This window comes from Eptesicus fuscus, chromosome 12, assembly GCF_027574615.1.
Source record: "Eptesicus fuscus isolate TK198812 chromosome 12, DD_ASM_mEF_20220401, whole genome shotgun sequence".
NCBI classification, from domain to species: Eukaryota; Metazoa; Chordata; class Mammalia; order Chiroptera; family Vespertilionidae; genus Eptesicus; species Eptesicus fuscus.
Window position 1 is genome coordinate 24,074,015 of NC_072484.1, and position 72,089 is coordinate 24,146,103.

The window sequence follows — 72,089 nt, forward strand, 5'->3', positions numbered from 1 at the left end:
GGGTGAGGCCATGTGTCCCTGGATCCGGGTGAGGCTGGGTCCCAGGTCCGGGTGAGGCCACGCGCCCCTGGGTCCAGGTGAGGCCTTGCGCCCCTGGACCCGGGTGAGGCTGGGTCCCTGGGCCCGGGTGAGGCCATGCGCCCCTGGGTCCGGGTGAGACCACGCGCCACTGGACCCGGATGAGGCTGGGTCCCTGGGCCCGGGTGAGGCCATGTGCCCCTGGGTCCGGGTGAGGCCTTGCGCCCCTGGGTACGGGTGAAGCCGGATCCTGGGTCCGGGTGAGGCTGTGTACCCCTGGATCCATCCGGGTGAGGCTGGGTCCCGGGCCCGGGTGAGGCCACGCGCCCCTTGGGTCTGGGTGAGGCCACGTGCCCCTTAGTCCGGGTGAAGCCATGCCCCTGGGTCCGGCCGAGACCAAACCAGAGGGAGTAGGACCTCCGTTACCACCATTTGTCCACCATCCAGAGCTGAGGGGTCAGTGCTGACATGTACACATAAGGAACTGGTGGACATTGAAATTGGGTCTCAAAAGAACTGTTGGTCCAGAAAGAAACTCACTACAGACTGATTCATTTGTCTGTCAGCATAACTATTATTGCTCGTCTCACATTCAGTTCTTGTAAGTATATATCTAGTGACATATGATCTCGCTCATCTAGGGGAAATGATGAACAACATAGACTGAGGAACAAGAACAGAACCAGAAACAAGGAGGCATCGATCGGACTATCGGGCCTCAGAGGGAGGATAGGGGAGGTTGGGAGGAGGGGGGAGAGATCAACCAATGGACTTGTGTGCATGCAAATGAGCCTAACCAATGGTTAAGTTCAACAGGGGGTTGGGGCATCCGTGGGGAGGGGTGTGGGATGGGAATGGGGGGATGAGGACAAATATGTGACACCTTAATCAATAAAGAAATAAAAAAAAATATGGACCAATTTATAATATTGATAATGTTATTGGCTACAAAATTTTGTGTTCTATTATGCCTTGTGGATATATTAAATTATTGTTCAGCATATACTCACCATTCCTATGACCTCCATGGAAGGAGTGTATTTCTTTGCCCCATTGATCTCATGTCATTTTCTTTGGCCAAAGGAATGTGATCCCAAGTGACAAAATGACAGTGTGCCAACTCCAAGCCTACACCTTAAGAGTCAACACAAATGTCTCTCTGTCTTTCTTTTGCTCTTGCCATTGCCATGAGAAGATCATGCCTCAATAGCTTCCAGTCCAAGAAGGATGAGGGACCCATGGACCTGACATGGACCCAACCTGCAGCTTGGCGCCCAGCCCAGCCATGTCCAGCCTAGATCAGCTGACTCTCAGCCAGCCCATGGTGGAATCACTGGTGATAAGTGATTAGAAGGCTAAGACTACCAAATTAAGGTATTCACATTACTCTCCGTCAGTGAGTGGGAGCTACAGCAAGTCTTTGCGCATAAAAACAAATGCCCACATTATATCTTACCAAGATCATTCTTTCTTGTAGCCATGTGTAGGACAAATACTTCGAATGGGGTCTATTTCTATAGCTCCCACAGGAAAGATAAAACATGATTTCAGTTTGAGGCAATATGAGGAATGGCTTGAGCTCTGTGAAGAACTCAGGGTTGGAAATTTACCCAAAGGAAATAATGAGCCTTTCTGAACCTCTGGAAATATGGTTGCCACCTAGTTGGGGATTTTTGCATAAGAACAATTACACACTAAATGTTCTGCCATTGTTTTTTATTGTCCTTACGTTGGTCTCTCTCTTTTTTTCTTTTTTTAAAGAATAGTTTATTAATTTTTAGAGAAAGAGGAAGGGTGAGAAAGAACATCAATGTGAGAGTGAAACTCCATCAGCTGCTTCCTGCACGCCCCCGCATACAATCTGGGGCCAAGTGCCCTGACTGGGAATTGAACCAGCAACCTTTTGGTGCACATGATAACGCCCAACCAATTGAACCACACTGGCCAGAGCTACTTTGATCTCTCTTGATAGGAGCCTTCAGTTAATTGTTATATTTTTTAAAAAGTATTTGAATGGCCTTCCTAAGAATTTACTGCATGGGACATCAAATTAATTATTGACTTGTCCTCTTTAAGACTGAAACCAAATTTGATAAATGTGCTATTAAACCTGTTATAAGTTGTTTTCAATTTATATAAGAACCGGCAGTACTTATTTGTAGGATTTCTATGCTGGGCTCACCAATATAGAATTTTTCATTATGAAAATCTAGCTAATTACTGGGAACATCCATGGTTATTAGTGCCAAGTACAAAGGAAATGATGGCCAATAAAGATAATTCAATGGTAGAGAGCCTATGGCAGTCATTTCAATTCTGCCCACACATTATGATCACCTGAGGATATTTATTAAAAAAACATATCAGGGCTTCACCCTGCGGACTCAAGGGTCCCAGGTTCAATTCCGGTCAAGGGCATGTACCTTGGTTGCGGGCAATCCCCAGTAGGAGGTGTGCAGGAGGCAGCTGGTCGATGTTTCTCCCTCATCGATGTTTCTGACTCTCTATCCCTCTCTCTTCCTCTCTGTAAAAAATCTTTTATTTAAAAAAACATATCAGGGCTTCACCCCAGATTTAAAAAATTATTATTTTTAAAAGCTTTTCTGGGTGATTTTTACTGTGCAGCCAGGGTTGAGAGAGGGCATGTATGTTTTATGCAAGTTTTAAAAAGCCAAATAATCTGGATAATTTATCTATACAAATGCCCCATGAAGGGTGCCATTCCTTATAGCCTAGTTTTTATACCCAGGCACCACCAACAAAACAACTTTAATTTGTACATGACTCTACCTATTAATTCAGAAACTAAATATTATTATCAAATTTTGCCATTACAATTCATTTATTTTTATTATTGTTTTTAATTGTGATAAAATGCACATAGTTTAAAATTTACCATCCTAGTCAGTTTTAAGTGTACAGTTCAATGTCCTTAATATAGTCACATTGTTGTGTTACCATCACCACCATCCATTCACAGAACTCTTTTTCATTGTGCAAAACTGCATCTCTATACCCATTATATAATACAGCTCCACCACCCAACCCCAGTCTCTGGCAACCACCTTTCTACTTTCTGTCTCTATAAAATTGACAATTCTATGTATCTCATATAAGAGGAATCATGCAGTATTTATCCTTTTCTGACTGGCTTCTTTCACACAACTTAATATACCCTCAGTTTATCTATGATGTAGCATATGCAAGAATTTCCTTCCTTTTTTAAGACAATAATATTCATTGTATGCATATTCCACATTGTGTTTATTCATCTTCAATGGACACTTCATCTCTGTGGCAGTTGTGATTAATGCTGCTATAAATGTGGGTGTACAAATATATCTTTGAAAGATTTCTGCTTTCAATTCTTTTGGGTATATAACCAGAAGTGGAATTGCTGGATCATATGGTATTTCTAGTTTTACTTTTTTGAGGAACCCCCATATTGTTTTTTATAGTGGCTGCATCATTTTACATTCCTTGCCAACAGTGCAAAAGGGGTTGGATTTTTTCATATCTTCACTAACACTTGTTATTCCTGGTATTAATAGTAGCCTTCTTAGTGAGTATAAAGTGGTATCTCATTGTGGTCTTGATTTGCATTTCCCTAATAATTAGTGATGTGGAGCATCTTTTCATGTGCTTACTAACAATTTGTATATCTTCTTTAAATAAATGTCTATTAACTCTTTTGTCTATGATCAGGTGTAGGGTTGTTTGTTTATTGGTTTTTAGGTTGTAAAAATTATTTTTTGGATATTAACCTCTTATCAGATATATGATGAACAAATATATTCTTCCATCCCTTGTGTTGTTTATCTGTTGATTGTGTTCTTTGATGCACAGTTTTTAATTCGGATGAAAAGTAGTTAATCTATTTTTACTACTTTTGCTTGTACTTTTGGGGCCACATTCAAGAAATTATTGCAAAACAATCTTTTTACTTTTAGCAGAGTTTGTCTTCTAAGACACTAATATGATTTACAACACAAATTAGTTGGATTATCTGGATTAATTTGCTTATTCAAAACACAGAATATTAATAAATAACATTAAAATTGGAAAACTCTGAGGTTTTATTGAAATTTTAACTTTCAGAAAAGTATTAAATTTATTTAGTTGATTACTTTGTCTGAGGTTTCTAATTAATGATCTAGTTCATGGATCATTTCAAATTGAAATATAATGGGAACCCCTTTGAAGCCTAATTCTATGCATTATGTGTCTCCTACTTTTGCCAAACTGTCTAGTACAGTGAGTAGCAAAAAGCATCTACTCAATTGACCCTTAAAATAATAAAATATTAACCCAGGAGTGGCTATTGATATTATTTACACTGTGTGTTCATTTGTTCATGAGTGAACAAATTGAGATCCTGAAAGAAAAGTACTCTAAAGTGATCAATACTGAATACAAAAGACATGTGCTGCTTGTAAAGCAACAAAATTTCATGGGTTTAGAAGTTTGGACAGCCTGTATGAATCACTGGGATAATTGATGCCTGTGGGATGCAGGTGTGTATATGATGTCACTCTTTAATTGTGAGCAGGTGTTGCTATAGGAACATGGGGATACACTTTGGGTCTCTAAGAAAATTTACTTCAGGAGTCTTTCCTTCAATTCTATAAATGCTCCTGAAAACTGTCATCTTGTCCCTTGTGTGCTCCCACATCTCATGCATCCCCTAATTGTTAGCAAGGCCTTTTGAGAGACACTAAGAAACCCTCTGTACAAATTGCCATCGTGGCTGACCAAGTCTTGTGTTTCTAACTCATTTTATTCTGTAGCGTTTACAGTATTTGAGACCTGAAGAAGCCTTCTAAGTCATTGGGTCCGCATCCCCTTCTTTTCAAATGGAGGCTTACAAAGGCAGGGTCTTGACACAAATAAACTCCCAAAGTGGGTGTGGCCAAGATCCTATCTGGACTCCCAGATCCAAAACCTTATATATTTCAGAAATGTCACCAGAAGCAGAAACAAGAAAAGGGGGGACAATAGGCATGAGTTCCAGGACTTGAGTTCCCTCCTTGTCTTGCTCTCCCTCAGCCATCCACAAAGTGAGAGAATCTTGGGCTTCTAGCACTCTCACCCCCAAGCCTCGTAACAAAGCCATGGGCCATGGGACCTTCCCCTCAGAGCCCTAGATCCACATGAGCTGATTCCACTGCCATCAGATACAGGACGATGAGCCTTTTCCCATTTTTTCCACTTTCAGCTGTCTTTGATAAAAGGGGCTATTCTGTGAAGATCAGGATATTCGAAGTGTTGCTGTTTCCTGTATTCACATAAAATTGTATTGCTAGGATTGCCAGTTTTCTAAAATGTTCAAATTCATCTGACTTTCCAAATAACAACATCCACTGGAAAATTATTGGACATCTGTGAGAGTCATCTGGGGTTGAATTAAATTTTTGATGTGCTGTGAAATTGGGCCAGGGTGCATTAGAATTATATTTTAATAGTTATGAATGTGCTAATAAGATGCTATTCTTCAGTGCAAATTGGCAACACTCCCAGACTTTAGGAAGCTTAGAAGAAATGAATTTCAAAATTCCTGATTAACAAATATGTATAAGAAGTCAGAAAAGATAAATTAAGAATCCTCTATTAAAGTCCACAATAAAGCCTAGATTTAACTTAGGAGTTATGATCTTAAATAAGGCCTATTTGCACTGAAAAGGGCAACGTTGTTTAATGGCGTAAGTAGCAACTAGAAAATTCATAAGGAGAGAAGATCCTCTTTTTTCTTAGAATTTGTGAGTCCAGTGAAGTCACTGTACTTAGTCAACTATTTGCTAGATTGCTTAATAGGGAAGAATAGGACAAACAGTTGTAGGGACTTACATTTCTATTGGATATTATAGAGAACTTCTAAACAACAGGCTGCCCTATACAGCTTATGAGAAATGCTTAAGCAGAAATTGGATAGCCATCTTTCAGGAATATTGTAGCCAACATTTCTTAATTGGATAAGAAGTGCACTCAATAACTTTCAAGGTCCTTTTGGATTTTAAGCCTGTGCTACTACTACATTCTATAAAATAATGCCAAAAGAAATCCTAGCTGAATCTCTCTGATAAGTAACATGTCTTAGAAATGCATTCTCACATAACAGCATTTAGAATGTATCAGACCTAAATCTAGGTTTCTGGAACCCACCCACGGGACAGTCACAGCTTTTGGGTGCAAAAAGGACCTCAAAGGAGCTGCAGGAGCCAGGTGGGGCATGCTACCCCAATGCCCTACAGAGCCAGCAGGTGCTGTGAAGGCAGCAGTAAGGTACACAGTGGAGGTTGAAGTCAAACCTCAAAGATATTCAAAATATAAGGCAGTACTGGTTTCTCTTCTTACCGAATCATTACCATAGACCCTAATTATTTACATTAGGAGCAGACAGGAGGTAAGAGAGCCCTGGGACAAATGGCAAAGACTTGCAAGAAATCTTTGTTGGGGTGCAACTGTGGCCCACCACCCCTGAATGTTAACACAGTCAAGTACAGCTGATTCTTAAGTATCCAAACACTCACACAAGGCAACATTTTATGTTTGATCATACCCAAGGCTTGCATGTCATGCCCCTTCACACTTTGTCCATACTTCTCTCTCATACCTTCGCCCCTTAGTTCTTCCCTAGGATCCCTGACTTCAGACAGTATCTCATATTTAGGACTTATTCTTTTGTCACTTCTGAATCAAAATTGACCTAAGCTGTGTCCTCATCCCTCTGGGCCTTCTAGATAAGTCCCTGAGTAATTAAAATTTAAAGACAAAAAGAAACAAAATCTATGTAACTCTTCCATGATATTTGCATAATAGCTAAGATTTCTTAGAATTGAAAAACCATTTCACAAAATAATGCTTCTGTAATTGTAAATTTCATGCAGGTAGTTAGCAGTTAGGGGCAATAGTTTAAGGTCTGGACTAGTTGTATACCCCACATCCCACCAGATAAGTCACCCCCTCTACATCTGTGTATCAACTGGGAAAATATGTAATGGTGAATTATTTTCAAATTCCTTACTACAATCTGTACTCATTCAACAAAACTTATCAAGTTTCTCCTGTGGAGCAGTTATTGCACTCGAACAAATGCCATAGCTAAAACATGGAAAACATACGTATGCTAAACTTAATTCATCATTTTCTAAAAGTTGAAGTATTTTTTTCTTTCTTGGGCTTTTAGTTTATTTTTTATTTTTGACACATTTTTTCTATTTCTTTTTTCAGCTTTTTTATTGAAAGTTATAGTTACTTAAGGTGCATTATTTGGTGTTATACTAATATATATGTATATATACATAAAATTGTATATATTTAAGGTATATAACTTGATGTTTTGATATACATACATATTGTGAAGTAATCATCACAAGCTAAATAACATATCTATTACCTCACATAGTTACCATTTTCTTTTTTATTTTTGTGGTTAGAACACAAAATCTACTAAAAGCTTAAGTATTTACTGTCCATGGACTAAGCTAATTATTTTCCTTATTGAGTACTTTTGCTACTTTTTTTGGTAAGGAGTTCATTTAAGTGTTGCCATACATACAGACTAAAACAATTTTTTCAGTTTGTTAGAAAGAAATACTTCAAAAAGTTAAGATGTCAAAAATCCACAGGGCAATGGAGATGAAATCTGAGGACAAAGGCTTGGTTTAAGAAATAGTAATCACAATGGCTAAAATGGAATTAATTTACCAGTTCTGAAAATTGAAAAGATATTGTTCTGAGAAAAATGTGTCTATGTACTATAACAATGTGCAGTTATACCATAAAAACCCAAATACATATTGTGGTCATTTCTTTGATAAGAACTAAGACAAGCCCTAGCTGGTTTGGCTCAGTGGATAGAGCATCAGTCTGCAGACCAAAGGGTCCCAGGTTCAATTCCAGTCAAGGGCACATGCCCGGGGTTGCGGGCTCAATCCCCAGTGTGGGGTGTGCAGGAGGCAGCCGATCAATGATTCTCTCTATCACTGATGTTTCTATCTCTCTCTCCCTTCCTCTCTGAAATCAATAAATATATATATATATATTTTTAAAAAGAACTAAGACAAAACTGATCCATTTTCTTCCACTGAACTGAAGCAATGAAATAGAAAGAAGATACCAGGTAATTCCAAACTAGTCCAGTTTCAGGGTTTGAAGTATTGTTTTTAGATCACCCTAAAACATTTTCCTTACAATCTCCACTGTTCACAGGACACTAGACTCAAAAGACAACAAATCTCCTTCCTGCCATTTCACATGTTCAAACATTGTTTTTGCTCCAAGGACTGTGTTGAAAATACACTGTCCACTGGAGAACAGCTACCTTTGCCACTTGGAGTCCAGGAAAAACAACAACAACCCATAGATGGAAGGAACATCCATTTTCTCAAACTCTTCTCTTCTCCCAAGCGTTAGCCAAACTGCTAAGAGAAGAGTAAAACAGAAGTTTCAACCTCTCAACCTGTGTCTAACCAATGCTTGGGAGAGAAAATAACAGGTAGGACTCCCTGATTAATGAATAATTGGGACTTTTCAGCTGAAAACAAGAACTGTTTGCAGACCCCATAGAGGCTGCCAAGTCCATTTTTGAAAAATGGGAGATAGTGATCAAAAACATTTCTTTTCCTCTACTGAACTCAATCATGCATGTTACTCATATTATCTCATTCACAAGAGGAGAATTAAACTAAACATTCCACATGCTCACCTTAAAATATATCTCTTTTACAGAAAAAAAGATACTGGTTGGTATCTTATTCATTGATGAATAAGATATAACACTGCACACAAGTTTTCTTTGTTCAATAGCAGGCCATTACTCAGGAGTAGTGAATGCAGAGTTAATGGAACCAGAAGCTTCTATGATTTGGGGACAGGATATCTTTTTAAAAAGATACCTCTCAGATGGGTGGGTCCGGTGTTCCAGCAAGTCTTCCCATGGGTCTCCTCCACTGCAGAGAGCTCCTTGCTCTTCAGAAGAGAGAACCACTTTCTTTGGGCAAGAAGGCCCTTCTCTTGAGGCTGGCAAACGAACAGGAACCATCCTGGGGCTGATTCTCCCTATATTGCCTGCGAATGGCTTCCAGAAGCATTGCCGGAATTCAGTACCCAGATTCTGCCCTTTTTGAAGTCACAGTTTTTTCCAATCTCGCCTTTGAAAATATAGAGAAGGATTAAGATCAAAATAACCGTGGCTGCTATTAAGTAAACAGCATATAGGATAGCAAAAATGCCCAAAGCAAGCATGAGATCCACAACGAAAATGACCAGCTCTGCCCACATGTCTGCATTTCTCCTTGTTCACTCAAGATACTTAAAAATCCCAAAAGGCACCCACCGTGCAATTATGTGTTTGTAAGATGTGGGCAGCAAAAAAAAAAAAAAAGACATTTCCAGACATGCTAAATATGTTGTAATTCTTCTAAGTATCTACCAGGAAGTCTGTACAATGAAATTTTGATTTCCCAACTGATACAAAACAGTGGCTAAAGGTAAGGCATGGGCTATTGCTTCACCATAACTACTTTGATGGAGAGAAGTCCAGAAATTTATTTTACCCCTTATGTGTGTAAGTGATTCACTTGGACTGTAATTTTCAAGGGGTAGGAACACACTAAAGTTATGCATTTATAATATGCAAGGCTACTGTAGAAATCTGATGTTGCTTGTAAAATTAAAATATGCCAGTCTAGTATGAAAGGAAAACAAAGCCATTTCAGATATGTAAAGGCTCAGAAAGTTTGCCTCTTTTGCATGTGTTTAAAAAAAATTACTGGAAGATATAATCCAATAAAATATCTTTATTGAAAGGATCAGACAACCTTAAATATTATCTCATAAATTCAACCCCTTGATTTTATAAAGTTGAGAAGTAACATCATTAGGGCAAGAATTCAAATTTTCAATTATAATTGCAATTAAATAAATTTTAACAAAAATGAATTTGCATACATTATTTAATAAAATAAAATATATATTCAAAATTTCTTCATATTAATTATATAAAATGAAATTATTGTAGTATTAATTGGAAAAATATGAGTTTAGTGTTTCTTTCATGATAGAGAATGTTTTCAGAGGTCACATTGAGAAGGAAACTTCTTTGTTCCCTTAAGAATTTTTTCATCAAAAATGCCTATAAAATTTTCAGAGGGGTGGACAGAAATGTAACATCAGTATGAACCAATTATCCTTTTGGATTATTGCTTTTAAATTTTCTCCACTGTGATTTTACAAAAGAGAGGAATATGTCCCACTTACATTTTTAGTTGTCTTTAATTTCCCATTAGGACTTCTTTTCTTGGGCTGGAATTTTGTTTTCTATTGATATTTGCATACCATGGCCTATGCTAAGAGATTAAATTTACTGTGTTGAGGAATTGAGCTCTGTTGGTAAATTTTTTAAAAATATATATTTTATTGATTTGTTACAGAGAGGAAGGAAGAGGGACAGAGAGTTAGAAACATCGATGAGAGAGAAACATCGATCAGCTGCCTCTTGCACACCTCCTACTAGGGATGTGCCCGCAACCAAGGTACATGCCCTTGACTGGAATCGAACCTGGGACCCTTCAGTCCGCAGGCCAATGCTCTATCCACTGAGTCAAACCGGTTAGAGCTCTGTTGGTAAATTTTAATAAAAATTATTTATGTTAGAAAAATAGGTGTTGATAGGAAAAGTGAGATTGAGTCATTAGAGAACAAAAGATTGAAACATAGGAAGGAATGCAGAAAGGGCTGGACTCAGAGAAGTTTATAGCAAACCTCACCCACTTTACAAGCTTAAAATTGATGTGCCTCCATTGTGTGAGACCCTGGGAGCATACATTTTGATTGTGGTTTTTCATGTCCCTCAGTATAAAAATGAAGATGATTTTAAATGTAGACTGACTTCAGGCTCAAGACCAAAAGGATCAAGGGAATTCTTTCAAAAAACACAAGAATCTTGGGTTCTTATCCTAAAATAGATTTATGTAAAAATCATCAGATCTAGAACTAGTCATAGTAGAGATCAGTGCTTTAATATATAAAGAAGTTTGCTGACATGCATTTTTATTAATAGGTAGGATTTTTCTTTATGCAAATCAGATCTTAGTTATGAGCACCAAAAATCACATTCAATTCTTCATTCTAATGTCCCCCAAATATATCTCCAATTATTTAAAGTACATTTTAAACTAGCAGCATCCAAGGCTTCAGTCTAATGTGAAACTGATGCAGTGACTCATGAAACTAAAATATATATTTAATATCTCTTACCTTTCAGATCATCAAATCCCATAAGACTCACTATAAATCTCTCCATTTATACCCTGTAATGACTTGGGCAGAAACATTCTGAATTAAAGGATGCTATGACTTGATTTATGTACATCTGGACTTTCAACCCAATGGCTTCCCAGCACTCTATCAATCTTTATAAGGTCTTAGAAAAGAACTGCAATGCAGTGAGTTAAAAATGAGGCCTGGATTTTTGCCAATATTACAAGATAAGAAGCTGTGTGCCTTGGCCCATGCTGTGTAGCTGGTGAAGGAGTGGTTGCACTTGGTGCTCTGCTGCTTACCCCTTAACTCAATTTTCACATCCTGAAATGATTGCTGCTGAGAAAAGTTGAGAGACGCTTCAATGCTTGAAATTCTTTAATATATCTTTTATGATGTTAAGATGAAACTGGTAGAGTTTACTTGAATTTTTACCCTATTAATTTACTCAAATAGGAACTTTCCTAAGCTTAATATAATCTAATTCATTGTCTGATGATTGCATTATAGTTTCTAATATTAGATAACCCTTTCTTTCCATAAGGGGATTAAACCTTCCAAACCTATTAACATCAAACTTGGCCATGTGACTTGCTTTGGCCAATTAACATAAGCTAACACCATTAGCTATCTTGCTGATCTCAAAAAGTTGCTGAGACTATCAAGTTCTTAGAAAGAACTTTATAAAATTTAGGAAGTATTGTTTTGTTATTTTATTTTTCACTTTGCTGTACAACATGATTTATTTTGTTTGATTGCAGTTCTTTGAGGGGCAGCAATAATTTCTTATGCTTAATGGGTTAACTTGATGAGCCCAGTTTTTTCTTGTAAGACCATTGGAGTCAAAAACAATCTGTCTCCACAAATCAGTCTTAAAATGCATGTTGAATGAGGTAAAATTTTCACAATTTTGTTGATTTTTTTTGTGTCAAATTTTTAATCCCAAAATGACTTTCTTTTTTGCACCTGGACCTCTTTTCAAACCATAAAGACTGATTTCACAAAATTAACATTAAGATGATTAATTCATCACAGATAAAAATAAATGTCAAGAATCCATTTTCACAAAATGATGCTTTAAAGATTCTTTGCTATTTATTAGCTATCCATATTGTTCCTCTTTCCTTTAGCATCACTAATGTTCCTTTTGATAGCTATTTTGAAATTTACAGAATTTTATTGCAAAGTGTCTGTTGTTTTAGTTTAGGAAGTTAAAGGTATTTCATTCTAACTTCCCCCCTCCAAAAATATCACTGTGGAGTCATTCTATTATATGATACTAGAGGCCCATTGCACGATATTCGTGCAAGAATAGGCCCCTGGCTTCACTCCCAGCTGCCCGGGAGCTGGCAAGTCCCTGCTCCCCAGCGCCTGGGAGCCGGCACGTCCCCACTCCCAGCCACCGGGGAGCCGGCAAGTCACCGCTTCCCAGCCACCTGGGAGCCGGCAAGTCCCCGCTCCCAGGCTGCCTGGGAGCCGGCAAGTCCCTGCTTCCCAGCTGCCCAGGAGCCAGCAAGTCCCCGCTTCCTGGCCGCCGGCACGTCCTGGCTCCCCGGCCACCCAGGAGTCGGCAAGTTCCCGCTCCTCAGCCTCCTAGGAGCCAGAATGTCCCCACTCCCTGGCAGCCTACAGCCAGCAAATCCCCACTCCCTGCTCAGGGCCGCCCGGAGCCGGCACGTCCTCACTTCTGTCTGAAGCACCACTCGAGTAGCTCCCTCTGCCGCCCCCATTCCTCTCATAGCAGGCTTCACTCTGCTCTGCACCTGCATATGCAAATTAACCACCATTTTTGTTTGGTTAATTTGCATACTCACTCTGATTGGCTGTGGGCGTAGCGAAGGTACGGTCAATTAGCATTTTTCTCTTTTATTAGGTAAGATAGATTTCAGATGCACTCTGAGGAGCTTTTCATTCTCCTCTATTTTTAAAGACCTTTGTCCCATTGGGTATTATGAATGTGGGTTAAGATGTCTTTTCAAGCCAGTTGAGAAATATCAGAGATTTATTGAGTAGATATTATTCCTTGCAATATCCTTATGAAATGGAGATGTTGGCTATAGGGACACAAATTGAACACTTCAATTGAACTCAATGAATAATGATAAGTGATGCTCAAGCTCAAACAGGAGAAGTGAAGAAATGACACTGCAATTTCTTGAAGAATTCAGAAGCTAGGGGTATGTTTTTGTCTTGTGTTCTCTCTTACCAATGTTTTCCTCAATAAAGTTCTTCTCTTGTCTTTTTGGGGTATTCCACATAGCAATAGCACCACCTATTGGCATATTCTATCTATTTTATTTGCTGTAATACCTGAAAGATATGGAGAATTAATTCAGTTTACAGCTACACTTATATTACCTATTCTTGTTTTCTACTGAGTAGCTTTGTTGTGCAAGCAGTTTTACAGTCAGTTCCATAGCTCACCAGTGTTAAAAAGAAATTTTAAGATAAGCCATTTATTAGCTCCTTAACTTCCCCTTATTCAAAATAATTTGTCTAAGTATCATAAATAACACATTTTTATTGTTTTTCTGTTACAGTATGGTGTGAATAAATGAGCCATCTTAGGAGACACATAATGTTAACTTTTGATAACACTGGCTAATTAACTAACCTCATTCAGTTTTATTTTCTTCACCTCAAGTATTGTTTCTGCTTGCAGAAATATACATAATAAACTTAGAGTTATGAGTTCATACTAACTTCTCGTTTGAATGGAACTAGAGTGCATTTGGTACATGTGTGCAATAGAATCTTGGAAGAACTTTATGAATATGTTACTCATTTAAAGATCCCATTTGCAAAAGAATGTAAATTCTGCTTTATTTCTATTTTTTTTCTGAATTGTTAAACTGATTGACCAGACAAAATATCAGTCAAGATTTTTTTGAAGTTGGATGTAAAGATCTCCAGACCAAGACTGACTTCTAAAGGAATAATTAAATTGAGTAGTAATAGTTTTACCATAGCTACCTGATGTTTGGCTACATAAAAACAAATGACTCTCATGCAATAAGGGATTGATAAATATTTAAAACCTAAGGGAAGGGTAGAAGGAATGAGTACAAGGACTATCAGACCATAATGTGTGTAGGTCAGGGATCCATGGGTATGTGATATACCAAGAAAAAACTCTTCAGGAAATACCCATAATGATGGGGATAAAGAAGGATAGCAAGGATGTGGTCTTAGGTAAGGTCTAGCCTCAGCCCAATCCCATGGAATAGTTCTGGAGTACATAAACCACGTCACAAATTCGTGTTTCTCTAATCAGGTCAATCACTGGCTGTCAGTTTGTCCCTGGTTGCATAGGAGAAGACATAACTTCCCTGACAAGGTATCTCTTACACACTAAGGTCAGTGCTCTGGAGGAGGAGCAGCTGCTGGCCATTGGTGTCTCATACGGGAGTTGGGCACTTGGGCTTATCTGGGCTTGTCTCTTTGGAATACTCCAAAAAGACAAGAGAAGAACTTTATTGAGGAAGATATTGGTAAGAGAGAACACAAGCAACTGGGAGATGGGCACTTGGTCTTATCTCGGGCATCCGGGTAAAAGACATCTGGGTGGGGCTCTAAAGGTGTGCTTCCACACTGTATCATTTTGGTCTTAGTTTTATGTTTAAACAAGCCAGGACTGCTGGCTCCCAATCACTTGCCTGCCTGCCTGCCTACCTGATTGCCCCTAACTGCTTCTGCCTGTCAGCCTGATCACCCCCTAACCATTCCACTGCCAGCCTGATTGACACCTAACTGCGCCCCTACTGGCCTGATTGCCTCCAACTGCCCTCCCCTGCTGGCCTGGTTGCCCCCAATTGCCCTCCCCTGCAGGGCTGGTCCCCCCCGCAATGGCCCTCCCCTTCAGGCCTGGTCCCCCCAATTGCCCTCTCCTGAAGGCCTGGTCCCCCCGCAACTGCCCTCTCCTGTTGGCCTGATTGCCCGTAACTGCCCTCCCTGCTGGCCATCTTGTAGCAGCCATCTTGTGTCCACATGGGGGTGGCCACCTTTGACCACATGGGGGTGGCCATCTTGTGTGTTGGAGTGATGGTCAATTTGCATATTATCCTTTTATTAGATAGGATACATTCAATATTCACCATCAACCATTTATTTAACATTTCTACTCCTGAATTCCTTATCTTTATTCAAATCTAAGTTGATTGGACTTCATCCTCAAGGATTTCCTTTTTTTCCCAAAGAATTCATGAGCATAACAGCTTGTATATTTGAAATGCTTTTTTTGTCTTTACATTTGAAGGACAATTTAGGGGGTGTAAAATTCTTGAGTCCTACCTTTTTTCTTCTCAGCAGTTTCTAAATATGACTCTAATCTTCTGGTATGGATATTTCCTAGGAGAAGTAGAGATAAACTTTTTTTCTTGTATGTCACTTTTCCTACCTGGGATTCCCATGTGATTTTTGTATCCTCGAACTTGTGTAATTTTATCAGGATATATGCTGGTGTTTATAGGCAGAGTAATACTCCCCACCCACCCACACAAAAGATGCCCACATTCTAATCCCTTGAACTTGTTATTTTAGATAGCAAAGGCATTTAGTAGATGTAATTAAGAACCATGAGATGATGAGATTATCATGATTATCCACGTGAGTCTAATTTAAACACAGGGGTCCTTAAAAAATCAGAGAAGCTGTGAAGATGAAAACTGAATCAGAGAGAAATTTGTAGATGCTTCACTGCAGGCTTTGAAGATGAAGGAAGGGGCCAGGGGCTGTTCTGGTTGGGTGTTATATTCCAAATCACTGATTTTATTCTTGGCTTCATCTACTCTACTGTTGATTCCCTGTAAATTTTTCTTCACTTCAGTTAGTGTATCCTTCATTTCTGACTGGTTCTTTTTTACAGTTTTCATGTCCTTTCATGGTTTCCATGTCCTTTTTTTTAAATGCTATTGAAGTTCTCTATAAGTTCAACTACTCTTCCGCTAAGTTCTGTTCCTCAAGCATCCTTATAATCAGTATTTTGAACTCTGCATCTAGAAGATTGCTTGTCTCTACTTTGCTTAGTTGTGGGTTTTTTTCCTGGAGTTTTGTTCTGTTCTTTCATATGGGATATGTTTCTTTGTCTCCTCATTTTGGCAGACTCCCTGTGTTTGTTTCTATGTATTAGGTAGAGCTGCTATATCTCCCAGGCTTTGTAAAGTGGCCTAATGTAGTAGGTGTCCTTAGGGTCTGGTGACACAGCCTCTTTAACCACCCAAACTGGGTACTTCAGTTGTCTCCATGTGGACTTTGTACACTCTTTGTATAGTTGAGCCTTGATTGCTGTTGGCACATCAATGGGAGGAATTTACCCTCAGGTCAATCCCCTATAAGGATTGGCTGTGACCATATGGAAGATCAGCTGTGCAGGGGCCTACCCCACAGAGCAGGACTTACTTCATCAGGGCTCTAGTGCCTGCTGAGTCTGCCCCTTGAGTGTGTTGCTGTGGAGGTGGTTGGGGCTGTTTTGATGTGGTCTGAAGCTGTCCACCAGTTGTGCTGGCTCTGGGACCTTCTGTGAGGTAAAGATCAAGGTCAGCCACCACCTTGTTCTACCCTAGGGCCACCCCATCTTGAGCTACAAAGTGATATGCAGCTGCCTGCTAATTATACTGGCATTGGATGTACCTATGAGAGGCTTACCTGTATAGCTGGCTGCTGCTAGAGCCACTTAGAGGTATGGGGCACACTGAGGCCAGATGCTGCTTGAAAGATTTTAGGAAGTCCAAGACAGGCCAATTATATGGAAAAGGCACTAGAAACTGTTAGGGTGGGCCCTTAAATTTGGTGGGGTGGGCTCTCATGGAATCACCAGGGTGGGTCAAACAGTGATAGCCTAGATTGATGGAGACTCCGATATGGCGCTCACCTGTCCTCTCTGTGGGGGGAGGGCTTCTGGAACAGTGGCCTCTGCCAGCACTTTTTTTCTGGGAGAAAGCTGCCCCCCAAACTCCTGCCCTGATGTGAGACACTTCAGTTCTTCCCCATATGTCCCTCATGCCTTTCAAACTGCTATCCTAGTGCTGGAGCTCAGAAAGAGTGAATCAGAGTAAGTCTGTGTGCAGGCCCTTTAAAGTAACTGCCTGAGAGTCCAGCAGCCTTCTGTCTCACTCAGCCTCAATTCCCACTGGTTTTTACAGCCAGAAGTTATGGAGACTTCTCTTCCCAGCACTGGAACCCTGCAGGGGAACTGATGTGGGCTGAAACCCCTCACTCCTCAGGGGGACCTCTACAGCCAAGATATCACTCCCAATTTTTATCTGCCACATGTGGGTGTGGGATCAGCCCATTCTGCATCTCTGCTCCTCGTATCAGTCTCCTTGTGGCTTTTTCTTTAAATCCCTAGTTCTAGGACTTCTATTCAGCTAGATTTCAGGTGGTTCTGAATTATGGTTATCTGTAGTTTAATTGTAATTTTGATATGGTTGTGGGAGGATGCCAGTACCCTTTATCTCTAATTTTTACTTTATATTCCACTTCTAAAAAGAATTTGAAGTGACATAGTTCTTAATGATATAAAGTAGGTCATTATGAGTAAATATTGATAAAATGGAGAACCGTTTTATGTTAGCAATGTTCTAGAAACTTGATATAGTATACTTGCTTTAGTAATTATGGTAAATAGGGAAACAAAACTAGACATCTCATTTTCAAGAAATTCTTCTAGGAGGAGTTTATATGGCTTCTTATAACAGGAACATCACAAAATGCAATAGGTGTCATTTATAAACTTGGTTTTATAGAATAAACAGAAACATGTTTCAAATGGCCATTTCTCATAGTGACCTTCAATTAAACCCAAAGTATTAAACCATGGCTTAATGACAACTTTTCTGTGGAGAGCCAAGCTAAAGTAGCCTATAGGAGGGCGTGTTTCTGATATACGAACTCAACATAATGATAGAGTTTCAAGGATGTAGCTAATGAGGAATTGTTATGTTCCTAAAAATTTTGGCCTCAAGTGTTTGCAAACTTACTTGCTACTGGAAGGTTTCCAAGGTCAATAAATTCAAAACTGAACTCCCTCAAATGTGCCAGAAATATAGGTTTTTCTCACTGACTGAAATGTGATCCACAATAAAGTTCACCTATAGATTACTAGGAGATAATGCAGTCATATTTTTTATGAAAATGAATTTAATAATAGAGAGCTCACTGCAGAATACAAGAGAGTTGAGGAAATTATTCCAAGGTATATTTAACCAGGTATGTCTTCTCACATATCTAGATTGTATGTTTTTTATGAGTAAAGTTTGTTCTTATATTTAAATTTCTTTTTATTTACCATAATTTAATAATGAAGTCAATGAGTCCAGGTCAAATGAATAAATGAATGAATAAAGACTTTGGAAGGTAGGATTTTGCTAGAGTGGGGCCATTGTTGATGGTAGAGATCTATGGAACTAGGAAGGTAGATGTGTTGGCTATTTTTTTTTACTCTCCATCTGTTCCCTGCCTTCTTTCCTCTGCTCTGTGCCACAGGCGGCTGATCACTCCCAATTGCATTAGCTGATTCTCTTGTCATCTGTCATTTGGTGCCCTTTTGGATTTGTCCAATGGGAAGCTCTGCCAGAGATCACAGTGAGCAAAGAGTTCAGAGCTTTCTTCCATACTCACTGTCAGCTCTGGGTTTTCAGTTCTGGAAATGTCTGAGTCCATCAATAATTATAGCATCTATCTGGCAGCCCATCTTCCATGGTTCCATTGGTAACATTATCATTGCCCCACATCCTTTCAAATCTATGGGTGATAGCCACTTTCTGCTCTTGTTAGTCTCTGCATGTCTCATCCTTCCTCCTTGGTTCCTTTATGCTGCCCATATCTCTATAAATAGTCTCTCCACTGATCATCTGATAAAAAGTGCTGTTTCCTGCTAGGACACTGGCTAAAACAGTAAAAGCTATTTTATTATTATGAAATATACATTTGCAATAGATTAATTGTAATAAAGGGAAATAGCAATGAGGTTAGATATTATTTTAAGATTATATAACTTAGTTGTCTATTTAGAAGGTTAAGGTATATCTAAGAATATTTGCTTGGCCACTGTAGAGGTAAAATGTGGGTGGAAGGCTAGATTTAGGTATTGCAATGAAAAGATTAGTGGGAATAAAGATGGAAGTCAGAACTAACCTGTGTGTTTTTGTGTGTGTGAGAGAGAGAATCAGAGTAGGTAAAGGGGCAAGAAAATCTGGATATTTGTTTTTCTGCAAAATATGATTAAATAAGTTATTGGATTTTAAGTAGATGTCTGAGTAAGAAACCATATGAACCACTTTTTAAATTCTGTAACTTGTGACAAGGGATTCCGTTGTAAATACTCAATGAGAATTAACTGGTCAGATGGTGGCTGCAAAGAGTTAGTGTTTTTTTCACTAGCCAAAATGTACCTGCCTTTCCCTCTCTCCTTGGAGCTGCCACTACCACGCTAATCAAAACCACCGTTTAGAAGAATTATGAAATAAACAATTTTTTCTTTAAAACTCTCCAACTTCATCTTTTATAGAATGATTCAATCAACAGATCAAGTTAATTGAGGGCTAAAAAGGAGAAGGGTCTTAACACGAAACCATCAGCTATTCTTTCATAGAGTCTGGATCCTTTCTGTGGGGGAGCCAGAAAACTTCTGCTTGTAATGGTTTATTTGGTTCTGAAAGTAAATATAACTAAATATTAACAATAATTCATTTTGGATGATGACCATCTTGGGTGTATTTTCCCCTATTGTTGTTTTTTTTTAATCATATTCAAAACTTTTAATTTCTAAAATAAAGTAATAAAAAGGAAGTCAATTATTTGGAAGTGGAAGCAGCTGGGAAAGACCACCACAGAGAAGCAGAGAAGAGCTGAGTCAGGCTGCTGACTGTGCAGAAAAGGAATGCTGTTAGAGTTATGCCTGGATCCCTTTGCCGGCTAGAGCAGTGCACCCATCGCCTTTCCCTGCAAGTTTTGGCTGCAAGCAGCTCACAGCTGTCCTCCCTTCTGGAGAATTGCCTCGTCCTGCAGTCCCTGAGCTGTGCTGCAGAATGGCCTCATTCAGGTGTGATACTCTTCTCAAGGCCTGAGCGAATGCGGTTGCTGTGACCATTGGCATTCTTATCTGAAATACTTTATTGTTTTCCTGTACTTCACATAATGTCGATGAGCTTTTCCTGGAAAAACCCTAACCCAGTGAGTTGGGAGAAAGGGGCAGAATTAGACTTAAAGTAGTTCAAAATCATTCAAAGTAAACCCTACATCCAAAAAGGAAAATATTACTTAGTCTTACCATATGGCCCCATCTGATCTCAATTGGCTGAGTTTCTTAATATGAAACAAACACACCTCTCCCACAATTGAAATGACAAAAAAGAAAAATATAGGATGCCAAGAACCATGTAATGGTGTGACTCCTTTCCCCTGAAAATGAGAGAGCGACCCCTGATCACACATGGACAGCAGACTTGCAATCTGTACATGAGCTGGTCCCTGCATGTGAGGGAAGCTGTGTGCACAGCACAGTAAAGGAGATGGCACGCATCTGCCAGAGACACATCTGTGGCCTGGATCATGTTGCCAAGGGCAGGCCCAGTGCACCTGCCCCCCAGGAGGAGAAAAACTGTGTCCAAAGGCTCCTCACCTTGCTGCCTGGGAAACCACAGTAGCAATCACATGCAGAAGTCCTTGCTTCTGCCCAGATTCATGCTTATCTATAATAATAAGAGCCTAAGCGACCATCGCAACCAAATGGACGACCGAACAGGCTGTATGGGGCGACTAGGCCAGCAGGGTGGTTAGTGAGGGATGGCCAAACAACTGAGCAGCAGGCTGTGTGGGGCAACCAGGCCCACAGGGAGGTTAGTGAGGGGTGACTAAACAACTGAACAGCAGGGGGGGCAGTTGGGGGCGACCAGGCCAGTGTGGGGGGTGGCAGTAAGGGGCAACCTGGCCAGTGGGGGGGGGAGGGCAGTTGGGGGTGACTAGGCTGGCAGAAGGGCAATTAGGGGTGACCAGGCCAGCAGGGGGGTGGGGCAGTTAGGGGTGATCAGGCAGGCAGGCAGGTGAGTAGTTAGGAGCCAGTGGTCCCGGATTGTGAGAGCGATGTCCAAGGGGTCCCGGATTGGAGAGGGTGCAGGCTGGGCTGAGGGGACCCCCTCCCCCATGCACAAATTTCATGCACCAGGCCTCTAGTTTTTATATAATTTAAAAGACTAGACAGAATTGTTGGGATTTCCAGTTCTACCATTGACTAGCTAGTGTTGGCCATGAATAAACTACTTAATCTCTCTGGTCTTCCATTTCCTTTAATGTAAAATAGGGTTTATGGAAGGCTTCAGTGAACCAATGCATTACATGAATCCATATTGGGTATATAGTCAAAGTTAGTGCCTTTTTCCTGAGCTAATGCAAGCTTGGCTTGGTCTTTTTTTAAAAAAAATACTTTATTGATTTTTACAGAGAGGAAGGGAGAGGGATAGAGAGTTAGAAACATTGATGAGAGAGAAACATCCATCAGCTGCCTCCTGCACACTCCCTACTGGAGATGTGCTTGCAACCAAGGTACATGCCCTTGACTGGAATCGAACCTGGGACCCTTCAGTCCACAGGCTGACGCTCTATCAACTGAGCCAAACCGGTTAGGGCTTGGCTTGGTCTTGATGGCAATATCTGCTGCTCTGTTTGGCCAGCTGTCACCTTCATGTCAAAAGGAACAAGCTGTAGTGACTGCAGAGGTTCCCAGGCAGAAAGCCCCATCCTTTCACACTCACAAACATTCTAGCTTTGCACATGCTGCCATCAGCCGTCACGATCCGCAAATGCAGCGTGACTAGGAGTGGAGGCGGAAATGAGGCTACGTTGTTTTTCTTTTTTCTTTTTTTTTTTTATCCCATTCCAAAAGATTTAATTTCTTAGAAACATTTTTTAAATATATGTCTCACCATTTGAGAGCTTGCTATGCTTTTGTCCTCCACCTATATATAAAGTAGCATCATCACTATAGCTTATCACCAGCAGAGGTCGGAAATAATGTCTTGGAAAGAAATCCAATTCCCTTTGCTTTCTCAGTCCATTCCAAGCAGCTGCATGTTTGTTTGCCTGATATAATACATTTGGTGGCAAACAAACTGGTGGAAGTTATCTCATATAATTTCAGGATATCGTTTTATTAGTGGATCAAGTGGGGACTTGACTGTTTCCCAATTTCTTTTATATTTATTTTTCCTTTATATTTACTCCTTTGCTGGAAATATTTTGACACTTCAACTTCCTAGCATAGATGGGTGATTGAACATACACATTTTCTTTCTCTCCCTCCAAAGCTCTATTAATAAAACAATAAAACTAATTTTTAAAAAGAATAAAACTTACACCCTGATGGGTAGCTCAGTCACTTAGAATAGTGTCCCAATATGCCAAGGTTTTGGGTTTGATCTCTGGTTAGGGCACATATAGGAATCAACCAATAAATGCATAAAAAAGTGGAAAAACAGTGAAAAAGCACTCCCTCCTCCTCCTCCTCCTCCTCCTCCTCCTTTTTCTTCTTCAACCTCTCTCTTAAACTGCCTCCCCCACATGCACAAAACAAGCCCAGCTGGTGTGGCTCAGTGGTTGAGCATTGACTCATGAACCATCACGTCATGGTTCTATTCCCAGTCAGGGAACATGCCCCAGTTTCGGACTTCATCCCCTGTGGGGGGCGTGCAGGAGGCAGCCAATCAATGATTCTCTCTCATCATTGATGTTTCTACCCCTCTCTCCCTCTCTCTGAAATCAATTAAAAAAAAAATGACTTTCTAGTTAGTATAAAGGACAGGAAAGGCAACTATACTATAAAATATTGGAAGCTGGAAAATGGCTGGATGAGAGGATCCTGATCTAGAAAACAAAAAAACATTGTTATAAATCTGAAATAATCCAATCAACACCCCCACTAACCTCCAATGATCTCTGAAATGAGCAATATTGGATAATTCTTAAAGTAGGTGGGAAGAAGGGGCTAAGACAGAGGATTGGTTGGAAATCTCTTAAGGAGAGTTTATTCCAAGATCCTGTTGTCCACTCTGTGTAGCTGGACAATTGCCCTTTTGAATCCTGGTAAAATGTTAGTCTTGGGAGAGGGCAATTGAGAGATCTCTGGATTGGCAAGGGCTCTCGGCACAATTGGGAGTGGGGTAGATATCACAGTGAAATCAGTGAGGTTCAGGCCTTCTTCTGGCATTACCAGAGCCCAGAGCAAAAGTGCCCACGTGGGCGATGGCTCCTGACCTACTGTCTCTTCTATTCCTACCCTGGTCTGTTGCCTCACCATTAGGATCCTCAAATGAGCACTGTGTAGACCCAGCCCTCCTGTTCAAGCTCTATCAAATCAGCATAAACTGCCTTCCTGGCTCATCCCTTGGTTTTTCAGGGAGGGGGGAAACACTTACACTGGTGGGTAGAATTAGTAACCCTAAGGAAGACAGGTTGGGAGGAGAGGCCCATACAGTCTCTGGGAGCAGGCTTGAGGTGATTTGGTCAGGATTTCTGAAACAGGGCCTAGAAATGAAGGGCAGGTCCCCTTGACCTTGGGAAGGGCACTCCAGAAAAGGGCCGGAGCAGGGTTCTTTAAAGAATGTTGCCCAGGCTCAAGTAATCAACAGTCTTATACTGAAAGTCTGCATCCCAGGAAGGTGCTCAGTCCTGGACGAACCAAGGTGGTTGGTCACCCTACCAGGCTTAAGTGTGGTACTGTATTTGTATACCTAACTTTTTCCCCATTTAATTCCTAGAGTGCTGGCAGCAAGGCTTATGTCTTCCAAGCAGGACACTAGAAGTCTTCCTCTGGAGAAATCTGACCCGCCCAAGTAGAAAGAACTAAAGACTTTGACATTAATGATTTCCCCAGAGAATGCCCTTAAATGCCTCTACAACAACACCCACCCACCCGCTCAGAGTATCCAACCAGCTTTTTGGGACACAGGCTTAATTAAAAGCAGACTAGAGGCCCAGTGCACGAAATTCGTGCACGGAGCGGGGTTCTCCCTCAGCCAAGCCTGTACCCTCTCCAATATGGGACATCCCTCTCACAATCCAGGACTGCTGGCTCCCAACTGCTTGCCTGCCTGCCTTCCTGATTGCCCCTAACCACTTCTGCCTGCCAGCCTGATCACCCCCTAACCACTCCGCTGCCAGCCTGTTTGCCCCCAACTTCCCTCCTCTGCCGGCCTGGTCACCCCTAACTGCCCTCTCCTGCAGGGTTGATCACCTCCAACTGCCCTTTCTTGCAGGCCTGGTCCCTCTCAACTGCCCTCCCTTGCAGGCCGGGTGCCTCCCAACTTCCCTCTCCTGCTGGCCATCTTGTGGTGGCCATCTTGTGTCCACATGGGGGCAGGATCTTTGACCACATGGGGGCAGCTATATTGTGTGTTGCAGTGATGATCAATCTGCATATTATTCTTTTATTAGATAGGATAGAGGCCTGGTACAGGGGTGGGGGCCAGCTGGTTTGCCCTGAAGGGCATCCCGGATCAGGTGGGGGTTCCCTTGGGGTGTGGGGCGGCCTGAGCGAGGGGCCTGTGGTGGTTTGCAGGCTGGCCACGCCCCCCTGGCAACCCAAGCAGAGGCCCTGGTATCTGGAATTTATTTTTCTTCTACAATTGAAACTTTGTAGCCTGGAGCGGAACCAAGCCTGGGGTTCCCTCAGAGGCCGCAGCCATTTGTGTTGGGGTTATAATTGAAACTTTGTTGCCTTAAGCAGGTGGGCCCAGCTAGGGTGTGTGGAAAGCTTTGCTTCCCCTATTGCCGGCGGCAACCCTGGCCTGCTCTCTCAAGCTCCATTCTGCTGCCATTTGTTTGAATTTGTTTACCTTCTATAATTGAAACTTTGTAGCTTGAGTGGAGGCTTAGGCCTGGAAAGGGCAGGCGGAAAGCTTGGCTTCCTCTGTTACCTAGGAAACCTTGCTCTCTGTGGCTGTAGCCATCTTGGTTTGGGTTAATTTGCATACTCGCTCTGATTGGATGGTGGGCGTGGCTTGTGAGTGTGTCGGAGGTATGGTCAATTTGCATATTTGTCTATTATTAAAAGCAGATAGCCAAGGATCAGTAGGCATTGAGGAAATCCTTTGCATGAAAGATTAGGACCAAAGAAACAGGAAAATTAAAAAAAAAAAAACTTTTTAGAGGGTAATATATTGCACCAGAGGAAAATTTTTTTAAAACATTTATATTAGTATCTTTAGAATCATAGAAGAATATATTCATGTACAACCCCCCCCACAATATTATAAAGAGAAATAATACATAATAAGGAGATAAAGAGATCTTAGAAGTTAAGATGTGAGAATAGATAGAAAAATTCCATGTAAGTACTAAAAAAATAAAATTGAGAACATCTCCACAAAAGGAAGACTATAAAGGCAGAGATAAAAAGTAAGAGAGAGAGAGAGAGAGAGAGAGAGAGAGAGAGTGAGAGAGAGAGAGAGAGAGAGAGAGAGAGAGAGAAGCTAGCGTAATAGTCCAGAAGGTCTTTAAAAAAAAGTAAAAAATAAAGGAACTTCAGATAGAAAAATCAGGGGAGCAGAGAGAAGGAAACCATAATTTGAGATATTCTCCAGACTGGAGGGACATAAATTCGCAGATTGAAATAACCCAGCACATTGAATAAAAATATTCCTATGCTGAGACACTAGAGTAATGTCAAAGGTAGGGGATAAAAAAGATACTACATGAAGAAAGTCACAATTAAAGAGGAAAAGTTGAGAATGGTCCTGAACTCTTCATGACTAACACTAGGAACTATAGACAAGAAAATGCCTTCAAATTCCAAAAGAAATTTATTTTCAACCTAGAATTCTATACCTTAGCAATGTTCCACTTAATGTGAGAAAAGAACATTTTCAGACACACAAGGTCTCTAAAATTGTTATTCAGGAAGTTTTTGGAGGATGTGTACTGCCAAAGTGAATAAATAAATCCAGAAAAAAAATAGATACAGGGTTTAAGAAACATAGAATCCAATAGAGGGAAGAGAGAAAGGGAATCACCAGGGGGATGTTGAGTCAAAAGGCACAGGACAAGTCTCCCGATGAAAGCATGCCAGAAGGCTTTGGGAGAAATTTATTTGAGAAAATGAAATTCTTGGAATAATAATATATCTGAATATTTAAAGAAGAGATAAAAAGTAATTGCAGAGAATTTGGATTTGAGTTGCAAGAAAAAATCCACAAAGGAAACAAACAAAACAGACAATTATTAATTATAAATAAAATGAAAAGTTCACAAGAAATGGTTTATTTGTAATTAATTATAGTATATCACATGGATCAGCTGTGGATGGCATTCATATAATAATTACATGTTGTTCTAACCCAAATTGGGATATGAGTGTCCTAAGAGAATGGAGAGAGGGAAATGGTGCATTTGGTGGGTGATAAGGGAGCAGAAAAATGCTGGAGAGATAATCAGTTTCCATAAAAGAGAGATAATAGATAATGCCCAAGACTAAAAATTAAGAGGGAGCAATATAAGCACACAATTTTAAGCAATATGTGTGTCTAAACAAAAACAAAAAATACCTGTAAAAGGTTGAAAATACTTGCTTGTTGGAAGAGACCAGTGACTGCAAGGTTATGGAGAACTGGTAGTTTTCATAACAAATGTTGGAAAATTTTTAAATTATATACATGTATAACTTCATAAAATTACCATCCTTAAAAAAAAGACATATTAGGGAATTCTAAGTTATTTAGTAGCTTCCTTTTTAATTTGTATTTTTTTCTTTATCAAGTTTTTTATACAACAATTTAAATGTCTTTATTAAATGGATTCAGTGGTATTGATTAAAATAAGTGACTGGAGACCATAGTGATCCTGTTTTAGCTTTAGGTTATATGTGTAGTTGATTAAACTGAAAGGAATCCAATAATGCAGTTTTAGCTTTTCATTGGGGAAAGTACAACATTTTTTAATGAAGTGGGAAGTTTGGTTTAATTAGCTTTGTGTTCATGAGATGAATAAACTGCAAAGTTTACTTATTTAGAATTATAGGAAAATTAGTTCTTCTAATTAATAGAATAGTCTGATTTTGTAAGTGTGGTGAATTGATTGCTAAAATGTGCTTAGTTTTTCACTTTTCCTTTATACATTTTCTATGTAATATAACTTTGTTGCAACTTCCATTGCTAGGTGGAGTCTATTCTTCCACCCTGGAATCGGGGCTGGGCTTGTGATTTGCTTGGCCAATGGAATGCCATGGAATTCCACACTTTCTCTTGGAAATAAACCTGACTGATTGAAAATGGGAGACAGCATAGATGAGAATTCAGTAGCCTTAGCCAAGGTCATGTTAAAACAACCTAGAGCCAAGCATGTGAGGGACCCTGGCTTAGGTCAGCAGAGCTGTCAACACAACCAACTGTTGCTGTAGAGACAAGAGAAAAACCATCTGAGACCAGAACTGCCTAGCTCAGCTGAGACCTCATGAGCAATAACAAAAGTTTGTTGCATAAGCCATTAAATTTGGGGGTGGTTTGATCACAGTACTAGATAACTGGTACACTGACTTAGCAACTTGTACCATAAATAAATATTCAACTTCAAATAATTTTAATTTAATTAGAAAAAATAAAAATACATCCTTAAGAAGAAATTGTTATACACTCTCCAAGCAGGGGAAATAATCCTGACAGACAAGCATTTGTTCTGCTTTCATAAATATGCACCATCAGGAAGAGCAGCCAGAGAGAGCCGAGCTGCCCTGTACTAGAAGGAGAAAAATTGCTTCAGCGTAAGACAAAGGTTAACAAGACTAACTCCTCAATGAACGAAGTAGAAACAATTCAGAATGGTGAGTGTCCAAGTTGGGATTCCATGAAATGACAGGGATGTTTAAGATGTAATTTTTAGTTGTTTTCATGTAATACTTTCACCTTCACAGCTTATGGTTCCTATGAACGTTCAGCAAAATCTGTAATACTTACTCATGCTTTCATGTGACTGGACAATATATACGTAATTATGTTAAGGGCAGAAATAGAATATTGGGGACTAGCTATAATTATAAGAAATATTAACCATGTTCTGTTAATGGTGATTATTTTGCTCTGATTAAAGAAAGCATATTTTGATCTGGCTGGGAGTTGTACACCCACTCTGGGACCTGGGATTTTAGAACTGCCTATTATCATGCAAAGATTAACAACCTTGTTGCCCAAACAATGGAGTCCCTGAGGCGCAGGCCCCCAGCCCACATTGTTTGTAATCTGTAACCATTATACCCATTCTTATTCTTTTTGCTTACTTCTCTAGGTTATCTTTGTCTTACCCAATGTAAGCAGCTGGTTTATGAAGCTGGTTTATGAAGGCGGGGGAAGGGGGAGGTGGTGAAGGGTTGTGTGCAAAGTAGATTTTTGTGGATGACCTGCTGCTCTCCCATACTGCCGGCATTATTGGAATAAACACTCATATATGATTCAACCCTGACTCTGCTTAGTTGTCTCAAGTAGTGACAGGCAGCCCAGACCCATTGGTTGTCCGTTTTCAATTATAGATTGTTGCAAATTTTGAATCCAGGTTTTTAGTGGTGGGCTGGGGGTGGTGGGTTGGGGGTAGGGGAGGTGGGGGGGTGGGAGTGAACATCATGAAAGGGTCAGTGTAAGCGGTTAGAGTTATTAGTATAAGGAAGAAAGCAAAAGGGAATTAAATAACATTCATAAACTGGAAAGAGGAACCCGTAACAGAACAGAATTTCCATGGAGCTTATTGGTAAACAGACCCATTCACACGCTCTAGGGGGCCTGCCACTTGCCCCCAACGGGGACAGGAAACTTCCTTAGACATGCTGAGGAAACTCCTACTTCAGGCATTTGGGCATGTGCAGTGAAAACCAGATGATGTGAGGAAACTTGGACGTGTGCAATGGGAGTCAGGGTGACAAAATAATGGGGCAGGGCCTAGCATGGTAACAATCAGAAAGGTAATTGGATTGGATAGAGGGCAGGAAACCTCAATAGAATTTACTGGGGGGAACCTAAGAAATAAAATCATAATTATGAAATCAAAATGGATCAATTTTTTTTTGCCTGAGATTACTATCAGTTGCAAAAGAGGAAAAAATATGTATTTTGGTACCCGGCTCAGTGGTTAAACATTGACCTATGAGCCAGAAGGTCACAACTGAATTCCCTGCCAGGGCAATGCTCAGGTTTCCAGCTCCGTGCAGGAGGCAGCTGATCAATGATTCTCTCTCATCATTGATGTTTCTATCTCTTTCCCTTCTCCCTTCCTCTCTGAAGTCAGTAAAAATGTATTTTAAAAAACTATGTATTTGGGTTAACATTTCTGGAGAGTATGTTTGTTTATATTGAAGAATTCCAGGGGGTAAAATAAAATCCTATCTGGGGAAAATGTAATGTTTTATACATCTGAAGTATTAAATTCTATTAAAGCTCCTTTTTCCTTTGTTGCACAAAAAGCAACATTGGTAGGATATTTTGTCAACATCGAATCCTGTGAACAAAAAAAGAGTGCTAAATTATATTTTCATTCATGACGCCATCTTGAATAACACGGTGTTCAGAATTTATCTGGATATTATGGGGAAATAGTAGAATGCTATGAACAATGTACATTGGTGAGTAACTAGGGGCTGAAGTTTCAGTGGTAGCTGTAGCTAAAAAAGCTTTTCTCCTGCTGTCCATATCGTGATTGAACTGCAGACCTCCCACCCTCAGTATAGCAGTTTATGAAATTTCCCTTGCATCATTGAAATACTCTCTAAGTGGGGCTTTCTTTAAAGACCATCAAGAAGTTACAGCTGGTGTAAAATGCTGCTGATTTGTCCAATTTGCATTTATATGGAGTCCAGAGAGGGCTTTGAATGATTTACTTCAAATTACCTTATTTCCTACTAGGGGCCCGGTGCATGAAGATTCGTGCATGGGGGTGGGGAGAGGGGGGATTGCGGCGGGGGTGAGGGGTCCCTCAGCCCAATCTGCACCCTCTCCAATCTGGGAGACCTCAGGGGAGCTCTCTCCAATCCAGGAGTTTCTGTCTGTCTTTGCAATCATATGAGCGAATTGTCTGAGACCCCAACCCAGTTTGGTTTGTTGCTCACAGAATAATAGAGGCCTTTTTTATTCTTTACTTCATTGGTGGAGATTTCCTGGAAGTTTTAGGATATCTTCCCTTTAATTTTTCCTAGACACTCTGATTTTACTTATGTCTCTCACCTTTGCTTTCCCTCCATCCCCCACTGCAATGGTAACTTGCTTCAGGCTCACTTTGCTCTAGTGCCTAGGACAGTGATGGCGAACCTATGACATGCGTGTCAGCACTGACACGCGTAGCCATTTCTGATGACACGTGACTGCATGCCGAGGATGAAACATTTGCTGCTCCTGAGGATGAAACATTTGCGACTAGAGTCTTGGGAGTTAGTTTTTTCCTCAAAGTGACACATTACCCGAGTTATGCTCAGTTTTTTGGTGAAGTTTGACACACCAAGCTCAAAAGGTTGCCCATCACTGGCCTAGGAGATCCATCTGGTCTGCCACCAGAACTACTATTCCTGGTGCTCCCCTCGCTCTTGGTTTTCCCTTCCTGCTCTGTCTCCATCCCAGGGCCTCCCACTCTGCCAAGTCTTCCAAGCCGTCAGCTCTCCCTCTCTGCTCTCCATCCGGTGGCTTGGGGAGCCAAGTTCCCCAAGCCACTCCACTCTCTGCCAGCTCTCCCACTCTGCTCTCTGCCGGGCACCTTTGTATGCAAATTAACCCACCATCTTTGTTGGGTTAATTTGCATACTCACTCCTGATTGGCTGGTGAGCATAGCGGAGGTATGGTTAATTTACATGTTTCTCTTTTATTATATAGGATGGGTCAAAGTGGCAAGAAGAGCTGAGATCCATCAGCCTTCTCTCTCCAAATTCTTTTTTTCATTAATTTTAAAATATGTTTTTATTGGTTTCAGAGAGAGGAAGGGAGAGGGAGAGAGATAAAAACATCAATGCTGACAGAGAATCTTTGATTGACTGTCTCCTGCACGCCCCGTACTGGGGATTGAGCCCGCAACCCGGACATGTGCCCTGATGGAATCGAACCCTGACCTCCTGGTTCATAGGTCAACGCTCAACCACTGAGCAACACTGGTCGGGTTTTCTTCCTCTCTCTCTCTCTTCCTCTCTCTCTCTCTCCCCAAATTCTATCTAAAGTTATGGTAACCAAATAATTTTTCACCCACACTGAAACACTTTCCAGAATTATAAAGGGTGCCAATAATAATAATACTCCAACTAAACTGAGTCTGTTGGTCAAGGAATAAGGCAAACGGGGATACCAATGAAAGATCTACAATTCTGGAATCCTTGTCCACAGTGAATTTTCATGAAGCTACTGGCCATCATCAAGCCATTGACATTCCACTAATAACACACTGGTCAATGCTGCTCTGGTTTACAGATGCTGATTGTTATTACTGAAACAGAAATTTTTAGGGGTGAAAAAGACAAGTTTAGGAAATTTTAGAAATTAAGAGGACCATGGAAGAAAAACAGGGCTGCAGAGCAGCAGAAGGTATATTTCCATAGAATAGGGAAGCTGAAAAGCTGCAACAGGTACATTTCCATAGAATGAAGGATTTGGGAACAGCAAAAGGTCTATATTTACAAAATAAAATGAGGGAGGAGAGGAAAACCTCACCTGTCCCCTGTGAGGTTTGACCTTTGAGCTCAGACGTTACTATAGTAACCTGTCTAAGGAAATAGTGACCTATCAGAAGGAATATCAAGGCACAAAGGTCTGCAACCTTTATAAACTGCAGGGAAAAGGAACTCAGTGGGACTCTTCCCCCTCCCCACGTCGAAATCTGTGCTGTGAGATTCTTTCCCCCTCCCCACATGGGAGTATGTACTTGTTCTTCAATAAATTTCCACCTTTGCTATACCACCTTCCATCTGTGGTTTTCATTCTTGGATTCCCATGGACGAAGAGCCCTGGAACCATTCTGCCCAGGGGGAACACTGCATGTTCTAGTACAAAAATTCCGCTTTATTAGTATGTCATTGCAAGCTGTGTCAGGCTGTACCTCTCAAGTTAGTTAAATAAATATGTAATATAAAAATTTTTATACATCTTAATTTTCTACTATTTTTTCCATAGCAAAACATTTTTGCCTATGCTTAAACTTTACAAGATTAATTAAGAATAAATTGTTTCTCACTTTTTTTTCTTTCTTCCTATTTGTATACCAGCTATGGCTAGGAAATACCAAGGATTAACCAAAAGATTTTTAAAAATGTCTTTACTCTCCTCAATGCATCTTTTGCATTCTTTTACATTGTATCTTCAAACACCTCATCTGTTTTTCTTTTATAAGCCAGAGAGAATTAAATTATTAAAGAGTCAGTTTAAAATGTCAACAGAAAAATCCTTATCCTTCCTCTTCATTGATCTTGGGCCTTTTCAAGCCTCATTATCTAAAATATATTTGCATAATTCATTTCGATTATCTGGAATAAAATAACTTGAATTTGATACTAATATAATGTAATTTTAATAAGGAAATAAAGCCTAAAATTGTTAGCATTACAGGAAGCTGCTATCCTTGTGGCAAATGTTCTGCTCTATGATAACCCCAAACATTGTGCTAATAAGATGCATTAATCAACCAAATATTTATTGATAACCCACATGTCAGCTCACCTTATGATGCAGGATGATGTGGCTGGTCTCTCACACACATAATAATAATAATAGTAATAATAATAATAATAATAATGTTTTCATTTTAACCTTTCCTTTTGCTATGACAATTTCTGTCTCTAACATATTTTTTGTATTTCCATCCATTTTAGAGATTAACTTATTAAGAGGTTTTTTTTTCCCCTCTAGTTTTATACATATGGGCTGGAATTATCCAGTATATCTTAAACTAAATGGTTTGACAGCTCTTCTAATACATTTCAGAGTAAAGATTTGTGCAAAACAAAACTGAATATATTTCTTTGAAAAAATATTTTCAGTTTTGGATTGCTCCCCTGGGCTTTGATGAAAGCAGGACATTTGCCTGTAATGATAATAGATAATGTCATTTCCAGTGACATCTGGGTTTGGTAACTTAAAGGAACAAGTGGCTGCAAAGTTTCATTATATGATTTTCACTCTCAATAAATACTCAGGGCCAAAAATAAATCAGGGTGAGCTACAGGGAAATCAGGCAGCTTATATAAAGCAAAATTAAGTACAGTCTCATTCACTATTGTTATTATTAACTAGAGGCTCAGTGCATGAAATTTGTGCATGGAGGGGAGGCCCCCTCAGCTCAGCCTGCACCCTCTCCAATTTGGGAACCCTCGGTGGATGTCCAGCAGTTGGACATCCCTCTCACAATCCAGGACCACTGGCTCCTAACTGCTCACCTGCCTGCCTGCCTGATTGCCCCCAACTGCCCCCCCTGCCTGCCTGGTCACTACCAACTGCCCCCACCCGCTGGCCTGGTCGCCCCTTACTGCCCCCCCAGCCTCCTGCCACCAGACTGGTCGACCCTCACTGCTCCTCTCTGCTGGCCTGGTCGCCCCTCACTGCCCCCCCATGCTGTCCTGGTCGCCCCCAACTGGTCGTCCCCACGCAGCCTTCTGTTCAGTCATTTGGTCACTCCTTGCTGCACCCCCTGCGGCCTGGTCGCCCCACACAGCCTGCTGTTCAGTCGTTTGGTCATCCCTTACTAACCCCCCTGCCAGCCTGGTCACCCCATGCAGCCTGTTCGGTCGTCCATTCGGTTGTGATGGTCACTTAGGCATATATATATATATATATATATATATATATATATATTAAATGTTTAGCACAGTGTCAGTCTCAGGTCATGTTTACTTTCTTAGGTCAAGGAGTAGCAAAAAAAAAAAAAAATTCCACTCTTTACTGAGATTTTTATTTTAGTTCTTTCTGGTAAGTTTCTGACAAGATTTTATTAGATTGGAATTAGCAGCAGCACTCATTAGCACTTACCATGTATTGCCCACAGGAACAGAATATATCATGGGCAAAGATTGTGTGTGGCGTGGGCAGGCCCTAGGAATAATATCAAGGATAATTAATTTAACTTGGAAGTTTTGATGATTATCAGACAGACAAATCTCAGAAGATTTCCTAGGCAAGTTTGTAGGCCTCAAGGATATTCTATGAAGATAATCCGGGAAATTATTGTTGACAGCATTTGGAATGAGGGCTTTAAGGAACAGTGTAACAGTCTGAATGAGTGTTGACAGCATTTTCCTTGGTACATCGTGTCTTTTTAAATTTAAAAGAGCATTATAACTTGCAATCTAAAAATATGCAGGGGAAAACCAAAGTCTTCCTCTCTTTAGTGCCATTATCCTGAAGTCATTGTTAACAGTACAGTATATATTATTGCAGAATCATTTTACACATGCACACAAACACACTGAATCAGCAACATAGATATTACTGAGGTGTGTGTGTTTTGTTTTTGTTTTTGTAGAGAAATGGGATGGATAAATTACACATACATTTTCTATTTTTCAGAAATGGCTCTTTCTATTTTTTCTGCAACTTGTTTTTTATTTTTTTTACATTCTCTCTCTCTCTCTCTCTCTGAGAGAGAGAGAGAGAGAGAGAGTCTAAGTATTTTTGAAAGAAAGATTACTAGATAAAGTATTGTTGGGTGGAAGAATTTTAAATGTTGATTGATAATAACAAATTGCAAGAGAGCATGCAAAAGCCAACAAGAGAGAGGGAACTCTTTGGGGATTTTAACCTTCCAAGATTTCGTGCACATCTGATGGGGTCCATCTCCTTGCCAATTCATTGTTTCCCAGGCTAGACTGACAGGCAAGCACCTTCCCTACATCACCCCAACTTCACTGCACATGTGCCCAGCTCTCCCTTTGTTCAATCCTTTCCCCCAGTGATCTGCAGGGAATGGAACAGTGGTTCATTGGGGAGCATGAAGCTGCCCAGATACCGTCCTGATAATGCCTGGCCTCCCCATTGCTCTCTTCTTATCCTATATAATAAAGAGGTAATATGCATATTGACCATCACTTCAACATACAAGATGGCCGCCTCCATGTGGTCAAAGATGGCTGCCCACATGTGGACACAAGATGGCCAGCAGGGGAGGGCAGTTAGGGGTGACCAGGCTGGCAAGGGAGGGCAGTTAGGGGTTACTGGGCCAGCAGGGGAGGACAGTTAGGGGTGACCAGGCCAGCAGGGGAGGGCAGTTAGAGGCAATCGGGCCAGCAGGGGAGCAGTTAGGCGTTGATCAGGCTGGCAGGGGAGTGGTTAGGGGGTAATCAGTTTGGCAGGCAGGTGAGCGGTTGGGAGCCAGCAGTCCTGGATTGTGAGAGGGATGTCTGACTGCCCATTTAGGCCCAATCCCTCAAGGGGTCTCAGATTGGAGAGTGTGCAGGCTGTGCTGAGGGATACACACCCCTCCATGCACAGGACTCTAGTCCTATATAATAAAGATGGAATATGCTAATTGACTGTCACGCCCTCACAAGATGGCGGCACCCACAGCTACAAGATGGTGATGCCCAGTCCCCTCAGCCCCGCTGGGAGCCTTGGGTCCTCCTGTACCCACCACTGACTGAGGCTCAGGCAAGCAGGGCTGGCCCAAGATGCAGGTAAGCCTTGGATGGCGGCTGCCCAGCTGCCCAGGGCCGGCCCAAGGTGCAGGTAACCAGGGCTGGCTGAGGCTTGCACTGCTGGCAGTGGCAGCAGCAGAGGTGTGATGGGGGCGTCGCCTTCCCTTGATTGCCGGGTTGCCTCCCACCCCTGAGGGCTCCCGGAATGTGAGAGGGGGCAGGCTGGGCTGAGGGCCCCTTCCCTCTCCAGTGCATGAATTTTCATGCACTGGGCCTCTAGTTATTAATGTTAATAACTGGCTAGTTACAATGATAACACTACAATTCAATTCAATTCTGACACTGTCTACCTGGAGTAAGCATCAGGACCCCCCCCCCCCCCCCCCGCCACACACACACACACACCAAGTTAAGGGCTCAGTTGCACATGACTACCCCCTCTTCAGATACAAATCCAGATCTTTTGTACTTCTGACCATCTGGCTATAATTCTGGGGTTCCCACAACTCCCTTCTTGTGTTTGACAATTTGCTTTAGTGGTTCACAAAAGCAAGGAAAGCACTTTCATTACTATTATTCATTCATTATAAAAAGATACAACTCAGAAACAGCCAATGAAAATGATACATAGGGCAAGGTGTTGGGGCAGGGGTACAGAGCTTCCATGCCCTTTCCAGGCATGCCACTCTCCCAGGATCTCCATGTGCTCACCAACTGGGTTTTTATGGAAGCTTTATTACATAGGAATGATTGATTAAATCATTGACCATTTGGTGATTAAGTCAACCTCCAGTCCCAAGTGGGCCTGAAAGTTCTAACCCTTTAATCATACCTTGGTTCCCTTGGCAACTAGCCCCACCCTGTGGCTACCTAGGATCCCCAGCTGCCAGCCATTTATTAGCATACAAAGACACTTATCATTTCAGAGAATCCAAGGGTTTTGGGAGCTCTGTGATAGGAAATGGGATCAGAGACCCATGTCTTTGTAACATGTGTTTCATCATTCATTTCTAAATGTTTTGAAATTCAGCTGTATTATAGTGTAGGAAAGTGGGAGTCCTGAGAAGGAATTCCTGGTGAAGTATATTCATAAGAAATACTGAAAACTAAAACCACTGTCTTTCAGGTGTTTAAATGTACTAGTAAGCGATGTCTATTATCAATCCTCATCCCTGGAAAAGGGAAGAAGAAAACCTCTGAATGAGTGAAAGATGACAGGTTAGTGACTCTAAGTCATTTAAACTGTTTTCTGGGGATATCAATCAGACATGAAAGTTTGAGACTTGTTTCACGTTGTTGTTATTAAATGAGAATTAAAACCTATTTTATCAAATAATATCAGCTATTTACCTTGATTACAGTAACCTTATCTGGTTTCATATTATAAATGTCATATTGTTTTCCTTCCAATTAAAAAATTAAATCAAGTGCTGGTTGTCAGACCATTTGTTTTGAGCAGTTTATACTATTCTTTTAAATTAAGTACATAGAGATAATCTGATCATAACTAATGAAATTTAAAAATTCTTTCCAATTTTTCATACATGAGTCTTATTTTATTATTCTCAAAAACAGAACACCAAACTTGACACACACACAAACATATACAAACATATATTTCAAAAGAATACTATACTTTCTATCATATTCATTGCTTCACAAATAATTTCTATTTTAGATATGCTAAATAAATACAAATTAAATAATAAAAAGAAGAATATTGATTTATCTTTTTTATAACTTACCAGGAATTGATAAATTTTTATCATGTTTTCTCTAATACACTTTATAAGAGGTACTAGAGGCCTGGTGCACAAATTCGTGCACATTGGGTCCAGCCGGCCCGCCCCAATGGGGGCTCATTGGGCAGAGCCAGCAGGGGGGAGGGGCTGCATGCAGTTGGCCGTTGGCCCCACCCCTGATAGGCCCCCGGCCTGCCCCACTCCTGATTAGGGCTTTGGGGGCCTATGAGGGGCTGGGCCAGCCAGGTGGGGGGGCCAATTGGGGCCCGGATCAGGCTGGTTGGCTGCCGCAGTGTGTGTCATAGCCACCGGTCATTCTGGTTGTTCTGGTCATTCTACTGTTCCGGTCACTGGGCTTTTATGTATATAGATTCTGTAATATGGATATTTTGATGTGCATTATAACATTTCTATTTGTATGGAAAAATTATGTCTCATTTTTTTCTGATAGATAAGATGGGTTTGGCTGATGATTTTAAAAATGAGGGCTGGCTTTGCCAATTAAGTCACTCAGGGTTCTGATTAGTTCTGATTTTTGATAAAAAAAAGAAAAATCTATTAAAGGCAAGTAATATCTTTAGGCATTTTAGAAAAATATTTTATTTCCAAGGCATATAGAAATTAACACTATTTTGAGGAAGGCTTTGTCAAGTTCATTGCTGATAGAATCATTAAAATATTTTTATGATAGATTACCATGTGTTTTGGGATTATATTTAAAAAGTTCATATAATTGAATGACATGGCTATAATTAAACTCCTCCAATACTGTGTACTTGTTTATGAAAATAAGATTTCACAGTTATTATATATACAAAAAAAGAATAGAAATAGAATCCATGACCAGACTCATGTCCTTATAGCAATTAAAGAAATATATATGTTTTTCATAAATTTTCACAAATATATGAGTTGGGAAATAGTGTCACTTATGCCATTTAGCAATATATTTGCAAAAAACTTTACTTTTATGTTTAATACTTATTTATCAAAATTTGTAATTTATAATAGATTTATAATTTTTAATCAATTATGAATTACCAATAATTGCAGTGTTGTTTCAGTACATTTTTAAACATACAAACCTTGATGGTCATCAGCAATAGAAAAAAATTCAAGTTGCTATGCATATTTTTAGGGCTTTGAAGAATGTCAAATGAGTAATAAAAGAACTTTCAAATATAAAATAAATTATTTTAGGATAAAATTCTGTAGGAGAACCATAATAAAAATTTGATTTCATGCAGTAAAAAATATAATAAAAAGATGCTGACTCTCATTGGAAAATTTCTTCTTTTTAATGAATAATGCTAAATTTCAAAATGCCATTTGTAGTTAGATTCCTTTGGATATACTTAAAATATGATGTAACAGTGTTATTACATCATTGGATTCAATTTAAAATTTATGAGGAGATCAATTATTTTTCAAAATTAGTTTTGAGATTTGGCAGCCAAACATTTTAAGGCCATTGTCTTGGGACTCCACTTCTAGGGAAACAGGTTCATGTGTGGGCAGCAGAGGGGCTGCACAGCATCCCAGCTGCAAGTGGTAAGGATGCTTTGAAAGTAGGATGGGCTGTGGTAGAATATCTCAGAAAAATCCTTTGTCATGCTGGCCGCCAGCACAGCTAACCTCTTACCTTGGTTTGCATGGCTCTTATAATAATACTCCAGTTCCTACAATTCTTGGCTCCTACTATTAAGGAAAATTATGCAAATTTTTCCCTTTTGTGTCATGCTAGAGCTGTGGTCGGCAAACTGTGGCTCGCGAGCCACATGAGGCTCTTTGGCCCCTTGAGTGTGGCTCTTCCACAAAATACCACGGCCTGGGCTAGTCTGTTTTGAAGAAGTGGCGTTAGAAGAAGTTTAAGTTTAAAAATTTTGGCTCTCAAAAGAAATTTCAATCGTTGTACTGTTGATATTTGGCTCTGTTGACTAATGAGTTTGCCGACCACTGTGCTTGAGTATTCTTTAACAAGCCTCCTTGAGGTTCACCTGAGGTTCTAGGGACATGCAGTCCACTGTGAACTTTCTGTCCTGTATCTGAGCTCGTTGCTATGATAGCCACTAGCCACATGTGTCTACTGAGCATTTGAAATATGGCTGATGCAACTAAGAAACATAATTTTTAACTTTATATAAGTTTAATTAATTTAAATTTAAGTAGCCACATGTGACTTAGCCACTATATTGGACAGAACAGCTCTAGTATAATGGACTTTAGTTTGAGTCACTATTTACTATTGATTAGGGCCCAGCCTCTCCAAAGTTAAATGTTAACTTCTAAAAGATTGATAAGTTGCAAATGAGTTCTGTCTTGTACTACAGGGCAATAAAACTGTTTTATTGCCCTATAGTGCATTAATTAACAATCTTATTTCAGTATTTCTTCTTTCACTGACAATATGTGCTTCAATCTTTTAAACTCTCCTTTTAACCAGCCTTATCATCCTATTTCTGCCAGTAATGGATTTCTGCTATTAATTGACACAAGTTCCATATATACTTGTGAGAAAGTAGTGCTTTTGAAGTTTTGAAAATTTTACTCTGATATTGCTTCAAAATTACCATTCTTAGTAAATATCTTAATTATTAGATTGAAGGGGAAAATAGGTATCAAATTTTGATATATAGATACCAAATTTTGACAAAATATACCCATACCACCACACGCACCTATTAGTCAACTAGAAGTAGAGAAATTTGCCCTAATTTGACAAAAGATACTTCCAGAAAGATGTGATAATCACTACATGCCAGCTGTAAAAATCTTTAAAGTGTATTTAGTAGAATAAATACCTAGAGTCTTATTGACCATTTATAAACCTATAGTTTTATGCAGTTCATCTAGCTTTCCAATATTCTCACAACATATGAAAAAAGAATGACACCTGACTCTGGTCCTAAAAGCAGGGCCTGAGTGGAGGGCAGGTGGGATGGGTCTAAGAGAAAAGAACAGAAAGGGGGACAAGTGGCTGAAATTCCTTAGGACTTATCTCATTATCCTTTCAAACTCAGGTAGCTTCCACTCTCTAATGCAAATGAACAGACAGGCTAGACAGTTCTGGAGATTTCCTAAACATCCCTTTGCTAAGGCCAGAGAGGATGTAACTCCTCCTCTGGGTCCCTGCCCCAGTCGCCCACTCTATGGTCCCCCAACCTCACCCCGATTCTTCTCCATCTCCATCTCCATCTCCATCTCCATCTCCATCTCCATCTCCATCTCCATCTCCATCTCCATCTCCATCTCCATCCTTCCTCCCATCCTTGATTCCAGGCCCTCTAGGTTAGCTGCTGCTAGTGTAAACAATGCTGACTGCCAGTTACTAACTTCGGCAGAGTGGGATTGGGCATTTCTGGACTGAAACACTGTTCCATTAGTAAATTCAAAATATTAACATGAATGGGTAACGTCCTGCAGGGTTTCACCAATGCTGATTGTAGTTTAAAATGTTAAAAACGAGGGCACTGCATGTGCATTACAAGCTAGTGGGAGCCTTGAGTTGTTTGGTGGTGGGAAGTTTCTTAATGATTTAATCCAACTAAATATGGAGTATAAGAGGGGCGGGGCAAGGAGGAAGAAAGAGTGTGAGATTTCATGCCAATAACTTCAACAAGTAAAGATTGTGTTTCATTTCATAGAGGAAATGAGACTTCGATTCTATGGGGAAAGAAAAAATAGAATTTAGGTAGGAAGAAGGGCAGAACAAACCATCAATGGTTTTCAATGGGCATCTGATTGAAAAAACCCACAGATGAAACTAGAAAAGAAAAGAAAAAGGTCTGTGAGACCAAGCCCAAGGGGGCACATAGGAAATCAGAGAATTACCTGGTAAGGTCAGGCACCAACCTTCGTTCCTGGAGCAAAGAGTTGCACATGCTATTGGTTAAACCAGCGATGGGCAAACTTTTGAGCTTGGTGTGTCAAACTTCGCCAAAAAACTGAGCATAACTCGGGTAGTGTGTCACTTTGAGGAAAAAACTAACTCCAAGACTCTAGTCACAAATGTTTCATCCTCAGGAGCAGCAAATGTTTCATCCTCGGCATGCGGCCACGTGTCATCAGAAATGGCTACGCGTGTCAGTGCTGACACGCGTGTCATAGGTTCGCCATCACTGGGTTAAACTCTAGAGCAGGAGTCTGTACAAGCTGGATAGTAGTTATTTTTGGCTTTGCAGGCCATGTGGTCTCTGTTACAACTGGTTAACTCTGCCTTAGTGCAGGAAAGCACCCATAGACAATACATAAACAAATGGGCATGGCTGCATTCCAATAAAAATTTATTTACAAAAATAGATTGTGGGCTCACAAGCTATAGTCTGCCAACCCCTAACCTAAAAGAAAAATATTTTTTACAGTCACTGAAGAATAAGGAAAAGAACTCAAGATGCTCCTGAAATTGAAGACTCCAGTGAATGAAGTGCATGAGAATAATTCCCCAGGAGAAACAAATAAGAGACTTTGAGAAGAGCAATTTTCAACCTTTTTCATCTCATGGCACACATAAACTAATTACTAAAATTCTGCATCACGCCAATGAATATATATTTTGCTGAGCTGACAATAAATAGATATAATTTTGATTCGCTCACACTGGATGGCTATTGTGTTGACTGTTGTCATTTTTATTTGACAATCTAAGGGAAAAAAAGTCAATGCCCCCGACTAAATAGTCAGGTATTGCATGTTTTAAAAATTCTTGTGACACACCATTGAGCCTGCTGTGACATGCCAGTTGAAAACTGCTGCTCTAGAAAGTGCATATATCAAGCTTCTTAGTACTTGAAAGGTTATTTAGACCTATTGGAAGAAGATTTTTGTGACATATCCAGAAAAGCCATGGTGTATTTCAGGTGTGGAGAATGTGGTTCTCTCAGTAAAAGCAGGCCTGGAACAACGTTCCCTGGAGACTGTGGGCCAGGCCTGATTTTCATGCAGGGCCTCATAGTTCAGTAATTAATTATACTTTATCGATCAATTGTTCATTGGCCATTTTCTTCAGACAGTGTTCTTGCCATGACGAGATGAAGATAAATGACAGCTTAACAGATTTACAGAACTTTAAAAATACCTTAAAATAAATAAAAGTTGTGAAATATGAACAGGAAATTGAAGCACCAAACACTTTTGTGTTGAGGGGGTAAAAATCAATATACAAAGTATATGCTCTCTGAGGAAGAGAGTAGGTAAAGGTTTCAACCAGAATCTTTAAAAAAATGAATAAAATAATAAATGAAATGCTGGTAGAAAGTGTACTTGTTTGGGGAAACTTAGGAAGCATAAGACACAAAAGCAAAGAAACAAAAAAAGGCAACAAAATCAAACAATAAGGTTTTAGAAGGTGAGAGGTCTATGGAAATATTGTAAATATATTCAAGAAGTTCTATAAAATGTTCAAAGTGACAAAAGCCTAATAAAGCTAAATTCAGCAAAATGATGAAGTCTGATCTCTAGCAAGTCCAAGAATAAAAAAACATCAAGACTTGAGGGGAGCATGGAGCAGCTACCTCAGGAAGCAGAAAAGCAGAATTAGAAAAACACTTAGCTGAGAGAACCACTCGAGTTGCAGTTTATTATAAAACTCAGAAAGACCTCAAGGGAACTCTTGTTTATTAAAAAAAAAAAAAAAAGGAGTTTGAAGTTTTGAATAATTGCATTAGGCAGCTGAACTAACTGGCGAATCAACAGAGTGAGAAGCTAAAATAAATCAGGAATGACAGATGATATATATCTGCTGGATATAATCTTTGTTAACAATAGCTGGAAAAGACTGAGGCCATTTCCCATCCACACTGAGTGATGAGGTGTCAACCAGGCATGAGCTGGAAGAACAAATAAAGAGCATGAGATTTGCTCTCTGCGTTCAGCAAAGCTCTGCTGGAAATGAATGCAAAATCTTGCAGCACAATGTAGGGATCCTGAAAGCCCATAAAGATATGGCTCTGTGAAAGAAGCTGATTCAGGAAAAGAAAAAAACAAAAAACAAAAAACAAAATGGGGAAAGAAACCGCTAAAGCAATCAGCTGCAGAGGAGATGAAAACTTACAGGCAGAGAATTCAAGAAATGGAGTGGTCGGAGGGGCAGGGAAGAATTACAGAAAATAAAAATATCCACAAGCAATTCATGATAAAATAAATAAATAAAGCCCATCACTGCTAAAGAACAATGCTTCAAAAACCAGAAACTCTAAAACCAAATCCAGGAAGACTTGATCCCTAAACGGCCCAAAATAAGTACATAAATAAATCAGTGGGCAAACTGCATTGTGCATTAGAATCGCATCGCAGGCTTGTTGGAACGAAGATGGCTGAGCCCCAAAGGGGCTGAGTTTCTGATTCAGTCGACCTAGGGTGAAGCCTAAAGATTTAACCGTTCTCTGGTTATGATGATGCCACTGGTCTGAGGATCACACTAAGAACCGTGCATATTAGAATCGCCTTGACACCTTTTAGACCCATTCACTCAGGATCTCTGTGTGTGGGGCTCAGGTATTGCTATTTTTTTGCAGCATCTCAGATGATTCCAGCACAACCAAGGCTGAGAAACTGCAGTTGGCCAAGATGGTTCTTTCTACCAATTCACTGATATTGGCAACGTATTACCTCTCATCCCTGATGATGACATTCACCTTTGATGTCTTTCTTTTCTCTAAGAGATTTGTCCAGAAATGAACAAGTCCAACACATGGGCCTCCACCTAGTCTTAGGGAGTCCTCTGACGTATCAGTGGAATGGTAACTGCCTCTGTGTGGATTCTGATGAAGCTTCATTGAGAAACTTAAGGAGCCACTTTGATGATAGTTCATGCCTTTAATTCTGGTGCCAGAAGCTGCCACCTCTCCTTCTACCCTCCCCACCTTTCCAGCATGATCTCATCAAGGGGAGGAAGCCCACTTGGACTTCTACCTGAAGCCTGGGGAGCTCACCTATTTTTTACTCTTCCTTCTACCTCTGTATTTTTGCTGTGCATTTCTTTCCAGACCTAAGTAAATTACCTTACCTTTAACCAGAATAAGAAACTTGCCTTCTGACTCTATAAGCATAGACTTGGACATTCAAGTTTTAAAATATCCAGACTTTCTTGGTCAACAAAGAGCATATTATCTGGTCTCAGATCAATACTTCTATCTTTACCCCCAAACCAAATCCAAGTGGCTCTTTACCTCCAGCTTTTGCAAGCTCTTTTTCAGCTTCAGGTATATTAGCACCCCCTCTACACATGCATGCACATGCCTGAGGACTCACACACACATGTGCAGACACATGTGCATACACATGTACTGCTCACAGCAAAGGACAAGTCCAACATTCACTTGACTCAAATCACTTTTATTGAGGGAAAATTTATGTACAAGAGTAATGCACAGCTCTGAAGTACAAAAATTGATGAGTTCTGACAAAATAGAATCAAATAGAAGATTTGCATCATCTTAGAAAGTTCTCTTATGTCTTCTCTCAGTTAGTTCAAAAGGCAACCTCTGTCCTGATCTCCATCACCACATATTAGTTTTGCCTGTTCTTGAACTTCATAGAAATGAAATCACACAGTGTTCTCAGTTGTGTCTGTTTTTTTTTTTTTTTTTTTTCTCAGCATAATGGTTCTGAGATTCATCCATATTGTTGTGTCTCAGAAGTTTATTCTTTTATGTTCCTGAGTATTTATTATTTCATTATTTGAATACAACAGAATTTCTCCATTTTTATGTTGATGATCATTTGGGTTATTTTCAGATTTTGAGTGTTATCAATCAAGCTTTATACATATTCTTGGACAAGTCCTTTTGTGGACTTATCTTTGCATTTCTCTTGGGTGCACTTTCTCCCAAGAGGGCTATAGCATAACCATAATGTTGAACTTAATAAAATAATTTTTGAAGTTGATTGTGCCATTTTACACTCCAAACAGCAATGTATGAGAGGGCCATAGCTCTACATCATCACTGACATTTGGTGTGGCTAGTCTTTTTCATTTTAACCATTCTGGTGGTTTTGAAGTGGTAACATTTATTATTTTTGCAGAATTGTTTTTCAATGCATGCTGACCTGAAATTGTCCATATTTCAGTCAAGTTATTTGATGCTGACGTTTGTATTTAATTTTTTAGAAGTTTTCTACAGATGGAAATCATCTTTAGAGCTGCATTTTTGTTCTGTGTTATGACCTGACTCACTTATTTTTAATTATTTATATCATGTAATTTTAAATAATTTGCAATGTTATGGAAAGAAAATAAATGCCCTGTAAATAAAAATAATTTAAATTTAATTAACTATTTTTTCAGAAAAAAAAGATGGCCTAGAAGAGAAATTAAAACAAAATGAAAATGTTACTTCTTCATTAACTATTACTAGAATTGTTTCCATTTGTTACTGCTATATGTTTTGATTTCCTTCTGTTATCGCATTTTATTAATTTTTGGCATGATATGAATTTAAAAATCTGTTTTAATAGGTGTCCTGCATAATATAATTGCTCAAAATTTTTGAGAAAAATTGGTGTGTATAATTTATAGCAGTGATTCTCGAACTTTGGTAAAAATTCATTTTGGTAAAATACAAAGGCCCAGGCCCCCTTTCTTGCTTCAAGAAACTTGGGCATGTGTAGTCTTTATTAGTTTTTCAGGTGATTCTGAGACACACTCAAGTTAATAATCACTGCTCTAAAAGTATATTCCAGCATGAAAGAAAAGAACATCTTAATTATAGTGCAGTTGTCAGCAGTGGCCAACAGGTGGCTCACTGGATCACAACACCATTTAGGGAAATGAGTCGTTTGCCTATCAAGGCATTTCCAAAGAAATAAGTAGTAAATAGAAAGACTACAGTTATTTCTGAAGAATGATTCTCTTTAATGCTTTTTAATGTGGGACTCCTAACAAGTCTTCTAGATACACATGTAGAATTTTTTATGTTGGCCTACATTTCCTCTTCATAAAAATTCAGTTCTGTCAAGATAAAATGCTCTCTGCATTATACAGCACTTGACTTCAACAGAGGTCAGGAAGTGACTCACTCTGCTCTGGTTTGGGCTTACAAGGATAGGTAGTCTTACAGGTTAACAGTGGGAATTACTTCAAAGATTAAAAAGCTGCCTCGTAGGCCTGGATTTAATTACAACTGATCAATTGCAGTGATTCTGGCAGCAAAGTTAGCTTGCTTTGAGTTTGCTGAAAAAGAACTTGCTATTTGGAATTGTACGGAGTGTTCTTTTTGGGTGACAGCTAGGCCTGCATGACTACTTCATGCAAATGCCCCACCCCCACCTAGTCAAGGTGACAGGGTTCAAAGCAGGCACTGATTTCCCAGACAGAGTTTAAATGTCCAATTCAACTTGGAATTGTTCCATAGTCTCACAATTTCCAAATAAAGGGCTCCAAAGAAGCATGAGGAGTATACTTTTATTAACTGATCATTGGTAAACATTTCCTGAATGCCCACTCTGTGCCAGCTAATGAGTAAGGCCTGAGAGTTAAGACACAAGAGATATCATTTAGACTTGGAGGCAGACAAGAGGTCAACAAGCTCTAGTTATGTGATACTCCTCACACCTGTAAGTGATGGGTGGCTGCCTTCTGTTTTCACTGTCACACCCTTGTTGCCCATCACAGTGCCCAGCCCATGGCATCTACTTAATATTTTCTCAATTATGAACAATGAACAGTTACATAATTCAAAGGATGGAGTATGACCTTTGGAGAAATTCCTTTGGGTTAGTTTCCTTTGATTATGTATACAGAATTATCTCTACATTTGGGATTTTATAGTGGAAACTGACACTCTCCTGCCCACCTTCCCTCACCACTCACTTCTAAGCTATAGGAAATTTACTAAGAATACCTAAGACTCAACACCTGAGGGCTATTTTCCTGGGCCTTACATTTACCCAGTTGCTGCCGGAAGTCCCCCAAGAACAGCCTTCAAACCCTGTGACATCCAGGTGTTGGGGAATAAATACTCCAGTGTTTTTGCTTTACCAATGAGATAACTGAAGTTGTCTTACACTGTCTCTTAGAGTTCCTCAATGAGATAGAGTTTCTCTAATTGCCCACAGTGGTAACTGGCTTAATTAACTAGATTTTTCTCATTCTCTGCTTCCCTTTCCCTTTCCCTATTGGTGGTTCCTAGCACAACTCTCAAAGAAAACACTCAAGTCCTTACCTTGGGGTCTACTACTGGGGGGACTCAACCCAGCAATAAACATAAGCTGTCCATGTGCAGATAGGTGAAGGTGGGGAGGAGTGTTGGTGATGTGTACAAACATGGAAGCATGAGGGAACTTGAGACCAAGTAGTGAACAATTGATGGAACATAGGCTACATGGGTTGGAAGTGATGATAAGGGATCTTGTATGCTAATCTCAAAACATCGGCATTTTTTTGAAGGCAATAGGGATCCACTAAAATATTTTTAAAAGGAGGGAAAGGGAACACTTTATGATCCAGCTGTTAAGTACAGGCAAATGCAGATGAAGCTAAAGAGTGAATGAAATAACCCATGACAAGGGGGTACTACTTTTAGAATCTGATAAAAATTACAATCACCTCCACATAAAACTGCATATAAACACATACACAATTTTGCAAAGGAATTTACAGGTGTTCACTGACCCCCTTTAAAGCATAGCCATGCATCTCCTTAAGGTTTCTAGAAGAGCAGTTAGGAACGCAAACATTGAGTGAGAAGACCAGAGGATTAAGGAACTGAAGCCTTCAGAACAATCACATTGACGTGTAGACAGGAATAAAGAAGGTAGAATAAGAAGCTGTCACTTGGACAGGAAAAGTCTCGAAACTGAGTTTTATAGGGAAACAACAAAAGATACTCTCTGTTGAGCTACTTTGGATTAGTAGGAGGTGACAGAGAGCATCACTCTCTAGTTCTCCCTTTTGTTGTTGTTCGCACAAACAGGAAGAAATGGTAGTCGTCGGTCAGGACATAGTTCATGACAGGAAACATACCAAAGGCTCCCAGATGAAATTTAGTTAATAAATGTATTACTTGGTTCTAACAATGTTAGTTATTCGGTATTTTTTAAGTTAGTTGTCAATATTTAAAAATAAAGAAATTTCTATATTTTCTTGAAAAAAAAAAAAAATCAAAGCATGTAGGCCAACAGTCCCTACCAGTTTCCACTGTCTGAGTAGTTGTTGCCCCTGTGGATATTGTACGAGCTCTCCTATTGGCCACACTTTTTTACTCACTTACATTACCGGCCTGGCTTCCATAAACCTTTAAATTTTGTGGGGTTTTTTGTTTTGTTTTGTTTTGTTTTGTTTTGTTTTGTTTTGTTTTGTTTTTTAAGAGCACATTTATTAAGGCTGGGGACAGTGAAACAAGGAAGGACTTATAATAGAAGAAGCAACAGGACAGAGCGAAGGCGGACTGCTTTGGCTCACTGGGAAGTCAGAGAAAAGGCGACCTTTGAGGCAGGTTCAGGCGACCTTTGAGGCAGGCCTGGGATGATTTACCACTGCCCACTGCTCCTGCGGTTGTGGAGACCCTTAGAGTTTAGGAGATATGGCAAGCCTGAGAGAAAAGAAAGGCATAGACGTGCTCCCTGGAGAGAGAGTGCTAAACTTTTAAATCTTTTCTTAAAAATATATTTTTATTGATTTCAGAGAGGAAGGGAGAGGGAGAGAGAGAAACATCAATGATGAGAAAGGATCACTGATCGGCTGCCTCCTGCATACCCCCTAATGGGGATCATGCCCACAACCGGAATCAAACCCTGGACCCTTCAGTCCACAGGCTGACACTTTATTCACTAAGCCAAACCAGCTATGGCCTCTCATTCCCTTTTAATCTCCAATTCATTTTCAGACCACATAACATTGGGAGCAAGTTCATATTTTAAGAGGACTAAGAGGAATGAAGGTTAGGTAGTTAGGAATATCAATCTTTTGACCAAATAAATATCTGGATTATCTTGTCTGTCGCAGCTCTCATCTTAGATATACTTGCACATCTGGGGGTGCACCCACACTCCCATACACACACAGTGCTCCCTTGGTCACATTCTTTTCTCCAAGTTTGTTTAACAAGGTACAGTCCCATTTGAGGAAAGAAGCAATTGGACTCCTCATGAATAACATCACATTCACAGTAGAAAGGAAAGAATAAAAAAAGCAAACCAGTTATTGTCCAGTTGGGAGTATTGGACACCAGATGCTCAGGCAAGTCCACAGAGAGTTTTTCAAGTTGTCAAGAATAATGTAGAACCTTTTCCGAAATGTATCAATCTTTGTCACCCAAATATGTGTTCATTCCAAACTAAAAACATGCTGACAGCCCTAGCTAGGAAACAAAATTTTCTTTATGGGCTCTCTTACATGTTTTCAGGTAACAACCCCAATCTTGGCAACATGGGTTCCCCCACTCCACTTGAATTTTCTTCACTAAACATATCACTACATAACTCACTTGTTTATTATTTGTCCTAACTCCATACCTCCCCTCCACATACCCACAAGGATATAGATAGACACCATGATATTAGACACATTGTCTATTTTGTTCACCACTCTGTCCCCAGCAACTAACTGGTTCCTAGTATATCATAGATGTTTAATAAATATTTGCCAAGTGAATGCACAAATGATAATGGCAACTTCAAGTGTATGAATTGCAAATGAGAGTTGAGTGCAAGAACACAAATAAATAAGGATCTTGAAAAGCATTTCCAATATTCAAGAAATATCTTTACCACATTTTTTAATTATTTAGGGCAGTGCCAATATTCTATCTGCTGGATCTATAAGGAACCCTATGAAAGGTTATTTTAATACATAAAATATGTAGGTTTTCTTCCCCTTTTCAATAGAAAGTTTATTCATGCTGCCAAACTAAGCATAAAATATGATGTGCATATCAAGTGATTAGACACTGAGGGTAGGAAGAAGATATGAAATTGCATAGGATGAAATGCCAGCAATATCTCTTACCAGCTGTGAGATGTGCCCACTTTGGGTAGGGCCAGGGTGAGAGTGAGAGAAAATCCAAAATGGCTAAATTAGTACATATTAATTTCTCATGTGCTCAAAGTGCCACTTCAAGGTCACGAGGGACCCAGGCTCTTCCTAGTTTTTAGCTCCAGCATGCTAATGTGTAGTTTTTGTCCTCAAGTTCACCTTGTAGTCCAAGATGGCTGCCACAGGTTAAAACCATTGGAGGATCATCAAGGCCTAAATAAGGAAGAAAGTCAGAAGGGTCACAAGTGCTTATTTCTTTTCTTTTCTTTTTTTTCTGTTAATCCTCACACGATGATTTTTTTTAAAACGTGTGTGTGTGTGTGTGTGTGTGTGTGTGTGTGTGTGTGTGTGTTTAGGGAGAGTGATTTTTTTTTTTTTTTAGGGAGAAAAACATTGATTGGTTGCCTCCTGCACACACTGCGACCAAGGCCAGAGATCAAACCTGCAACCCAGGTACATGCCCTTGACTGGGAAACAAGCCTAAGACCCTTCGGTCCTGGGCCAACAGTGTCACCAGTGAGCCAAACTGCCAGGACAAGTGCTTATATCAAAAAGGCTTCTCCCCTCATACTCTCAGCTCTGCTTATGCATCTTCGAGTTCTATACTACACTTATGCTTAAATTTCATTGGCGACGCCTCAGCCTAGCTTCAGGAGAGGCTGGGAAAGGCAATTTTTTTTTTTTTTTTATTGAACTACATTGCCACCCAAAATGGAATTTTGGTTGTACTTCAAGAGAAGAAATGGAGAACAGATATTGGGTGGCAACTTGTAGTCTTTAACATGCCTCAGGTAAATTCTTTATCTCTTCAAGCCTCTGTTTTCTCATCTGTGAGACAGGTGTAATAGAATTGTCAAGAGCACTATATAAAATAATGCATATAAATTCTGTGGTACAATGCCTAACAAATATTAAATATTTTATATAGTTGTTATTATTACCATCCTTGACCTCCAAAAGTTTAGCATTTTGTAGGGGAAACAAGTAAAGCATTGGAAATATATAAATGATAGTGAAATTCAGTAGAGGATGATGTCTTTAAATCAATAGGGCAGGTGAGTATTACAGATATGAGCAGGGAGCATGGGGTTGGGGGGATTTTAGCTGTGCCCTGTGAAGAAAGCAGGGTATAAAAGGAAGAGAAATGATGTGCCCTGAAATTTCTTCAAAAGTGTTTTTTCAAAAAGCCTTTTTATGCTTGTACAGTAGTCCCTTCTTATCTGTGGGGGATAGATTGAAAGACCCTCAGTAGATGCCTAAAACCACAAATAGTACCAATCCTATATATGTTATCGGTTTTTTTCCATACATACATACACTTTACGAATTTTCATTGGTATAACCGGATTGCCAGCATCACCACTTTTGTGCTTTGGGGACATTACTAACTAAAACAAGGGTCCCATGAACACAGGCACTACAATATAGCGACAGTCAATCTAATAATCAATATGGCTAATAAGTGACTAGTGATAGAGTAGCATCTACAGCACGGAGAAGCTGGACAAAGGGAGATACTGTATACATTCTGGGTGGGAGGGAGTGAGTTGGTCTGAGATTTCTTCCGCTACTTGGAACAGTTCAAAACTTAAAACTTATGAATTGCTTATTTCTTGAATTTCCATTTAACATTTTCAGACTTTGGTTGACTTTAGGTAGTTAAAACTGCAGAAAGTGAAACTGCAGATAAAGGGGGAGGGGAGGCTATTGTACTTCAGTTTGTTGAAGACAAAAAATTAATATAATGCCATTGATGGGAGTCACATCTTCATTCCAAGCCAGTTAGCAGCTACTCTGTGGTGAGTAGGGAGGAAAGTGTTGTTTTGCTATGTGGGTTTCTCTCTGATTTATTCCGCTCTGTAGAAGGCAGAAAAAAAAGAAAAAGAAAGAAAAAGAGACAGTGAAGAAGATTTACCCAAATGGGGAATTTCTGTATGGAAGGCAGCCAGGGGAATAACTCCTATAATTAAGAACCCATAATAAACAGCAGCGAGAGTCTCTTACTGTGGTAAATGATTTACGTAGAGCTAGACCAGTGTTGCTCATGTGGTTCAGGGACCAGCAGCATCAGCATCACGGGATGGGTTGTTGGAAGTGCAGATTCTCGGGCTCCACTCCACTCCCGAATCAGAACCTACATTTTATCAGGATCCCCTGATGATCTGTATGATCTGTTTGAGAATCACTGGTATACAACACACTCCTGCTCTCAAGAAGTTAATATTTGGGGAGATATAAGACATAAGCCCATTAAAATGAACAAAACAGTGAATGCACAGAACATTTCAAGTGATTCCAGGAAAACAAGGGGCTTGTAATAAACCTATCTGAACATTAAAACTGTGTGCCAACCTGAGAGAATATCATGAGAAACAGTTACTACTTTCCTGATATCCCTTTCTTTTTCTGAGAATGGCACCATCTCCTTCTGGTAACTTCTGGCTCTCAATCCACCCACATTGTCCTCATATCATCATGAAATAAAGTCTTTTATCTGTCAGCCCAATACTGTTCACTAGCACGGGTAGGTTGCACACACGCCCTTGGAAGAGCCTGTTTTTTTTGAAGAATACTCATTAATTATAGGAGAATTGCTAGGTCTTTGTTGGTGGTTTCTGCTTGCTTTGTTAGCATTGTTTTCATGATGTTCCGCACCACTCCTTGTCCTTGCCACAGCTCCACACGCACATTTTGGAACTCAAAATGTTGAATTATCACTGTTCTAGATCATACCTACACCCAATACTTACTAGTAATTCAAAGAAAGAAGGATGTCACCAGTCACAGGTGAAACTTTCATTTCTTGGTAAATTGGAGACTGTGAGACACAGACCCCCCCAAAAGACCATCTTTTAAAAACAAAAAATGAATTTTGTTTTCATATTTAACAGAGAAGATTCTTTCTGAGCAATATATGTGGAAGCACCACTCATACATTTATCCACTCCCATTTTAGGAAAGCCCATTTTATACTCTGGTAATTACAGTCTACAGTACAACTTTTCATTATTCAGTTTTCTATGACCTAGAAATCCATAAATTCCAGTTTTTAAAAAAATATATATTTCTATTGATTTTCTACAGAGAAGAAGGGAGAGGTACAGAGAGTTAGAAACATCAATCAGCTGCCTCCTGCACACCCCCCACTGGGGATGCGCCCGCAACCAAGGCACATGCCCCTGACCAGAATTGAACCTGGGACCCCTCAATCCACAAGCCGATGCTCTATCCACTGAGCCAAACCAGCTAGGGCCACAAATTCCAGTTCTGTGTATAGTAAGTAATCAAGACAGACCAGGCACATTCCATGAAAAAAATTTATAGGTAAGAATTTGCTGGTGTCATTTCACCAATAAATGCCATTAGTGTGTTTACCAAATGGTCTTATCTTCAGGTCATTACTACATTTACATGGAGACTTTGACTGAATTCATTATTTCTAGACTAGAGGTCCAGTGCACGAATTCTGGACATGGCCTGCAGGATAGGGCTGAAACTGGCTCTCTGACATCCCCTGAGGCATCCTGGATTGCTGAGGGACCCCACTGGTGCACGATCAGGGCCAGGGAGGGAACTGGGAGGTTGGTCAGCTGGGGAGGGACTGCGGAGGGCTCCAGGGCATGTCCAGTCCGTCTCGTTCAGTATTGATTGGCCAGACCCCAGCAGCAAGCTAACCTACCAGTTGGAGCATCTGCCCTCTGGTGGTCAGTGCACATCATAGTGAGCAGTTGAGTGGCCTTAGCATATCATTAGCATATTACTCTTTGGTTGGTTGAACAGACGACCAGACACTTAGCATATTAGGCTTTTATTATATAGGATATCTTTACTAAGAAGGGAATGGTTACTGGCATGCTGTTGTTTTTTGTCCCCTAAGAAACCTGCTAGAACTCCTATAATTTTCATTTATCACTCTTAGTTTTGTTACTAATCTAACCCAGAAATCTGCAAGCTATCCTCAACACCATTCTCTCCTTTTCCATCTTTATCCAATAAGTCACTATGACCTACATCCTACATCAATTTTGAACCCATTTTTTTTTCATTGTCACCATAGTTCCAGCCTTTATAATCTCTCAGCTAAATGTTTCAATAAGCCAGATCTCTTGGTCTATCTGTCCACCTCTTAATCTCTTCGCCCTCCAATTTACTGTCAAAATGGTTTCCAGAGTGATCTTTCTAAAATATACAACTGTTAAGCTGTTCAGCAGCTTCAATGATTCCTGTCTGGCTAGCTATTGCTACATTTATAAACCACCAGAGACTAAGGGTTTCAATACAGCAGTAATTAATTTTTGTAGATCATGAGGCTGGATATGTGCTAATCTCAGATTGGCTTTTTAATGCATCTGTGGGTCAGTAGCGGGTGCTGCTCTAGGCTAGTTTAGGTGAGGTAGCTTAGTTGGAGCAACTTCATTCCACGTGTCTCTCAATCCCTTCCTAGGACCAGCCAGACTGACCTGAGCATCTCTTTATGGCAATGGTAGCAGCAAAAAAGCACAAGCTCCAATGTGCAAATCCATCCCACACCCCTGTTGGCATATGCCCCCTAACTTCCCAGAGTTAAGGGATATTACAGGTCATGTCAAATATATATACAGGGAAAAGTAAAATTGGGGCCAATATGCAGTATACCATATCTCCTATTTCCCAAAGGACAAAACCCAGGCATGATCCTTGTGTAGCCACTGAACAGGGGAGCTTTGTGATCTCCATGTTTTCCTCCCAGGTGTTTGACTGTTCCATCCTCAGAGTTGCTCTTGTCACTGACAAGGTGTATATGTCTAGTTCTTAGCACACACTGTAATAGTGTATTTACAGCTTGGTCTTTTCAATAAGACTAGGAACTCCTTGAGAGCATTATGTCTCCTTCACTTTCACATCTCCTGGCTCTGAAGTTGTTTTAAAAATCTTTGTTGAATTGAATTGAATTGAGTAGAAATGAAAGTACATCTCCTAGAATCTGAACACATTTTGTGTTGTAGACGATGTTTCTAGCAGTTCTGAGAAATTCAACCAGGTGTCTGAGGGGTTGAGAAGAAACCTGGGAAGCAGTTCTAGTCCCTGAGAAGTTGACTTATAAGAGAAAGGCAGCCCATCAGTTTGAATCAGTGGTTGAGTGTCGACCTATGAACCAGGAGGTCACCGTTAGATTCCCAGTCAGGACACATGCCCAGGCTTCGAGCCCGATCCCTGGTAGGGGGCATGCAGGAGGCAGCCAATCAATCATTCTCTCTCATAATTGATGCTTCTATCTCTCTCTCCCTCTGCCTGAAATCAATAAAAGCTTTTGAGAGAGAGAGAGAGAGAGAGAGAGAGAGATTCCCAGGTCCTAGAGAGACTTGAATATTAGGCAGTTTGTATGTCAGAGAACAACATGAGTTTCAATAACAGAATTCATGTGGAAATTGGGAACCTGCCCCAGGAAAAAAGTTTTCAGGGGCCTACTACCATTCACGAACAGGAAGGATTTCATTCTAAGCACCAGAGAACTGTGAACATTTCAAATATCTCCTTCCTGAGGTCAAAGTTCATTCTAAAGGACTCAAAGTGGAATCAATGACCCCATCTTCCAGAAGAGGAGGCAAGTGGAGAAAACAAACTGACCATTTTCTAGCAATTCTTAGAGCCATGGTACTTATGAACCTTGTCAATGGAATACTATGCAGCTGTAAAAAAGAAGGACTTTTACCCTTTGCAACAGCATGGATGGACCTAGAGAGTATGATACTAAGTGAAATAAGCCAGTCAGAGTAAGACAAATACCATTTGATCTTACTAGTATGTGGAATATAATGAACAAAATAAACTGATGAACAAAATAGTACCGGAAGGATGGATACATGGCCAGTGTCCAAGGGGAGGGGGTGGGAATGTCTGGATAAAGAACGTGAAGGGATTACCTAAAGATCATACATGCATACCCATGGATATGTACACCCATGGACATGTACACCCATGGACATGTACAATAGTTTGGTGGAGGCTAAGGGAGGGGGAAGCAGGGGTGAGTGAAGGTAAGGAAAGTGTGGGGAAAAGGAGGATACCTGCAACTCTATCAACATTAAAAATATTTTTTTCAGATTCAAAAAGAGGGAGAGAGAGATAAGGGAAGAGAGGACAGGGAAGGAGAAGAGAGGAGAAGGGAGGGGAGGGGAGGGGAGGAGACGGGAGGAGAGGGGAGAAGAGGGGAGGGGAGGAGAGGAGAGGAGAGGAGAGGAGACAGAGACAGAGACAGAGAGAGAAAAGACCCACTACCCCCCACCAACCCACTGCCGCCTCCTTAACATTAAACATTTTTAATAAAAAAAGAACCTACAATGAAAAAAAATTTACACACACACACACACACACACACACACACATCTCTAAAGAATTTTGATGAGATGACATATGGTAATATGGCTAGCTGGGCTTCCTTGAATAATATGTACAAAAAGAGGAAATAAATCAAAGAGCTTATCAAACATCCTTTAAATGGTCTAACTTAATTAGTATTATAAAAATATAAAATGGAGTCTCAATAGGAGAGAGGAAAGTGTCAATGCTGATAATTTCTCATAATTAAAACAAATATGGCTATTGAAATCTGCCTATTCAGTCAGTGGATGGGAAAATAGAGTACCATTTTTTTTGGTGTTTTTTTATGGGTAAGGACTACAAGTGGCACTCAGAGTCTCTACTCACATGCAATTGGCCAGAACTCATCACATGACTGCTGCCAGCCTAAAGGGAGGCAGTGGGATGTAACAACAACAAAAAAGAGAGAGAACATGGATACAAGGGAGCACTTGTGGTTTTGGCCACTGGTACACTTCTATCTATCTGCCTTCAGGGATTAGGAGACCATTTCTAGAGCATGATCATCGCAGGAATTAGCAAGCCTACGTGTATGTACATGACTGCTCTGTATCCTTCATCATGACACCTCCTCCTCTGGCCCATTCATGCAGGGCCACATGGGTTTAAGGGTACGTGGGAACGGGGGATAAGGAGCATAGCAACATGGTAGGGGGAGTAGTTGTTTTATTCTTTTTCACTTTAATTTATAGAGGACTGCAGAAGGCCCTTTTTATGTGTATACTAGGTGAAGGAATATAAGAAAAAATAGCCAAATCCACCTAAAACAAAGGGCTCTGTTCACAAGGCTGAGCATTTTCTCGCCTAACAAGGGAAGCAATGAATGTGTACTTTCTCACTCAACATTCTTGGGCAGAGGTCCCTGAAAACTGTCTTGAGCTATTTTCAACTTTTGTTGCTTAACGTTTTTAGAACTATCCTTTTGTCCCAAAGTGATGAAAAAATATTCAACAAAATAATGAAAACTATATAATTACTAGAGGCCTGGTGCATGAAAATTCATGCACTGGAGGGGTGTCCCTCAGCCCAGCCTGCCCCTTCTCACAGTCTGGGAGCCTTCAGGGGCGGGAGGCAACCCGGCAATCAGGGTAAGGCGATGCCCCATCACACCTCTGCTGCTGCCATGGCCGGCAGCACAAGCCTTGGCCAACCTTGGTTACCTGAGCCTCGGGTGGCCCTGGGCGGCTGGGCAGCCACCATCTGAGGCTTGCCTGCACCTCAGGCTGGCCCTGGGCAGCTGGGCAGCCACCATCTGAGGCTTGCCTGTGCCTCGGGCCGGCCCTGGGAGGCTGGGGGGCTGAGGAGACTGGGGGACTCCAGAGGCAGGTGTGCAGAGCAGCTGGGCCCGCCTGGGGGCGGGCCCAGCCTTGCCATGCACCTGCCACCCCAGCAGGGCTGAGGGGACTGGGCATTATCATCTTGTGGCTGTGGGCACCACCATCTTTGAGGGCAAGGCAGTCAATTAGCATATTCCCTCCTTATTGGCTGTGGGTGCCACCGTCTTTGAGGGCGGGGCAGTCAATTAGCATATTCCCTTCTTATTGGCTGTGGGTGCTGCCATCTTTGTGATGGCATGAGGGTCAATTAGCATATTCCCTCTTTATTAGATAGGATATTTGAGTATCAATATATTTAAAGCTAAACTTTATTTTCTTCCTTCCTTCCTTCCTTCCTTCCTTCCTTCCTTCCTTCCTTCCTTCCTTCCTTCCTTAATCTTCATCTGAGAATATTTTTTTCTATTGATTTTTTAGAGAGAGTGGAAGGAAGGGGGAGAGAGAGAGAGAGAGAGAGAGAGAGAGAGAGGGAGAGAAACATCAGTGTGAGAGAGACACATCAATTAGTTGCCCTGCAGGCACCCCAACTGGGACTGAGGGTCAAACCTGCAACCCAGGTGCATGCCCTTGACCAGGAATCAAACCCAAGACCCTTCGGTGCCCGGGTCAATGCTCTAAGGACTGAGACACACTGGCAAGGGCCAGGCTTCTTTTTAACAATAGGAGATGAAAGGGACAAAAGTTTACCTTTTACTTTGATGTGTCCCAGTATGTGCCAGACCAGAGAAGCGTCTCTCTTAAGCTTCTCAAAGATGCCAGTGCCTCCCCTCAACTGTGCATGTCTTCTTGCCTTGGAAAATGGCATTTCCTCCAGGCACTGTGGGTTTGTGCTCTGATACTCTAGGACCATTCTAGCATTCCTGTATCTCTGACCCTTCTGAATCCTTCCTTCACAATTTGCCACAATCCTTCCTTCACAGTATTTCTGGCCCCTCTACTTCATGTAATGTAGGCCATTTCAGGCCATTGCTTTTTCCATTAAAGCTAAATTTCAAGTTCAAATCTATTGATACTGTTAACATTGTTATTAAATAATTGGAAAGGAGTAAAGGGAAGACTAAATAATACAGGTATGCCATTTATACAGCTTTTTATACATGCCATTTATACAGGAAGCTGCAGATTAACACTCTCCAGGTCTATGCCCTGCAGATCGATGGGGGATGGGACTGGACAATAGACACATGCCCAGTAAGGTCTGGGTGATGTGGGAAGATGCTTATCTGTCAATCTCACCTAGGGACAAGTCAGTGGCCAGAATAGGTATGGCCACTGCAAGCATGGGAAGATTTAATATTCAAACTCCTAAACAAAGGGAGTTCTCTCTCTTGCTCTCTTACTCACCGGGCTCCTGGCTCTCCTGTTGCAGGGGACTCACTCCCCTGCATTCACTCACATGGCCCACAACTGATGAACTAAATCTAGCCTAATGCTACATCGGACCCAGTTCCACCATGGAATGGAAACTGTGGACACTGGCTCTGCTTTTGGCTCTACTGGATCCCCAGCTGAACCTCTTTCAGGATTGGATGAAGGGACATGAGACTTTGCAGACTGAGAAATATAATACCATACCAATAAAAACCACTCTTTCTCCCGTGCGAGTCTTAGAAAATTCCTTTTCTAAAGATAACGTAAGAACCCCACTCCCACTAGTGATGGAGGAATCCCACCAACACAAACCTCCAGCAACACTATGACCCACTTGCCTAGTTTTTTGGATAATGACATCAAGGAAAACATTTACTTAGGCATTATTTTCATATACAAAATAATAATTAACATAAAAGCACGTATGGTCCAGAAAACTGTTGTTAGTGGTGTACATACAAGGTGGGGCAAATGTAGGTTACAGTTGTGAGTACCTGAAACAGAGTTTATTCTTGTATTATTTATTAATTATTGTATTATTTTCCATACAAACAACTGTAAACCTACATTTGCCCCTCCCTGTATATTTTTACCATTTCCCTATGAGGTAGGTATTATTATTATTTTTTATTTTAAAGATAATGAAATCATCTCCTCAGAGATGTTAAGTAATTTGCCCAAGATCACACAGCTAATAGATAGAGTAATTATTTAATGCCAGAAAGTCTTGTTCCCAAGTCTGTGCTCTTAACCAATGCAAATATTAGCTTGCTCCTCCACTCCCACCAAGATTTGAAATTAATTAAGCACGACAGAGAAATTTTGGTTTCAAGAAGATACTTTACACACTCCTTTACTTTAAAAAATATTTTATTCCACAAAGTTATAATATTTGAGCATACACAAACTGTATTAGGTAATATTTTCAGATATAAATAACCAAATACTGCCCTGGCCAGTTTGGCTCACTCTGTTTGGACTAATTAAAATGTTTGTCATCCATATGGGACATTCTGTGAAAAATATACTTAGATTTTTACTTTATTCTTGGTAAACAAATCAACATCTGTTATCCCAACTAGGCAAGTTTAGCCAGCCATGATGCTTCACAACAAATATGTTCAGAAATATATTCATTGTGGAGGCTTTGGAGAACTGGAGCAAGCAGCTGGCCGCACCTAATAAGGCTCTCCTTTTCCCTACCTACTCCCACTAAAAAAATTCTCTTCCAAAGAATCATACAGATGAACACAAAAAGAAAATATTAAAATTATGGAAAAGTCAGGAGAGACTAAGATCACATATATGCCATCTGGCTTTCCTAGATCTGATTTGAACAGATCCATTATTTATTTTATGCAGCATTCAGCAAGATCATTGGGAGATACAACCTGAATCATTAAGAAAAGTCAGTCCTTCTCTTAGGACTGACTAAGGATAAACAATTATATCATGAGACAGTGAAGGGCCTCATATATGTCTGATTGAATTTTCTTTCAGGTGGCCCTGATTAGGCATACGCTGTGTCATAGTTAATAAACACTAGCACATAAGCTAAATGAGGACAAAAACTTTGGTTTATTCTGGGAAGGAACATAGGAAAACACGAGGAGCACCAGAAAACTTTTGGGGGTTATGGCTATGTTAGCTACCTTGATTATGGTGATTGTTTCCTGGTGTATACATATATCAAAATTGACTAAATTATACATTTTATATATGGACTACTTATACATAATTTATACCTCAAATAAAGCCATGAATTTTTGAAAAGTGAGGTTAATCTTGGTAATATCTAAACAAGTTTCAGCAAGAAGGTATTTGACTTTGGTAACTCCTGCACCCAGGCCTCCAGAGAAAAAGCCAACTTCCTTCTGTAGATATCTAATGAGTGCTCAATATTGACCCAGGCATTGAAAATAAACAGGACATTTTAAATATCAAAGATCATATGTTAGAATCAGAAACAAAATCCAGCTATCTGCAGAATACATAAGACAGATCTGAAACAGAATAACAGAAAAGTAGGGCACAAGAATAAGATAGTTAATGCTAATCTTAATTGGAAATCAGAGATCACAGCCTTGCTATCTTCTAAAGTAGAATCTACAGACAAAAGTACTAGATAGGAGGGAGGTTATTTTCTGGCATGACTGTGTGAGGAGCTGAGGAGCTCTATGGACCTGCTCTCCAGGAAAATTGGTATAAATTACACACACACACACACACATCACACACATATCTACTTATATTATACTAGAGGCCTGATGCACGAAATTTGTGCAAGAGAGGGCCTTCCATCCCCTGGCTGCCGGCACTGTCTTGCCTCTGGTACCCAGGACCCGGGCTTCCCTCACAGCCCTGGCTTTGTCTGAAAGGTCGTCTGGTGTAATTAGTGTATTACACTTTTATTATTATAGATATCTTTAAAAATGCATTGTACAGGGATGGGCAAAAGTAGGTTTACAGTTGTGAGTACATGAAACAGAGTTTATTCTTGTATTATTATGTATTAACTATTGTATTATTTATTTGTATTACACCTGTACATATTACATATGTACACCAAATTTATATATATGTAAACCTTTAATGTCTCTAGAAGTGGTAAGGGCATATAGCAAGAAATGCCTATTCAAGAAAGTTTACCAAAATTCAGTAAGAACAAGGACTATTCTCTCTTCAGACCCTAGGTTCCTTAAGTAACAGATTAGGTGGCTGGTATATTTTAAACGATGCCCATCATTTTATTATGGACATAAAGGAGACCCTACCCAAGTTTACTATTAGCTAAAATTATGAAGACAGCAACTCTTTTTTTTTAAATCCTCACCCGAGAATATGTTTTTTAAATTGATTTTTAGAGAGAGAGAGAAAGGGAGAGAGAGGGAGAAGAAAATCAAAACATTGATGTGAGAGAAACATCAATTGGTTGCCTTCCACATGTGTGCTACCTGGGATCAAACCCACAACATTTTGGTGTACAGGACAATGTTCCAGCCAACCGAACCCCCAGCCAGGACATAACTCGTTTTTTCCTCTGATTCTCTATGCCTCTTTCAACCACCTACTCCCTTGGATAGAATTAACATTTATTCAGTACTTAATATATCTTAGACACAATGCTAATTTCTATGCCAATTGTAGATAATATCTCATTTAACCTACACGTCAACCTTATACAATCTGATCTGTTATTAATTTCATTTCACAATTGAGGAAATGAAGCACAGACAAGTCAGAGATCACTATAGATTATGGAGTCAAGATTTGCACTGAGAACATTGACAGCTATTTACTAAGCTATACAACTTCCCGATACATTTTAGGGGTCCATTTTCCTTAGCTGTGCTGAACCCTCTACAGAAGTTGTTTTCTCAGATGACTGACCAAGCACATAGCTGTTCCTCTTTTTATGTCCTTCAAAACACTCTATCCTAAATTCTATTTCTTCAGACATTTGCTATGAAAAAAATAAAACTAATATATTAAGTTTTTATTATTGACAACTCACTATGTTAAAGGATTAGCATGAACTGTAATAGACATAGTAAAATGATATAGGATTTGGTATCAGATTTCAAGGGAATTTTAGTCTCTTTATTACTTGGTCTTCTTACCCTGATCTGGAATCCAGGAAATTAGAACATCCTGAAGTGGGTTTTGAAGTACCCTGGGCTCATTATTCTTATGAGTAATATAAATAATATCCAAATAAAGTAGACAAGTGTGTCCAATGAAATTTAAAAAGTGGAGGGTCAGCAGTGAGCAGTGTCAGAAGCACATTGAATAAAATAAGGGGGGATTAGAAAGCAGGAAATGTAGGTGGTCTGGCATAATTCCATAAATGAATTTCTGAATGTACAGTGCATTTTTACTATTTCCTAGTGTGTATCTGTGTGATGGATCTGTGCTCACTTGAAAGGCCTGGAATAGGCTGAAGTATGGTAAAATGTCACATGATCACATAACTCATATATAGGGAAAAGTAAAGTAATCAATACTGGGGGGAGTTCCGATAATGTAGCAGAGGGATAAATGCCTCTGACTGGCTCCGTCTCATGGCTCAGTTGGTAGGCGTATCATCCAGTACACCAAAAAGGTTGTGGGTTTGATTCCTGGTCAGGGCACATACCTGGGTTAAGGGGAACTGGAAAGATTTCATGAAGAAAGTGATCATTGTATTAGGCTTTCCTATGCTCAAGAATGAGAATATGAATATTGGAGAAAGGGCAAAAAAGGCATGATAGGCAGTGGAAGATGCATGAGCAAAGGCAGGGAGGTAAGAAAGTTGAAGGCATGCTAGAGAAAGAGCAAGCTGTTAAATTTTCAGGAGAGTGTAGGTTGCACAAGCAGTAGCACTGAGCTAAAAGTGTGATAAGCAAGGAAAAGGAAGAGTTCACAGGTGACTGAGACTTTGAGGCTGGGCAATGGGGTGATAATGGAGCCTCTTAGAGCAGAACTCCTCAAGTGAAAGAATTTAGAGAAAGAAAGGAAAGGGCTAAGGACAGAAGAACACTTTGGAAGAAACTCTTTAAAGGTACTTTTTTTTTTTTTAAGACTTAAGATGAAAGTCTGAATCAGCATATCCAAAAAAAGCAATGGAGATTTTCAAGAAGTACTGGATGAAAAGAAGAGAAATTGCAAAGTGCTGACTGGCACTCCCTCAATAAGTGTTCAGTCATCACCTCTGAAGTGACTGGAGCTGTGCCATGAGCTGGATATGAAGAATTAGAAGCCAGAGTTCTTACATGCAGTTTATTCTAAAGCAAGAGGGATTAACAAACAAATGGGGAGGAGGAAGTGGAGGTTACTACTCTCCAGAGAAGCACTTAGAGACTCTGAGAAATAACATGGTGAAAAGCAGGTGGGTTTTTAATCTAGAAGACATTTAAGCAGGTTTCCAGTCAGGAGAATAAAGCCATGATGAAAAAAAGCTTACCATGCAAGAGAAGAGTAAGAGAAAACAATTGATGGAGGGAGAAGAAGGGATGGTTAGTAGGACAGTGAGGCTTGGAGGGAAAGAAAGGTGGTTTAATACAGAAATTCCTTTGGTGGAGAAAGTGAAAATGGAGAGAGCTAAAATCAAGTGACTGAAATTAATCAAGTTGGGCATCAAATCATATTCAAAGATGGAGGAGGTGAAGATGGCAGCCCAAGAGAGTGGAAAGTTTTGGCAGAGGATCTATGAGGAATGTCTTCAAAGATTGTACTAGATTTTAATCCATCAATCACCAAGTATTTATGCAGCACCTAGTCTATGCCCAATGATGTATGAGATATTATATTTCAAGCTTCCAGAGTGCTGGCAATTGCTGCCAACTTGGCAATATCAGCAAATGTTGTAAAATGTGTTCTCTATAGAATTCACTAATACAAATAAGGCATAACTTAGGATTTAGGTCCTAGGGCACCCAACTTCCTCTCTCTTTCCAAATAATCGGCAGGTTCTGCAGGTTTACCAAAGCATTGGAAGCTACATTTGAGCATTTTAAGTCAACATTATTCATACCACTACTTCATTGTGACCTATATTTTGTATGCTTGACTATGAGTCCATATCCTTAGCTTTTCATTGCAGCTTTCATAGACTCATGCATGGCTTTATACTTAATAAAATATTGTCTAATAAAAAAGATGTAGAGTTATGCATGTGGAGTGTCACAGAAAGTACCATCTTAACTTGAAGTTCAAGGAATGCATGGATCCACAATTTACTTAAGATGTGTCAAAAATAAATGGAAAAATGGGCCAGGAATTGAAAAAGGCAAAAGCATCAAGATAGAGAAAATATGTTTAGAGAAATAGTGAATTTGAAATACTGAAGGAGGAAATTCAAGAGCAATATCCCTTTAGCATTCACCTTTACAATGCACTCTGATGTCCTACTTCCAGAGCATTATTGGCTAAAGTACAGGAGTGTCATGAATTCATGTCCCTGGGAGAGTCCTTCAACCAATAATGGATAGAATTTGGTCTATAAATATTCCAGATTCCTCATGCCCAGATGGGACAATTCAGAGACATGTTCTAACACATCTTCCAGCAGGATGAGCCTCAATTTCCCACAATGATAACCTCTTCATCAACAGGTAATGGATTCCTTCCATTCCCTTTCTCACCTCCTTCTTGACTCATTTTCTACATTTGCTTTCCCAAAATAATGACTTGCAGTCAAATCCTTGCCTAAGGTCAGCTTCCAGTGGAATTGAGCCTAACACAGAGAAAGCAAATTCCTGTGCAAAAAATAAAAAAATAAAACTCATTAACATAGACTATCTTCCTTATAAATCTGGTCTATATCCATTTAAACCACCATCTACCCAATTCCCTAAAATAAATACCTAAAATTTATCTTTGATATCCCCTCTTCCTCACATCTTATACTCAAATCATCAGCAGGTTCTGCAGGTTTACCTTCTAAATATATCTCAAATCTACTTCTCTTCAGGTCTGTTTGCACAAGGTTACATGAATCTTTATAATCTTGTTGAATTAATAAAACTAAATCTGGCCCTTTTGGTCACCATAAAAAAGAAGTTTAAAAAGAAAGGTTAAGGGTCTTGGTAAAGTAAATGGGTGTCAACTTGAAATAAGCTACTTGGAAGAATGGGAAAGATAGTAGATAAAGATATTTTTTGTAAGGTTTGGAGGGAACTAACTTGATAATAGGCTGACATATTTGGCAAGTCCATAATGTAAGGTGAAGATGGAAATTAAGGAAATAGGAACAATGCAACTAATATTAAAGATGAAGACAAAAGCTGATGAAAACATGAGATACAGCAAAGAAGTAAAAAATATTAACTAGATCCTGAAGACTACTGTAGATATAGATCTGGGGTCTATGACAATTAAGATTTGGGAAAGGAGATAATTGCAAACAGGTAAAACCAAGTATCTTTATATTTAATGTATGATAACTAATGTATTATGCAAGTGAGTTTCATTTGTTTCATTTGGCATAATTCACTTAAGAAAAATTATTGTTGCTGCTCATTAACTTACATTTATTTTCAAGGATCCTGCAAATGAGCCTTTAATGAATTGCTCCAGAATCTGTCCAAACACAAAGTTTTGCTAGCTGGTCTCTTCTTGTTTTCAAAAGATTAAAAAGGCAAATACTGAGAATATTTAAGAAACCTTCTCTCCCCGCCCCCCCGCCCCCGCCCAGTATGGGAATGCACAGCCATAACAAACCTGGAGCTAAAGCACAAGGCAAAAATGGTATCTTTCAGATCTGTTACAAAGAGCACCCTTGTCTGATTATGATGGAACAGCTCATGTCACGTGATATAACACCATCTGCTGTCCTTCATCAAGTGTCCAGGTGGATTCCATTTTTGGTCTCTAGAAAGATGGGACCAATCAATAGGAAAAAGCTGTCTTTGATTATCCATCACAATCACCCCAGGGGAATTGCATTTTTTTTTTTTTTTTTTTGGTTTCTACTATCGTTCTTGTCAAGAGACTCAGGTTTTAATTTTAACCATGAAGTCTGCTTCTGAATTTATGAGCAATAACAATACAAAAGGTTTCTTTTTCCTTGGGGTTGTTTCTTATGGTAATAGAAAGGTCTAGCTTGGAAATGTTTCTCCTATTCTTTTTCAGCATCTTTTACTTAGTTTTCCAAGGAATTATTTATGCTTCCAGCAATTAGGGGACTTGAAAATACTTATGTTATTATGGCTTTAAGAGTACCTCAGATTCAGGAGTCAAATAAAATGGATTGAATTGAAAAACTCTTTGATGAGAAATAAAAATCTATTTGAAAATTTATGTTTGAGGATTTTCTCCAAATGCTCATAGTATTTATATCATCTATTTTTCCAACTGCTTAATGTTGTATGACCATCTCTACAACTTGCTAGTATCAAAAGGAAAGGACTCCCTGTAATATCCTAATTTTTATACATTCACAGACTCTCTCTCTCTCTCTCTCTCTCTCTCTCTCTCTCTCTCTGTCTCTCTCATTGGAATAGGTCCATGCTGTTTGCATATTGCATTTTGATTTAACATCTATATATATAAAAGCCTAAGCGACCAAACAACTGAATGACTGGTAGACCTGTCACTATGACACACACTGACCACCAGGGGGCAGACGCTCAACACAGGAGCTACCCCCTGGTGGTCAGTGTGCTCCCACAGCCAACCTCCCATGGCTAGCCAACCTCCTGCAGTCCCTCCTCCCCGGCCAGCCGGCCCCGATTAGCCCCGATCACCAGCCAGGCTGAGGAACCCCACCTGTGCACAAATTCGTGCACTGGGCCTCTAGTATTTTATAAGTTGGTAAGATTCTTACCTCAGTATGAATTTACAAAGGATCTAAGGAAAACACTGGTTTTTCTTTTAAGTCCAAAGAATTACTGGTTACAAGCTAACACTTTCTACTAGAGGTTATTTATGTTTTCAATTTTTAAAAATTCACACTGAATATTTTTGAATTTGTGAAGAAAAGAGTGACAGTTGTTCCAAATATCTCTTTCCCCACTTCTTCTCCATTTTGGTTGGTCATGTGGCCACTTGGAATAAAGGCCCTTTTCCCAGCCTCCCTTGCAGCTAAGTCTGGTCATGTGACCAAGTTCTTGGCAATATGGTATAAGCAGAGGTAGAGCGTGCAACTTCTGATAAGTGCATGGTGTATCTTCTTTAAAACTTCCTTCTTCCTCTAGGCAGCAGTAAGAGACTGGAGTGGCTGGAGCCGCAGCAGTCATGCTGGGCACTAAGATTACTTTGGGAATAGAAGCTGTGCCTAACAGGGCAGCAAGATAGCAATAGACTAGGTCTCTTTGACTACAGAGCACCATGTTAATTATGGAATGACTAGAGGCCCAATGCACAAAATTCAGGCAAGAGTAGGCCTTCCTTCCTCTGGCTGCTGGCACTGGCTTCCCTCTGGCACCCGGGACCCAGGCTTCCCTCACAGCTCCGGCTTCGTCCGGAAGGATGTCCAGTCTAATTAGCATATTACCCTTTTATTATTATAGATTGACTTTTTGAATCAGAATTCTTGAATGTGAGCACAAAATAAATTTATGTTTTATAGCATTATTTGGGGATTTTCTATTATTCATAGTCTATTACATATATTTAAAAAATTGGATAGTGTCCTATTAATAAAAGATTCTAGCAGATGTCATTTCCAACTAAGATATAAGTAGTGATATGTACAATTGCAATGGAAATTTTAAAGAAAAATAATTAGTCAGGTCTTTTTTACCCTTACATGAGGATATGCTTATTTATTATTTTTAGACAGAGACAAAGAGAGAGAGAGAGAAACATTGATGTGAGAAACATCGATCAGTTCCATCCCATTTGCACCCTGATTGGGGATTGAACCCACAAACTTAGGTATGTGCCCTGACAGGGAGTTGAACTTGCAACCTCCTGGTGTATAGAACAATGTTCCAACCAACTGAGCCACCTGGCCAGGGCAGTCAAGATCTTTTTACATAAAGAAAAGACCCAAGAGAAGGAAGTTTTGTGCATAGTTATTTTATCTTTTAAAATTTATTTTTTAAGGATCCTCTTTAGAGTTCGATTTAATGAACTTGAACTTAAATGTAACTAAGCATCAAAAAATCTTACTTCCAACTGCTAGAACCTGTGATTTTTTGCTGAGCACTTAATCTAATAACAGAACCTGCTCTTGCTGAGGATGGGACAGGCTAGATGTGGTGAGGAATTAAAAAGCACCACCTAACTCAAGACCACCCCTGATCCAATGACTGAAAGATCACTTATAAACATCCCAGCTTCTTTGCCCTATCTGGTGGATTAACTCAAAGTCATTTGTCTACACTGGTTCCCAGTGTCTCCCACTAGGATTAAAGTCCTATCCAGAGTAGTAACTAGCTTGATAGCACAACCTTTATTGGCTTCCTGCTTTTCTTGCCTCACTTCCTCATTCTCCTTTCAGTGTTTTCTGAGTTCACATCCTAAATAAACTACTTCACATGAATCCCTATCTCTGAGTCTGCTTCTGGGGTACTGGAACTAAGACATAATATTTACATACCATGTGAGTGGGCAGGAGAATGATATAATAACATGACATAATTACAAAGTCGGCCAAGGAGTGTTTTTCCTGTCTTTTTCTTTCAGTCTTCTATGGTAGAGCAGAGCAAGGCATTAACACATCCAAAAAGTAAAAGAAAAAAAAAGGTTAGTAAATAATGTACTTGGAAAATACAATCTAAAACATTGGGAAGAGTATGTTCCTACATTCTTTAAATAATTAAGATGAATTGGCTCAGGGTAAAAGCAAGCTGCATTAATCTCTTTAGAAAGAGTATAAACAGGAATCATTGTGCTTATTATTTTCCCCCAATAACTAAAAAGTGTTCAGCTATATAGCAGTTATTTAATAAATATTTGTTGAGTAAAAGTATGTTAGTGAGAGAAATAGAGTAAAGTTAGCAGATCGGCTAATCACACTATTAGGAAAGGCAAGCCGTGGAGTTAGTGAAGAATTAGCAATACATCTCTATATATAAAACCCTAATATGCAAATAGACCAAACGGCAGAACAACCGAACAACGGGTCGCTATGATGTGCGCTGACCACCAGGGGGCGTGTGCAAAACATGGTGGGTGTCGCCCGCAGGCTGCAGAGTGTGGAACATGGTGGGTGTCGGCTGCGGTGGGATGGTGGAGCAGGTGAGCAGGGGCACCAGACCAAGGCGGGGCACCGGTCACTGTTATTAGGGCGAGCCTCTGGTGCTTACTGAAAATTCTTTGCTCCTGCATTCCGCAGTCCTGCCTGGTGCTTGCACCTGCTGCTGGCACCCGGCACAGGTCTCAATCACTTGGTGCCATCAACAGGTGTTAGTGGTGGCCTGATTGCCCTTGAGGGCTTCTCCACCTCCCCCTGCTCCTGAGGGGCAATCAGGGCAGCAGCTGCTGCTTGTACCCACTGCTGGTGCCAGCCCCAATTGCTCCACGCCGCCATCAGCGCATGGGAGCAGCGGTGGTCGGAAAGGGGCTGCTGGCAGACAGGGGACTGGGGGCCACGGTGGGAGGGGCCAGGCAGGGGTGCGGAGGATGGGCCAAGACCTGCCCCTGTGCCCAACACAGCCTCGCAGCCTACAGTTTCTTTCAAGGTGCATGGATTAGTTCACTGGGCCCCTAGTAATCCAATAAAGGACTTCAATTTAGAGTATGCAAAAAAATTATGAATCAATTGCAAATCACAAGTCCATAGAAAAAATGGCCCCAAAGAATTTCACATGTTATATGTTTGACTTTGTTAGTCACCAAAGTAATGAAAACGAAAACCATAATGCAATGCCATATTTTTTTAACTGCATTGTTTTAAAATAAAAAGAGACAATACCAAGTATTGGCAAATATGTAGAACAACTGGGACTTTCATACCTTCTGGTGGAAGGACAAATTGGTACAACCAGTTTGAAAATTCTCTGTCAATATTAACTGCAGCTCAACATTTACATTCCCTTTGATGCAAAATTTCCACTTATGGATATAAAACCAGCTGAAGTGCATATACACATTCACCAAAAATCATGAATCAAAATACACATAGCAACAATATTGATAATAACCCCAGACTTGGAACAACCCAGATGTGCATCTACAGAGAAATGAAAACATAAATTGTGGGGTAGTCGGTGGATTATTTTACAGTAATGAAAATGAATGAACTACTACTGCCCACACAACATGCATGACTCTCACAAAAATAATATTTGAGGGAAAGAAGTCACATACAAAAGAGTACAGACTGTAAGGTTCCAAATTTTTCTATGCTGCTAGAATTCAGGATGGTAGCTATTCCTGGAAGACATACTGATTTTAAAGAAGCAAGAGGGGGACTACAGGGGTGCTAGTTTTTGCAGCTGTCACACAACCACCCACCAGTTTGAGGATTTTCTGGGAGGACTAACACCATTTATCTTAAAGTTTTAGTCTTGGTTAATATTTATCGCAGCAAAGGAGAGAGTGCAGGAATAACAGAAAAAAAGATAATAGGCAAAGACTAGGGAGGTCAAATGCAGGCTCTCTTGTCCTTCCTCTGCAAGGAATTCATGGATGCATCTTCTCCAGCTGTGATGTGCAAGGGCAAGTATGAGATGCCCATGCCCAGGAAAGCCAGCTTGAGTTTTGGGGTCCAAAGTTTCTAAATGGAGTTTATCACATGTTAGCCATACAACTAGCCATGGTGTGAATCCCAAACCAGACTCGGGGTACACATTATGAACCTTTATATTTACTTTAACGTGCTGACAACCTGATTTATTTTGACCCACCACTTTGGGAAAATAGACTAATATCTCTATCCAGTTACTATGTGAATATTCCAGTATTTTAGTTCTCAGAGTTGACCAGGGATCATTACCATGGCTACTGAGATAAATGAAAACTGAATAAAACAGATCAGCTTCGTTAACTCTATTCTTACTCTGGGGACTAGTTATATGGTTATATTTATTTTGTGTTTATTTATAAA

The 72,089-nt window shown here is 40.1% G+C and overlaps 1 long non-coding RNA gene across 1 annotated transcript; it reads left to right on the forward strand.

The window, feature by feature from the left end:
* The first annotated feature begins 1,217 nt into the window (after nt 1-1,217).
* Nucleotides 1,218-56,196, forward strand: LOC114231389 (uncharacterized). Its single transcript, XR_008557787.1, has 3 exons — nt 1,218-1,392; nt 36,964-37,055; nt 56,073-56,196. It is a non-coding gene; the product is annotated as an uncharacterized LOC114231389 (long non-coding RNA).
* Nucleotides 56,197-72,089: the final 15,893 nt, after the last annotated feature.